Consider the following 64,816-nt stretch of genomic DNA (forward strand, 5'->3'; position numbering starts at 1 on the left):
CTGCTGGTTAAAATATCACTTGACACAATCGTTTTGGAAAGAAATGTGGCAATATATATCAAGAGCCTTAAATTACCTCGCATTCTTTTACCTAGCAATTCAACTGTTGGAAATCTATCCTAAACAATCCCAAATGTTTAAAAACAAAACATTATGTTCATTGCCATAATGTTTATAGTAGCAAATTAATTTAAAATAACCCCCAAATGTCCAAGACTAAAGAAGTAATTTAAGCAAATTATGGTAAATCTACATGAGGTATCCAATAAAAATTGTTTGTGGGGAAAGTGATTACATTATAATATTAACTAAAAAATAAGGGTACAAAATTATTCATATAGTGTGATCACAAATATGTTGAATGTACCTATACATATATATTTTTGTACATATTTTCACATTCATTGTGAGCAGACCACTTCGTACAATGGTCCTAAACAAGACCTGTTTCCCTTTGGATATGATTCATGTTATAAATGCACAACTGAAGGACTAGCATTATTTCTTAATTAGTGACACAGACCAACACCAATGTGCTGACGATGTGAGGGTATGTAATAGATGTTGAGCTGATTTTAGAAAGTTGGAAGATAGAGGCAAACACATATATAAAAAAGAGAACACTAGGTAACTTATTTGGCAAAAACCGATTTTCAAAGTTATCAGAAGAAATTGATTCAGTACAAAAAGGCCTAGCCGGAAAAGACCTAGTAGATACATTATAAACACTGAGACTGTTCTGGAGCATAATTCTGGGATGTGTGTATATAGTAATAGATGCCTACAGAAAAGTAATCCTCCTATATATTATGCCCTTAATACACCAATGCATACAAGATTGAGGCTAGTTGTTTTTTAATAATTATAAAGTTTGTTAAATGGTTACAATGGAAAAATCTTGAAGGGAATTGAGATTATTTAAGCTAGAAATAGAAGCTGAGAAGAAAATCAATATTCAATGAGGTAAAGGTATATTTGTGAAAATGTTAACGAGCAGTTCTTTTAACGGTCCTTAACATTGACTCTATCAAATATCTGATGAAAGCAGACAGACTTAAGACAAATTAGAAAGCATTTCCGAAGTAGCAAAGTAACAACATTCTGGAATATAATGCCAAGGAAATTCGGCAGTGTCCCTCCATAAGGTTTCTTTTGTTTGAAGGAACGGGAAGATGGCCACCTCTCTTTCAGAATCTGAGGTAATTTTGTTTGGGCTGGGGATGACTAAATGATTTCTCAGTTGTTTTTCCAGTTTGAACTGGAGATGCCCTGCTCTCTACATGACTTTTCTGACTTTTTTGAAGCAGAGAAAACCAAGACACTCTTTTCAAAAGCAATTAGGTTTATTCTCAGTCATATTACCTATGATGAACTAATTTTGGATTTAAAAAAACTTTCTTACAGTAACTTCAGAAATAATTTTTTAAAATTAATTTATTTAATTTATTTATTTTTGGTTGCGTTGGGTCTTTGTTGCTGTGCGCGGGCTTTCTCTAGTTGCGGCAAGCGGGGGCTTACTCTTTGTTGCGGGGCGCGGCCTTCTCATTGGGGTGGCTTCTCTTCTTGCGGAGCACGGGCTCTGGAGCTCAGGCTCAGTAGTTGTGGTGCACGAGCTTAATTGCTCCGCGGCGTGTGGGATCTTCCCAGACCAGGGCTCGAACCCATGTCCCCTGAATTGGCAGGCGGATTCTTAACCACTGCCCCACCAGGGAAGTCCCCGGAAATAATTTTTTGCATACTTATTTTTCTTGCTTACTAAAATAAAATAAAACTTATAAAAGTTTCATTATCTCTTTTCTAAAAGCCTTGGAGACAACTGTATTTAAAATTCAGTACTTTTCTAATTTTGAAACAATAATATGGTACAAATACCACATATTATGTAGCACTCCCAGTGAAGTTGAGGCAGTATCCATAATCAAACATATTAATAGTTCTGCAGTTATTCATACAAATATTTGCACTAAGTGAGGTAAAGACTATGAATAGCCTCGCATCAACCTAGGTTACATTTTCCAACCAAGTAAGTTACAAAAACCTTTGGTTTTCAGAATGGGTTACAAGATAAGATACAGAATGTCCAGATGAATTTGAATTTCAGATAAACAACAAATAATTTTTTAGCATATGTCCCAAATATTGCATGGAACACACTTGTGCTAGAGAAGTTATTCGGTATTTATCTAGAATTCAAATTCAACTGAGTTTCCTGGTTTTTTTATTTGCAAACTCTGGCTTTTTGAATTTCAGAATTGCAAACAAGTGATTGTGGACTTGTATCGAGAAATATCCTAACTGAAATACTATTATAGGTATTACCGTTCCGGGGGTGGGGTGTGGTTTGGGCCCTTTTGAAGGGAGTCACAAGAAACAAAGTTTTATGAAACATGCTTTATATGAACAGAGTATGTAAAATATAAGACCCATGCAAAGGCACCCATGTTAACGACTCAAGATATTTCAAAAATTATAAAGAAAATGGTTACTCTAAAAACCATTTTAATATGTAGTTCTTCCCTGTTCCACATTAAAGTTCCTTATCTATCAAGCATTCCTTTTATAAAAATTCATAAGTTCTCCTGTAACAAAGATATAGCTCCATCTAATGGAAAAAAACATCCAATTACACCCCTTCATGGAGCTAGGAATATTTCCATGAGCGTTAGTAAAACCATAAAGTATGTGTAGGCCACAGACACACACACACACACACACACACGCTCTTCTGTGCTGCTTTGTTTTTTTGAAACCAGATAGGACCCAAAGGTACTTAGTCATAGTTTATGCAAGATCTGCTCTTTCCCTTAGATTCGGACTAAATAAATGAAATTGGGATCTCTGGGATCCACCCATTCCTTCCTCTCAAACCAAACCCTCAATGCCTCCTGCCCAGGTAACTACTAGTGTCTCTTAGCTAATTGTTTTTGAGGGGGGCTATTTTCCCAGCCTTCATTCTCTCCCAACTAATACATTCTGCATGTTATTTTCAGACTAAATTTCCTAAGACATGGCCTTCATCATTTCATTCCCCTGCCTTAAAACACACATCTCCATTTCATTTTGTTCCTTACTCTCACCCCAACCTAACTATCCAAACTTTTCCCTTCCTGCTCCCCATATTCCCATCCATTCATGCCATGTCGGTAGCTCCATTTCCTTTTGCTCATTCATACTTTAGCGCCTGGCAGTAATGGAACAAAAAAAGTTCGTGGAATCAGACTGTTCAGACTCAAGCTCAGCTGCTTAATCACTCTGAGCCTCAATTACTTCATCTATAAAAATATAATATATACGTAATACAAACAGTATAGCCCTGGACTTACCTTTTTGCTTAGTTCAGTTCGGTTGGGGTTTTATGTCCTTTGCAACTTCATGAGTCTTACCTCTTGAAAAAGAGAAAAACAGTCAGGAGCTGGCCTGGCACTCACAGGCCGACAAAGGTATTCTGTAAAACATAAAAAAATTCATAAAATATTAGCATCAGACAAAGTCACTCTGTGACCATGAGAGAGCAAGACAAAAATAAGGCAATTTAGTAATCATGTCTGAGCAAAGGCAAAAACAACAACACTTTCCAAACCTCAAAAATGATCAAATATTCCCATTTTCTGGCTAATATAAGGAACTGTTGTTACTTTATTATTACAGTTTTAGCCCCAATTAATTCTTCCTACCTCCTAGGTAAGATTCAGAAAGAAATCCAATCACAGAATTATTCCTACTTCTGATAGCACCCAAACTTGAGCCAATTACTGTTATTTTAAACCCTCCCTGCATCACCTAACACAAGATGCAATCCTATAACTAGGCCTGCCACATAAGGTTTATGTGCATTTGTTTTGAACCAGACAACAGCAAGATCTACCCAATAGCAAGGGTAAGGTCAGAGAGAAAAGGCATCAAAATCCATTCCTTCAAAATTTTGAGTTTATCTCATTAGTCTTCTTGTTAAATACGGATAATTCAAAGTTTTCTTACTGATTTTATTTTTTATTTTATTTTTCCAAAATTTATATTTATTTATCACACCATTTAGAAGAGAAAACCTTTCACTCTGGAAGTACTTCAGTTGACGTTTCTCAGTACTAATTTTATAAACAAACAAGCCATGTCCTCCTTGTTTAAGGTACTTGAATAAGAACTGTTAAAAAATGGTCCATTTATTTTGAAAATATCTCCCTCTTGAGGGCATTACTATTTATGCACCAATATACTTTTAAACTGCAGCCCTCTGATACATACCGGTGGGTGGAAACAGAAATAAATTAATACAAACATCTTGGAGGACAACTTGGCAACATCTATTAACATTTCAAAACCCATGAGTACTAAAACCTATAGGCAAGGACAGTCACACAAGCACTATGTAAGTCACCAAAACTGTAGGCCACCTAAATGTCCAGCTCTAGGTTACAAGTGTAATGCATACAATGAAATACATGTTAACTATTAAAAGTTAGAAAATCTATATATACTGACATAGAATCATCTCCAAGACATGCTTGTACACGTATAAAAATACCTCCAGATGAATGCTGGTAATAGCTATTGCCTCTGAGAGAAGAAATGGGTCAGGGGGAGGAAGACATACTTTTCATTGTATACCCTTTCCTTATAAACTGATTTTTTTAAACCATCTATATGTATTTTCTGTAAATCAAAAATCTAATAAATTCAATGCTTTGTAAAATTTTAATTTTAATTTATTTATTTTTGGCCATGCCACGTGGCATGTGGGAGCTTTAGTTCCCCGACCAGGGATTGAACCCATGCCCCCTGCAGTGGAAGCGGGAAGTCCTAACCTCTGGACTGCCAGGGAATTCCCTAAAATTTTTAAAAAGAACTTACATATAAAAAAATGTACAAATCTTAAGTGTGAAGGACAACAAATTTTCATAAAGTTAACATAAGCAAGTAACAAAAACTCATATCAAGAAAAAGAGCACTGCTAATGTATATTTAAAAGAAAATCCCAGCCATTTAAAAATTTTACCTGTAAATATTTCAGTACGTATCTCTTGAGAAAAGATTTCAGCCTAAAGTGGAACGGGAGGATGTGAAATGGAGACTCTCAGGCATGCACCCTCAGGAAAATAAAACTTAAGAACGGAAAGACTGATTTCCTGAAACTTATCTCCTGACCAATGAACATCCACCAAGAATCCCTCCCCATTTTCTATGAACTTACTGCCTGAACTCTGGCTGAACTCCCCATTCTTTGCACTTTTTGCCCATGAATACCACCTGCCCCAAACCCTCAACAGACTCACCTGTAGCTTGGTGTGTCCCAGATTGCAATTCTCCTGCTATTTCCAAATGAACTCAATTTCTAACAATTCGAGCCTGCCTCAGTTTACCTCTTTATTTAGACTGATATTCAACATATACCATAATACCATTAATAATAAAAAATTTAAAAGCATAACCATAATACCATTATCACACCCAATAAAATTAACAATAATTAGAATTTTAAATATTTAATGCTTAAATTTTTTAATACCCAGTTCATGTTCAGTTTTTTTTTGCTCATCTCAAAAATGTCTGTTTACATTTGATTTGTTTGAATTATGATCCAGAAAGGTCCACGTATTATATTTGGTTGATTTTTCTCTTAAATCTTTTTATTCTGTAAAAGTCCCATCCCTTTTGGTTAATGCTACTTCTTTGTTGTTGAAGAAACTGGTCATTTATCTTAGAATTTCTCACATTCTGCATATGGCTGGTTGAATCCTCCTGGTGTCGTTTAACACATCTTCATCCACTGTAGTTTTTGTAAGCCAGCAGGCAGACCTAGAGACTCGATGTGCTTTCTTGAGTTGGTAAATAAAAGTGCTCTATGATGCAGTATGTTTGGGAAATGCTGTATATTTTTATAAATCAACACATGGAGATTTACAAATGAAGACCTGAAAAGTCCCAAAGTGAGGAAATATTTAATTTTGCTTAACCGTGCATTTCCCATGTGTTTTGTTGTTATTGTTGTCGTACTACCTATTACACTCACATGGAACTAGAGTCCTGTTCTACACACTCTGTATACACTGGAGGAAAAGATCTGAATGGTCTTCTCAGCATTCCATAATTTTGTATGGTGCAAGACACACTGCAGATGTTCATAAAGGTTTGCTGATAGATTGATCCTGCAGACATTTATTGTGTGTTTTGTATTTATAGGGTACTATACATGGAAACACTATTCTTGTTCTCAAGAAATAAGACTGAGTTAATGAATCAGCAGGTGTCCAGGAAGCAAAGGCACTGGGCTCATTTAAAGGATAAGGCAGTAAAAAAAATCTGCTGTGTAGACTGCAGTCATGGAGAGGAAGGCCTGGTGGGGTTCACTGGGGGTAAGCTCCAGTGGTGAGGTCAGCTTTGCAGCTGAGCAACAAGAACTGGCAGCAAGTCAGAGCTGAAAAAGACCCCGGAAATCATCCATTCTAGTCTCTTCATTTACAGAGGACACGAAGCCCAGGAACAGGAAAGGACTCTCAATAACAGCTTAGAACTAAATGAGGGACACATCTTAGAACTAAAACCCAGCTGTTCCTGCTGCTAAATTTAATAATACCTTGAAAAATTCCCTTTCAAAATTATTTTTGTTGTAGGTAAACTGTTTCGTTTTGTCTTCTCTCTGGAAGCTTTTAGGATTTTTTCTTTATACTTTGGAGTTCAAAAATTTCTTCAAGGTGTGTCTAAGTATGAGCTTTTCCCTTCATTCTGCCTGGCTTACAGTCAGACTTTTTAATATGAAGATCCAAGCTTTTCCCTTCATTCTGCCTGGCTTACAGTCAGACTTTTTAATATGAAGATCCAAGTTTCCTTAGGCTCAGGGAAACTTTCATCATTTCATTGCATTTCTATATCTAGACCAGTTGTTTCCATTTGTTCATCCAGTCGTTTTATCTTTGATGTTTTTTTCATTTTGGGTCATCTTTAGTTGATCCTTCCACATTTATGAATGAAAGGTCCTGTTTATGATCTGGCTTGGGATTCATCTGTAGTTATATAGATTTCTTTACATAGAAAGGCACACAGAGAAAAATTTGACCTTGAGGTATTCACAGTCTAGTGAGGGAGGATAATGAGTAAACCAAAAATTCTGTCAGAGGGTCAGAATGCCTATAGTGCAGCTTAAGCAAAAAGAAAAGGTGGTGGTGTCAGTTTGTGTGCCCGGAAATTCCAAGTGTGCCCCTCATCCAACTTCAGTAGCTGCCTCTGGCTCTCCTGGGTTGGGCTGGAAATGGAGGGGCTGGCAGAGAAAAAGTAAGGGTAGAAAGGTCAGACTTAAGAGCAACGGTTTGGTGGCATGGTTCTCTGGACAAGAAGAAAGTTCAAGCCTTATTCTTTATCTCAAAGGATACTGTAAACAAAGAATGATGTCCACCATTCCAGTTCTACAGGGGTTAAGCAGTTAGCCACTGCAGTCGCCCTTAGGGGAATTCAGGATGGAGAAAAACAGGAAATATTCTGTGCTTTGGTATACTGGCCCTAGACAGTTAAGATGCACATCTAAGGAATAATTTCAATGAACCCAGCTTCTTGCACCTTCCCATACACAGAAAAGCACTAAAATCATTAATGTGAGATGTCTGTTCTTTGTGAATAGCAATAATCTTTTGACATTTGACTACATGTTTTTTTTACAGCAAAAACCCTCATATATATCCTGGTCCCTCCTTTATCTCTTCAGAGGAGTTCCTCAAAGCTGTCTGAGAGGCTGTTTCCTGGGCTATAATCCTCAGTAAGGTCCATGAATAAAACTTAACTCATAACTTTTATGTTGTATGTTTCCATTTCAGTAGACAATACATATCTGAATTTCTCAAAGATTTATCACTGAGAATCTTTATCTACAACATTTGTGGCATGGGCAATGCTTTTTCTTAGAACTTTCACTTACCACTTGTAGCCTCTGGGTACTTGGTGGTTCATTCTACACAGATTCTTTTTGTTTGGGGTCCCCTCTCTCTCCCAAGTAGTCCTCTTAAGCAGACAAAAATTTAACCCAGGCGCCTGGTCCTTCTTCATAGACCACATTTGGTCCAGAGAAACATTTGTTCATCCTTGCATCTGTGGACATGCATTTCTCATTGCTCTGCTGTAGGTACACTGCTCCGGCCAGTACCGTGGGCCTTAATTTCTCAAGGATGAGTCAAACACCCGGGAGTCTTCAACTTCTCATAGGTCCTGGACGTAGGTAGTGAACTAAGGCTTGTAAAACTGGAACCTGAGCACCTCCTTTGCAAGCTCTACAGAGACTATAAGCACCTTACTTTGGAAGTGGGAAAATTTGACACGTTTAACTTTGTTCTCAGTTTTTGGGATCTCAGCTGAAAGGAAAGAGAAAAAGTCTCATTGTAAAAGCTTGTTTCATGCCTAGAAGAAAAGTGTAGGAGTGATGAAATATGGAATCTTCCATGTTGTTTCTAGAAAGCAGTGGGCCAGCTCCCATGATTGATTTTATTGCAACAAAGGTATGTGCCAGACAACCACTTTAAGCCGGTTTGTGGGTCTCAAGCAGTAAACAAAACAAAACAAAATACTGGTTCTCCTAAGCAGCTGAATGGAACCAGTTGAATGTGTATCACTATGAGAAAGAACTGCCTGGCAGAGAGAGAAGTTTAGAAACATTTTTACACTAAATCTTTTACACAGAATGACCACTGAAGTCAGACAGACCTGGAATTTATTAGCTGTGTGACCACAGGTAGACAGTTTGTCACTCTAAGCCCTTGGTTTTCTGACTTGTAAAAGGGAAATAATAGCTAACTTGACGGATGGCTGTAGAGATCAAATGAAATGTTGTATGAAACAGACGGCCCTCTATGGGTTATCGCCACCATCACCATCCTTCCTCAGCCTAGAATCCCTTCCTCCTTCTCCCTGCCCCATTAATTCCCACTCTTCCTTAAAGATAGCTCAGAGTCAGTCACCTTTTCCAGGAGGCTTTCATGGACTCCCTTTCCCCCTCATTATGGTATAGGTGCTTCCAAAGCATCTTGTGATATCCCTGTTTTGGCACCAACCACACTTAACTGAAATTGTAAAGTCGCTTCCCCCATTAGAACTGTGGGCTCCTTGAATATAGAGAACACTGTACTCCTGAAAGTACAGCTCTCAGGACAGGGCCTGGAAGGACAGTAATCAATGACCTGACATTTGTGACATATGTGGACACCATCCAACCTCAGAGATAGGGAAAGAGCAGTCTATGTCACTGATTCCCTCCCTTGGGAGAAAACATATCCAACCAATCAAAATTGAGATGGCAGATCCCTGATTCCCAGTCTGGCTCTTTGAATCATAGAGCTCTAAGGCAGGAAAAAGCTTTAGAGAGTGCCTCATCATGGCGGGAGGGGGGAACATCTCAAGGAGCTTGTGTGCCTTAAAAAATGTATTCGATATTATAAGTTTATATTTGGAAAAGTTAAAGAGGGACTTTACTTCGTTGTGTTTTGGGAATGGAAAGCCAAAATAACCTTGGTTGGTGGGGATATTTACACATCAGTCATATCATGGGGAAGGCAATCAGAACTGGGGCAGGGAAACATGAGGTATCTGTATCTATCAAAAGGAGGCAGGCATTACTGAAGTCTGACAAACACTGATCTATTTTCAACCATTTATTTGAGTACATAGGAGGAAACTGAGGCCCAGGGGGATAAAGAGGTGTGTCCAAGGAGACACAGCTTGTAGGCAGCAGAGACAGGATTTGTGACCCCCAGATTAGTGTTCCTCCACTACATCTCCGCCTCACCATGGCCTTCTGTGATGAAGAAGTGGCACAGCCCTAGGGCAGGAGGAGCACTGCATTGAGGACTGAGAGGTGGAAGGCATGGAGTGATCCTGGGAAAGCCAGTGGTCATATGCTCATATACAAAATGGGGAAGATAATGTTCTATCACACAGGGCTGCTGAAGGGTCAAAGGAGAAGAGAAATTCTTTTATAAACTGCAAAACATTATTTAAAAGTGGCCTTTCTAGCATTTAAATCATCCAGCTTGTAAAAGAACGGCACACTAAAGCTATAAATGTAGACTCTCTATCACTTCAGCATAACCACAAACAAGGATTTCCAGACAAGTAGGAAAATTAATGCTAATCAAAACTTCCTGAGCACTTTTTAATCAGGGGTAATGGTATAAATGGGTAGCCACACGGGGGAAAAAAAAGTAAAATTACATCTACTTCTCAAATTGTAAACCAAGATAAATTCTAAATAGAACAGAGACCTAAATTTTAAAAATAAAACCATACAAGCACTAGAAGAAAACATGAATGAATTCTTCTATAACCTGGAAAAAGGGAAAACTTTCCCAACCTTGACTCAAAAATTTTGAAACAATGAGGAAAAGATTAGGATTCAATTGCAGAAAAATAACACTTCAACAAGATAAAACAAAAAATACCATAAATAAGGAAAAGATTCAAATTAAAAAGAAAATGTGCAGCTTATATCATAGGCAAGAGTTTAATAGCCTTAATAGAGAGTGAGCTTCTAAAAATAAAGAATAAGGGACTTCCCTGGTGGTCCAGTGGTAAAGAATCCACCTTCCAACACAGGGGACGTGGGTTCGATCCCTGGTCGGGGAACGAAGATCCCACATGCCGCACGGCAACTAAGCTCACGCACCACAACTACTGAGCTCATGCGCCTCACCTAGAGCCTGCGTGCCACAAACTACAGAGCCCACACGCTCTGGAGCCCGTGCCACAACTAGAGAAAAGCCCGTGCACCACAATGAAGAGCCTGCGTGCAGCACCTAAGACCTGACTCAGCCAAAAATAAAAAATAGGTAACTTTAAAAAAAAAAGAAAGGATAAAAAGACTAAGAATCCCATATACATCCTAGAGATATAAACAAGCAGCCCACAGAAAAAGAAATGCAAATGGTCTTTAACTTATTACACTCAACCTCACTCACAAGAGAAATGCAAATTAAACTATCCTGAAAACAATGTCTTAACCCATCAGACAAAAATACCCAAACTGGACAACAAAATCTGTTAGTGAGTCCACGGACATTTCCATATGTTGCTGGTGGGAAGGCTAGCAGGAGGGTAAAATGGCAAAACCCTCATGGAGGAAAATTTGGCAATATATAGTGAAATTATACATTCATTTATCTTTTGACCTAAGAGTCTCACTTCTGGAAATCCACTCCAAAGATTTGATGGCAACAATACGAAAAGGCATGTGCACGAGGCTTTTAATTGCAGCACTATTTATATAGCAAAAGCTTGGAAACAACTCAAATGCCCATCAGTGGAGAACTGGTTGAATAAAGTTCAGTACATCCACATGAGAGTGATGACTCCACAGTACTATTAAGTGAAAAAAAAAGTAATGTGGAGAAAAGTGAGTACAGTAAGCTATCATTTAACTAATGGTGCATATCTTTTGAAAAGTGGATGGAGGATTCCCTGGTGGTGCAGTGGTTAAGAATCCATCTGCCAATGCACGGGACACGGGTTCGAGCCCTGGTCGGAGAGGATCCCACATGCTGCGGAGCAACTAAGCCCGTGCGCCACAACTACTGAGCCTGCGCTCTAGAGCCCGCGAGCCACAAGTACTGAGCCTGTGCGCCACAACTACTGAAGCCTGCATGCCTAAAGCCCATGCTTCTCAACAAGAGAAGCCACCGCAATGAGAAGCCCACGCACCGCAACGAAGAGTAGCCCCCACTCGGCGCAACTAGAGAAAGCCCAGGCGCAGCAACGAAGACCCAACGCAGCCAAAAAAAAAAAGGACAGATAAACCAAAATATCCTTTTTAAATAGCTACCTGTAAGGGAAGGGATGAAACTGAATGGAGGCGACTAATACAGGAGCTAGATTTCTTTAAACATAATTTGTTTTGGACTTTGGAAACTTGTAAATATTTTACAGAATTATAAAACATAAAAAGATTTTAAGCAAACTTTAAAAATCAAAAGAAAAATGAAATAAATGAACCCGTGTATCAAGTCTGTGCCATAGCCATGGAGAGATGAATCATCTCCAGTGACTTTAAAACATAGGACTTTGTTCATTCCTAGTGGATATACTGTAAGGACAAAAAGAACTGTGAAACAATCTTAAACTGTAAAGTATTATAGGTAGTAATGCTGGTATTGCCTTTTTGAGACTATTATGTGTGGATTGTAAGGTAAAGCAAACGAGTACTAGTGTTGGTGTCACTGAAATTTTCAGCATGGAAAAAGGAAATATGGCTATGCAACAGATGAGGTAAAAACCCTGTCATCCTGAATTTGAATTGGAAGCATCAGTATAAACTCATTAAGTATACTGTCTTGAAAAACAAAAATATATTTCCTTTCTCTGTCCACTGAATATGTCTAGAAACAATGATCAAACCAGTAGCAATGAGCACCTCTAACACCTGGAACATGATCCAGAGCTCTCTAGAGAAAGGGATGATTCCAGATCTGGGGAAGGAAATTTGGAAGAGCCTGGAACATGTTATCATGTCAGAAACCATGGAAGAAATAAAACACTACTGAGGTCATGTCAAAAAAACCCTCAGGAGCCAATTTGAAGAGGCTCTCATTGGTCAAAATGGAACAATTTGAGTCAATAAAAGTAATTACAATGGATTAGAACATACCAAACATTCAATACTTTTACACCATAGGTTCAGTATGACACTAAAATAAAACAAAACAAACAAAAAAAACAAAGAAACAAAACCCCTCATTGATCACCTTTAGAAGCAATCTGCTTGGAAATTAACTTGAAAAGTAATACATAAAAGAAAAGAAGCAAGCACTTATCCTATCTTTCTTATAGTTGTAGCTTGGGTTTGATGAGGGGCACTTCTTCTAGGGTATTTCAGCCCATAAATTTTAAAAGAATGATAGAGTATCACCATTTGGACACCTCTAGGGAAATAATGAACCTAGGCAGTGGTTTCAGTGGTACTAACGTGACAAGAGGAAATCAAACATCATACATTTCTCTTTTTTTGCGGTACGCGGGCCTCTCACTGCTGTGGCCCCTCCCGTTGCGGAGCACAGGCTCCGGACGCGCAGGCTCAGCAGCCATGGCTCACGGGCCCAGCCGCTCCGCGGCATGTGGGATCTTCCCAGACCGGGGCACGAACCCGTGTCCCCTGCATCGGCAGGCAGACTCCCAACCACTGCGCCACCAGGCAAGCCCCATCATACACTTCTTAACAGATGTGCACAATGACACCTGTAAGTATTCTAGCCCCCCCAAATCAAACTTCAATCTAATATTTGATCAAGCTTTTAGAACAAACTAGCAGTTCACAGGAAACACAGTGGACCGAGGAATATGTTAAATGACACTACTGAGGCTGGGAGGTGAGGAATCATGAAAATCCAGATTGTGGGAAATTCTACAGGGCAAATGACCCAGTTTGGTCAACAAATAAATTGGGAAAGGAAGAGGCAGAGAGAGAGACAGAAACAGGGAGAAAAACTCTAGATTAAAGGAGGTTTAAGAGCCATTATTTAATTACAACCCTGAATTGCACAGTTAAAAAGTTATTTGGGGAAATTTAAACACTGATTTGACAATGAATAATATAAGAAAATATTGTTAATTTGTTATAGGTGTGATAATGGTATGGTAGTTAGCTTTAGTATCTTTTAGATACTAAAGTTCAGAGAAACAAACAGAAGTTTATGGGTGAAATGATATGTTGGGAATTTGCTTTAAAATAATCTGGGGGGGTGGGAAGTAGATAGGAACACAGAGTAAAGTTTTCTCTTTCTCCATAATAAATAAAAAGTTAAAAATAAATAAAAACAATAATGTTAAAAACAAGCCAATTTCCAGTTGATGCAGAGATCCTGTAAGGCAATCGGAGACTCTCAGCCCTTCAAAATAAAGTCAACTTCCAAACTGTGAAGTCACCTGCCCAGAATGCCTAGTCTGAGATTCTCTGAATTTCTGAAACTTATCATAGACTAACAAAATACTTCACTATAATCGTTCGTTTAAAATGTCAGATCAGGGCTTCCCTGGTGGTGCAGTGGTTGAGAGTCCGCCTGCCAATGCAGGGGACACGGGTTCGTGCCCTGGTCCGGGAAGATCCCACGTGCCGCGGAGCGGCTGGGCCCGTGAGCCATGGCCGCTGAGCCTGCGCGTCCGGAGCCTGTGCTCCGCAACGGGAGAGGCCACAACAGCGAGAGGCCCGCGTACCGCAAAATAAAATAAAATAAAATAAAATGTCAGATCATGACACTTCTCTGCTCAAGTCTCTCAGTAGCCCCTCATAGTACTCAGAAAAATAGCTGAAGCCCTTTCAGTGGTCTACAAAGATCTCCCTACTTGCTATCCCCTGTAGTAGCCAGCCTGAAGATGACCCCAATGATCTCCACCTCCTGGTATTTGAACTCTTATGTAATCCCCTCCCACTCTGTTCCAAGGTAGCCCTGTGTGATCAATAGAATAAAGCAGAAGTGATGGCATGTTATTTCTGAGATTAGGTTATAGACACTGCAGTTGCCACCTTGGTCGCTTTCTCTCTCTCCCGTGAATCACTCATTCTGGGTAAAAACCAGCCGCCATGTCATGAACAGGTCCATGTAGAGCCCACCTGGCAAGGAACTCAATTTTCCTACCGACAACCTCGGGAGGGAGCTTAGAAGCTGATCCTTGAGCTCCAGTTAAGCCTAAAGGAAAGTTTTTCTTAAAGGAACAGGTAGTAAATAGTTTAGTCCTTGCAGGTCACATGGTCCCTATTGCAAACTACTCAACTCTACCGTTGTACGCAAACAAAAAATAATGGGTATGGCTGTGTTCCAATAAAACTTTATTTACAAAAAGAGGCAGTAGTTTGTCAACTTTCGCATGACTGCAGCCGAGGCCCACAGCTTGACAGCAATATCATGAAACCCTGAACAAGGACCACCCTGATAAGCTGCTGCTTAGATTCCTGATCCTCAGAAACTGTAAGTTGACTGTTTTAATCTGCTACGCTTGGCATAATGGAAATAACACACCCTCCCCTATCACCACCCACCCCGCAACACACATACCCCTTCACCTTTCTAGTTTTACCTCATCCTTCTACTCTCTACCACACACTCAGCTCAGCAGCCTCTTTGTTGTTCCTTGAATGCAGCAGAGGCACTCCTGCCTCAGAGCCTTTGTTCTGTTATTCTGTGTCTGATGCTTCTCCCCCAGGTATCTAGTTGGATCCACTAGCTCCTTCAGGTCTTTCCTCAATTGAGCCCTTCTCAGTAAAGCCTTTCCTGACCCTATAGACAAATTCAACATGCCTCACTCCCTACATTCCTTATCTCTGATTTTTTCTTCATAACATTTACCACCATGTACCACACATTTTACTGTCTTCCTCCACTGGAGTATAAGCTTCACAAAGACAAATGTTTCTATTTTGTACTGCAGTATCTCCAATGCTAGCATGCAGTTGCTCTCAATAAATTTGTTAAATGAATGCGCTTGTCTCAACTAACCTGCCAACTCCTTAAAGGCATGCATATCTTACCTGGCCTAGTGTACCCAGGTCCTAGCACACAACATCAAATGCTAAATTAACTGTGTTTCCAAAAGATTACTCTAGGGGAGAAATTAAGGAGGCAGCTGGTGTTTCCAACACTTGATCCTCACCCATGCCCACTGATTAGTACTACCCATGTGCACAGGACTAGCAGCTATCTTCACCTAGATCCTTCCTCTGAGCTCTAAACCTACACTATATTCAACTTCATGCTTGACACCTTCTGGACCTCAAATTCAGCATGGTCTAAACCTACTCTTGCCTTCTTCCAATGTTACCAAACTTGGCACATGCCACCCTCTAAGCCCACTGTATGTCACCCTTGACATTTCTCCCTTTCCACCAATGTCCATCACCAAGTCCCATAAATTTTATCCTCTGAAAAATCTCTCAAATCTATCTACTTCTCCCATCTCCAACACCTTTTACCTACCATCATGGATACAGCCATAAGCCTCCTGTCTCCCTGCATCCAATGACTGCCACAGAAAACCATTTTTCGTAACGCAGACACGGATCTTTTTCAATGCTCATCTCATTACACTCCACTTAAAATTCAGTAGCTTACCATTTCTCTCAAGATTAAAAGGAAGCATCAATTTCTGTCCTGCGTGTGCTGGTTTCTGCTTACCTTTCCAGATTCTTCTCATAACCAATCATTCCATTCCAGATGCACTGGATGCCAACCAGATCCTCAATGTCCTGAGAATTTTACCTATGCTGTTCCCTCTGGCTGGAAAACCCTTTTCTCTTTACCCAGAGATTACCTTGCCTGTTCTAGGTCAGCTCAAACACTTCCCTCAGTTACTTTCCTTGACTTCCATCAAATTCCTTTTTAAAACCCCTCCTTTGTTGTACTTTATGATTATTTGGACAGTTTCCCTCACCATACCAGAAAACAGGCTGTTTTTTCTCCATTGCATCCACAATGCTCAACAGAGCAAGCACATAGTAGGATGTCGGTAACTACTGGTGGAAAACATGAACAATTCAAATGGGGCAGAGTCAGGGAGTTGCTGCTGTGTAACATTGGTGAGTACTTAAAACAAGCTCTTAATAAGAGAATTAAAACTTTTAACACTCCCAAAACCAATTATATTCATCTGTATTAGGTCGGTATAGTCAAGATCTGGCAACATGATTCTACTGCCATCAGGACTCACAGCCCATGCCTGAGGTACTAATACCACCTTGGGACCAATGGAAAAGCAAACTTATATGGCTCCCATAATTCTTATCTACAATTTGGATTTTGACAAACCATGCTGCTTAGAGCTCTCAAAGGTTGCTTTACTTGGGAGAAAGGGTCTATCTACTAAAGTTTTAAGCAACAGAAGACCAACATTTTTAGCATGATCAGGACGGGGGTTGAGAGGAGAGAGAAGATTCCAACTGGCTGACTGATTATAATTTTTCAGACCAGGAACACAGAAACAGTTTAGTGGGCAAGATAATAAGAGTTCAGATTTGAAGGTTTTGAGTTTCTAGTGCACACAAGGCATCTGGACAGAGACCTCTAATAGGTAAGCTGGTTTAGAGCAGTACTATGCTCAACTCAGAGAGCCTTTAGGCTAATTAGGAAAGTTGCTCCTTTGAAGCAAAGGGCAGGAGTGATTCAATATAGAGCACCTACGTGCAAGAACTGTTCTAGGCACTCAGGATTTCATTTATAAACTGTACAACGATATTTGGGACTGTCAAGAGAATTTAAATATTTTATTACATAAAGTTATACCCAAAATTGTGCTTCAGTTTTTGACTATATATTTTAACTCGAGGACATTTGTAAAAGCTGTACACTTCAGAAATCCTGGAAGAAATTCCACTAGTTATAGGCTATTTAAATACTGCTTACAGAAAGTATTAAAAAAAAAAAAAACAAGAACAGGGGAGTACAAATGAACTTATTTACAAAACAGAAGTAACAGATGTAGAAAACAAACTTATGGTTACCAGAGGGTAAGTGCTGGGGGGGCGGGAATTGGGAGACTGGGTGGGACTGACATGTACACACTACTATACATAAAACAGATAACTACTAAGAACCTGCTGTATAGCACAGGGAACTCTACTCAGTACTGTGTAATGGCCTATATGGGAAAAGAATCTTAAAAAAAAAAAGGAGTGCATGTGTGTAACTGATTCACTTTGCTGTACACCCGAAACTAACACAACATTGTAAATCAACTATACTCCAATAAAAATTTTATTTTAAAATAAAGGAAAGCCAGCACCATATAAACAGCATACACTTAAATCAAAGAGATGAATGCTTAACATACAATGTTTTTTATTCATTGATAAACTAAAGGTCCATTTCAAGATGTTTCTCTTGTATACTTCATTTGTTTTATTAGCAAGCAAAGCCCTGAAAAGGGCTGGCTTCACCTAGTCCTCAGACTCAGATCCATCTTCATCTTGACTAATCTGGAAGTAACGAAGTTCGTAAGTCTCCTTGTCAGATGAAACCACACGAAGCCAATCACGAAGATTGTTCTTTTTAAGGTATTTCTTGGTAAGGTATTTCAAATACCTTTAAAATAAAAACATGAATTTCATAAAACACCTTCTATGCAAAGGCTTATTATATAAGATGCGCACTGTCCCATTCATCTTCTGTGTTCCCAGTTCCCTCCAAAATATTTCCTTTCATTTGTATTAAGCATTGAGCGAGGTTGCTAGGGATATAAATAAGGCAGCATCTCACCCCAATTAAAATCAGTTTATGCCCTACCAAAACCCTTATTTCTCCCCTCCCCAAATAAACTTTATGCTTCAGAGCAGTAATCGTAGTTTCCTCTTCAGTCTTACTGCCACATTAGATTTTTTAATTAAACAAGATATGATCTCATTCAATTGTTATGTACTAAAATGTCAACATTCTCTTCCCCACTATCAACCTCCCTAACCTTAATCCCACCTTGAATAAACAAGAGGCAACCTGTCAACAGTGCTGAATCACAAGTGATTCACAAGTTTAAAATTATCCAGTCTTGCAACTAGCATATGGCTCAGTCCTTAGCTCACAGCAGGGCCTAATTTCATCATTCCAGCCATTCTCACCATTTACATTATACAGCAATCCTGAACTCCCAAGCATTCCTCTCAAGTCTCCCTGCCCTTTGTTAATGTTGCTCCCTGTTAGGAATACTTCATTCCACTGGCAATGCTAAGCTTATTCTCAGGTTCTCTGCAAATTCTTGCTGTACCAATCTCTACCTTCAATGTAACAGTTACAGTACTGCATTTATAACAATTATCTGCATGTCTATAAGATCCTTGAGGACAGATACTTCATCTCCAAATACCTAGTGATTAATTCATGACCACAGCTAACATGCACTGCTACCACCTTAATCCAAGTCACCATTTCCTACCACAACAGGCTCCTAAGTCTTCAGTTTCCACCATCAATCTTCCTCAGCCACAACAATCAATTCCTTAATTTGCATGGCTCACTACTGCATTTCATTTAGATGAAGCTTTCACTGACCACTTTATACATCAACCTTCTTTATGCACTTACACAGCACTTATCAACCACTTAATATTACATTTCATTATCTCTCTTCTCCACTAGAATTTAAATTCCTTGGTAGTGGGTACTTAGTCTGCTTGGTTCACTGCTAGGCTACTCAGTCCTGCAACAGTGCTGCCATGTATTATTTACTATTTGTCAAGTAAATTGAATGAATGAAAACTGGCTGCAAGATTAACGTTAAAGACTTTACGTTTGATTGGCTGCTTCTACTAGACAACCAAAACTAAGAAAGTTGGGACACTACTCCCAAGTTACACAACAGACATGTTTCTTCAAACATATTTTAATATTAAAGCACCCAACACTGTTTAAAAAAAAAATACCATGGAAAACAAATACCAACCTTTTAGAGAACTGTTTCTCAGAAACAACTGTGATTTTATTCTTGAAGCGTTCAATGTGAACGACATTCCCAAGATTTCCAGTTTTTCCATTCACTTTAACCTTCTCCCGTAGAAACTGTTCCTATTTTAAAACAGAAAAAATGCCACACTAGGGAAGAAAACCCTAGATATTCACTAGGGAAGGTACCCTAGGAACAGAGCTTAGGTCAAAATCAAATATTACATACTCAATTCATTTTTAAGAACTCTACTACAATGATAAAAAACAAGCTGAGTAGAGTGATACTTACAAAATTTCCAGAATCAAAAATTCCATCTTCTACTGGATGAGTAAGGTCCAAATTAAACTTCCAGGTTGACTTCTTAGGCTTCTTGTCTTTCTTCTACAGAAAGTTAATATAATTATGGCTCTCTACAAGAATTTATTCACTTTATATACAAAAGCAAAGATCTGTATCAGTGCAGTATTGTAAAATGAGGCTATATACATGAAATGGTACGAAATTCTAAAAAAATTGCTTAATACTTATCAGATATACCCTAACTTTTTTTTAACCAGGCTGTGTGTAGGGGAGTACACTCATTAACTTGGTTAAAATCAAGTTTTATGAAATCCGACGGAAATTTCCCCTGTTCACCTCATTAACTTGGTGAAAATCAAGTTTTAGGAAATCCGACGGAAATTTCCCGTTCACCACGTAAGTGCCTCACAAGTGCAAAACTCAAGAAAGCGCAAAGTATATGCTGAGCTACCACTAAGTTTCCTTCATCAGAAGATTCCAAAGAATCCTATTTTGCAAATGGAAAGGATTAAGATAATCAATCTACCTTCTATTACAAGTTTAAACTAAAAAATACCCACCTAGCTTGGTTTGAACCACTAACCAGGCCCATTTTGTTCAAGTTATCAAGACTTAAGTTTTGTGGGCTTTTATTATTGATATTTTCCAGACTACAGATGTACAATTTTAAGTTACCGGGCACTACTTTATTACTGCCATCCCCACTGCAGATGGGTAAACAAGTAGTGTACCACCTAGTCCAAGCTCAGCTGCATGCCAGAATAGGATATTCCGCCCACTAATGTGTAGGGAATTCAATCCTTAATGCTGTTATGGGTGAGGAAAACGGAGGGGAGAGATACCTTTAATCTGGTAATTTTTTTTTAAACATGCATTACTTAAGTTTTCCATACCCCAAACTTTTAGGCCAATACCGCGGAATAAGGCTACACGTAAAATCCAACCAAATGGATACCAAGCACTAATGCCAGTTTGCTTTCTTAGGCAGTGGAATACTTTGTGCCAAAAAAATTTATCCAGAACTTGGAACTGGTAAAAGAGAAGACTAGGAACTGGCCTTGACTGGGCAATTTATACCTCTGTTGGGATATCAGTTAACTCCGGAAAGGCAAATAATTTATCTGGGGGGAGAAATAAGCCCAGAGGGTTTTGGACATTATCTAGTTTCGTATTTAACCCAGCAATTTTACCCTAACATCAAATGTTCTTTGGGCCGGCTTTAACGTATTACTGGTTCCCTTATTAATAAATAAAGTCTTTGAAGCATGTTCCTTTTCTATTTGCTTAAGAATCGTGGCTTTCACCTTTAAAAAAAAAAAAACTCGTTATGAGATAATGAAGAAACTTCTTCCCCAACTTAGTTTTAAAGTTCTCTGAAACTTCTGCAACCGCGGCTATCCCGGGAGTTGAGTGTCTCGGGTCTCTCTCCGCCCTGGCAAGGCCATTCGACCGGGCCTGCCCAATTACCCACGTTTGCTTCCTACTGCAAATAAACCGGTTATCATCGGCGTTAGCAGGCGCGAGGGAGAAAAGAAATGGCCCAAATGCTGTCCCGCTAGCCCCGTTCACCGTTGTGCCTCCTCCTTCCCTGCGCTCCCACGACCGCCCATCCTAACCCAATTCTGGGCCCAGCTCGAACTCCTCCAGACCACATGGCAGTTGCCAGGAGTCAGAAACTTATCTTAACAACCTGGTTGTGTTCCTGACCCAAGTCTCCATTTTTACCCTTCCTCGACCTAGAGTTTGACGCTCCCAGTCCGCCAGCTGCAAAAATCATCTACATTGGAGTAATATACTCCTGGCGAGACGACCATCACTCACCACAGCCATCTTGCACGCCTGCCGCGCGATCCGAGAAAAAGCGGAGACCGGCGGCACGTATTTATACCAAAGCGTGCTGCGTCACGCGCCGAGAACGTAAGATCGCCGCCTCCCGGAAGAGAACTTGGGAGGAGCGCAGAGGCCAGTAACCCAGGAAACCGGGGGCGTAGCCTGGAGGGCAGTAGGCAGTCACTTTTCCTGAGAGCGCCCACCAGCGACGGTAGCTGAAACCGTTCACGATTTTACTACGCTGCTGACGACAAACGCTGGTTGACCACAGTGGTATCTGCGGTTGCTTGCTGGGAGGCCGCTCCAGATGCACACACCCGAGGGATACAGGAAACATTTTTCACTAATCGGCTGGATCTTTTTTCCAATCAGGGCAAGGCAATGTCTCAGGTTCCTTTGGGATCTCCTGTCTTATATTGCAATTATAATCTTCCAGCAAAAAAATTTTTTTCTGTATATATGTTTTTAAGTCTTGTTTTCTAAATGACTGTTGAGGGAAATCAGTGTTTCAGGGAGCCAAAACAAACTTGGTTCTTGAGGGGAAAAAAAAACCCAAAAACCAAAAAACAACCAAAAAAAACCTTTAGCGAGGAATACATAGTGCTCACTTGTTCACACATTGTGTGTAATTTATTCTATTTTATAGGTTTTAGAGTTAATCCTAGGACTCCTGACTTCCATCCAAAAAGCCTCGCAGTTAATATTCAAGGAATATTTGCTGAGACCTAACTACTAAAATGTAAAAGACACACCAGGATGGATGTGCAGTGGTGATAGTCTTGATGACAAAAGGAAAAAAGAAGTAGTTTTTGAGTTTCGAAGGATTGTAAGTTGACGTCGTTTCAGAAAAGTGGCATGCCTCTCAGCGTTTGGCAATATTTTTTGGTGAGGTTAAACTGTCATGCGGGGGACCAGGGGTAGCAGATGGGGTGGACTTTTGTTGTTAATTTGGAGGGTGACCCTAGAAAGCGACAGCTGTGTATTTCCTTTATGACACTGATTAGTAATAGTGAGAACTATACTTTAATGAAGGATACAACGTGTAGGTTCTAAAAAGAGGTGTTGAATTCCTAGAAGAAATCCGTTTCAAGATTTTTTGCTTGTTTGCCTTAAGAACCACTATGACTTCATTTGTTTTCCAAACATTAAGGGGAAAGAAGAGCCATTGGCATTTTCTCCTTGAGGGCTGCCCAGGCTGAAAAGCAGAAATGATCCTTGTACTATTGGATGTTTTGAAAATAAGCCATTAATTGAGGCATTTATTACTTTGTTGCTTGTTTTTGGCAGCCTTCCATGTCATGACAAAAAATCCTTAAGAACTATTAAGCCATTTGTACAAAGTGGGTATTAAAAACAACATGCGTTTCAAAATAACTAGTAATCCCAAAATAACTAAATAGAAACTATAACCGAAAAAAAACCCTCTTAATTAAGAAAAAAAACCCTAAAAAATATATTAACCAGAAATGTGCAGATAGTAAGGTTAAATATTGTAAATAACCAAATTTTACACAGAGTCTCTCTCCCTGTCTCTCTCTCTTTTTCTCACTCTCTCTCTCCATGTATATATATGTATGTATATACATATACAATGCTTGTCAACACCCCATAGATATTTTTTATTTTGACAATAGATTCTAAAACATATGAAATAATAGGTGTCTAAAAAGAGCCAAGACAATTTAAAACAATGAAGGGAAGTTGTCTTTTCTGCAATTCAAATATAAGATCCTATAATATATGATAGATACATTTCTGATATATTATAAACTTCAGTCATTGGATCTATATGATAATAGAGCCTGAATAGAGCAGTAAAATAAAATATAGAAGGATATGGCAGATTAGATTCACAGGGAAACCCTCCCATATGTAGCCACCTTAAAAAACTGGCTAAAATATAGTTTTATCAATAATTTCTAATGTATGGTTAAGTTGGTGGAAAAGTAAAAGAATTTTTTTGGAGACAGAAATGACCAGTCTTCATGCTCATACAAGTTTAGGGCTAGAATTAGGTCTGCTCAAATAGCATGAGAAAGCTCCAGCCTAAAAATGTAGTTTAAAAGTATGCTTGGCTTGGTAGTGCCAGGCAGAAGCAAATGCAAATAAGTATCTTTAATATATTTAAAAGCTAAAACTATTTAAAATACAATAAGGGAACCAGGGACAGTTGAAATTGGCCAGGAATTTTTTTTTAAAAAAAGAACCAAGTAGAACTTCTAGAAATTAAAAATAGAAGATCTTTAATTAGAAAAGTGGATGAGTTAAACAGGAGAGTAGACCATAACTGCAGAGAAAATTAGTGAATGGGAAATTACTTAGAATAAAACATGGAAAAGCAAAGAGATAGAAAATATAACAGGCAGGTTAAGAGACAAGGATGTCAGAGTAAGAATGTTCCAGTTATGTCAAATGGGAGATCTAAAAGGATACAATAGAGGAAATGGGGGAAAGGGAAAATTTAGAGAAATAACGGCTGAATTCTTAGATTCAGGAAGCCCAATAGACCTCAAGCAGGATGACTGAAGAGAAACCCACACCTAAACACATTGTAGTGAAACTTCAAAACACAAACGCAAAATTATTTTGAAAGCATCCTGAAAGAAAAACCAAAATATTTAGTAACAGGGGTTATACTAACAGCTGACATCACATCAGCAATAATGGAAGCCAGAAGCAGAGGATTATTATCTTCAAAATGCTAAGAGAAAATAACTGTCTACCTAGAGCTAAAAAGTATAAAACTATCTTTCAAGAGTAAAGATGCATTTAAGACATTTTTAGATAACACAACGGAAAATCTGCTATCAGCAGACCCCCAGGAAAGGAACTCTGAAAAATATACTTCAGGATAAAGGAAAAGAATCCAAGAAAGAAGGCCTATGGGCCTAAAGAAATAGTGAGCAAAGAAAATGGCTAACTTGTGAGTGAATCTAAACAAACACCTACTGTATAAAAAAATAACATGTTTATTTTGTGGGCTTAGGGTGTTAGTAATGTTCTGTTTCTTGACCTTGGCAGCGGTTACATGAGTGTGTGTAGTTTGTGAAAATTCGTCAAGCTGTAAATTTATAATCTGTGTGCTTTTCTATATATGTATATGTTACATTACAATTAAAAATGAGAATAGTTTAAATTACTGTATGCCCAATTAGAAGAAATGAATACTGAAAAATACAACTTAGAATTTACACGAGAAAAAACACACTATCTGATAGTCCTCTATCTTTTAACTAAATTGAATTTGTAATTAAAACCTTCCCACAAGAAAAACACCCAGATAGCTTCACCAGTGAATGCTACCACACATCTGAGGAAAAAATAATGCTAATTTTAACAGATACCTTTTATGCCCAAACTCACATTTGGTCAGCTTCCCTTTTAATCCAGAAGAGGGGAGCATTTATCCACAGTTTCCTGTCCCCCATTGGTCAATGGTTATACATGGGGTGTTAACTGCCTTGTATTTCCAGGTTGTACATGTGTAAATGAGTGTTAGTAGGGAGATTCCCATGCCTCTCCTCAGAGAAGCCATAGAGATAAAAGGTGAAAAATATATGAGGAGACGCTGCCAAGTTACACCTGCCCCAAATTGCCGCTCCCTTCTTCTTTCTCTTGAGTGGACAGTTCAGAAGTACATTCTACATCATTGCATGGAAGATTCCAGCAGGATTAAGCCTCACTTGTCCCCAGCACATTCCTTTTTGCTTTTGCTCCTTCCCAGTTTCACACTTCCCGGTTCCTTATTTCTGTTACCTGGGATCATTTCCCCAAATAAACCAAACGTATGAAGGCTAAGACACCAATTTTACACAAACTCTTTCAGTCATCAACTTGTTTATACTAGTAGAAATATTTGTTTTAATATACTATAATCACAGATATATTATTAATAAAACCATATCCAGCAATATGTTATGCAGCAAGTTGGGCCATTATTTGTAGTGGATATGCAATTGTATATGTACAAAATTTAAAATAATCTACAGATAAATTATCAGAATTAATATGTGAATTTATCAGGATTGCTGGATACAAAGTTTAGGTATAAAAATCAATTGCATATCTATAAACCAGCAATACATTAGAAGATGAAAAGTAAAGAAGATATTTTCAATAACATAAATATATCAAATCTATGAAAAAAATAAAAAATGTACAAGACCTCTACACAGAACTATAAAATATAATTGAGAAAAATTAAAGAAGACTAAATAAGTAGACATTCATTGTGCCTTGACTGGAAGAACCAATATAATAAAGATGTCAGTTCTCGCCAAACTGAATTATAGGTTCAATGTGATCACAAACAATAGCTTAACAGATGTTTCTTGTTTCTTTCCTTCCTTCCTTCCTTCCTCCCTCCCTCCCTCCTTCCTCTTTCTCTCTCCTTTTTCCCCTTCTTTCCATCCATCCATCTATCCACCTTTCCTTCCCTCTCTCTTGAAACCAGTTTGAAAATTTGTATGGAAACACAGATACCAGAATAGCCAGAATATACTTGAAGAAGGAAAAATAAAGTGGGAGGACTTGCTCTATAGATTAAGATTTATTTTAAGGATACTATAATTAAAACAATTGGATATTGTTTCACGGTTAGACTTACAGACCAATAGAATAGAGAGCCCAGAAATAAGCACACACAAATGTGTGTTTTTGCCATTTATGACAAAATGGCACTTAAGAACAGTGGGGAAAAAGTCTCACAACCATCATTTTTTTTCTAATTATTTTTCTAATATGCAAATCCATGTACACCTGCAAAAACATAAACCTTGCAGTCAACGTAAAACTTTAAAATCCACACTACTATTTTGTACTGGAAAGATTATATTTTAATGAATGTTTGTAATAGTCTAAAAAACATTTATCCATGTAAGTACCAATATGTATTTTGAACCACACACACACACACAATGTTATGATATTTAGGCAAACAGGCTCGGAACAGAGTTTTCTGTCATGGTGCATTTGTATTTCATACATCTGCTTTTCCTGCAGCTCTGTGTCTGTACTGGGTTTGTGCATCACACAAAATATCTTACAGGATCAGATGGTGTACCTCAGTCTTACAGTGTTCTCTTTTGGAAGACCTCAGGTCTGTTAACATCACAAAGGATCACACTGTAACATAGAAAGTAGACAGTATCTGCATATCTGAAATTTACTTATTATTAAAACTCACTTTATTTGCTAGAAGCCGATTTATGAAACTGGAATCTGTAAATTTCCCTTTATCCAAACCTTCCAGTATTCAATGTTATCACCAAGCATTGTATTAAAAAAAATTGTATATATAGGAAAAATACCATTTCATAGGTTTTTTTATGGAATTTTTTCTTTCTGCGCCATGTGCTACAAAACGGAGCATGTTGAGTGTCATGAGGCATTGCACTACCCATCTCCAAAAAAATATCCTCAAATGACATTGCAGACAAACAGTCCTATGGAAGTAAAGTGCACAGCTTTGACAAAGGATGTGCTATAGCCCTTCTGTGCAAACAACAGTCAGGTGCTGAGGAGAAACTTATTACTACTGAAGAATATTGCTTCTAACTCCTCCAACTTAAGAATGTTCTTCGTTAGATACTCATAAATGAAAGTTAAGGGTATCAGGCAGGGAAAATAGGAACTGAAGTCGCTGCTTGCTCTTTTCTTTACTAATTTGATAGGAAAGCATTAAAACCTATGATTAAAAAAATGTATACTTGCTTCAATTCATCTCTTCTCTCAGTATGTATTTAGAAAAACCTAAGTAATTTTAAAATTATTTTTAACAATTGCAGTTTCAGAAGTAAGATTTTCTCTTTACACAGTGCCACAGGAATTCTGAATAGTTGATCAGCCTTTAAAATGAGAACAAGTATCTTTTTTCATTGCTTAATTTTATTACTTGTCATTTTTAGCTTAGTCATTCACCTGTTTGTGTCCATTTGGAGTATTTCCATTTTTCACTACTATAGACAATGCTTGAGGAACTTTTAAATAACAAAATTATTATCCTCTTATGCCAAAAGAAATGCTCATGAAAGGAAATATAGAGAAGCAAAAAAGATAATGCATAAAAATATCTAAAACCCCACCTGCTTAGAAATAGCTATTTAATGCTTTGGGGTTTGAATGTTTATGAATGTGTATTTGTATATCTATATCATTTGGATTACACAAGTAATTACATACATTTGTAAATATTGGTTGGTACTATACACACTTTTTTGAAATTTAAAAAACTTTTTATTTATAAATTATTTCAAACTTACTGAAAATTGTAAAAATAGTTCAAAACACACACACATACGTTATAAACATATAAATATAAATGCATAAACATCTGGATAAAGAATATATAAATATATATATGTGTGTCTATATATCCTTTATCTAGATTTTTACCTGTTGTTAGCATTTTGCTCCATTTATTATTTTTTCTTTACAGTATATCTATATATCTATAAATCTTTTTATTATATCTGCATTTTCAGTCATAGTTGAAAAGAAGTCAAGTTATAGAGAAATTCACCCATACTGCCTTCTAGGACTTAGTTTACTGTTTCCATTTGGACCACTGCTTCATTTGGAGTTTATTCTTGTGTATGTTGTATGGAATTCATTTTATTTTTTCCAAATTTATTTATTTTTTTACTTTCAGAACAATATAATAGTGGTCAAGATAGTGGGCATTCTTGCCTAGTTCTTGACCTTACTGAGAATGCCTTTAGTGTTTTTCCATTAGGTAAAAGGCTAGCTTTTACAATTTTACAAACACACGCACACGTGAGCGTGCACACACGTACACACATATAATGTTATATATACCATGTTATCATGTATAAACGTAGATATATTTGTTAAATATTCATCCACCTGTTGTTTTTTGTTTTCCGAGACATGTTTTGAGGATGGGTATTGTTTTGTCCAGTTTTTTTCAGTATCTATGGAGAAAATAATATGACCTATCTCTTTAGACTCATAATATAGTGAATACTATTAAGAGAGATTTCCTAGATATTAACCTGTTTCCTACAGGAGTGAATTAATAGATTTCATAATATTGAGTTATTCTTGCATCTCTGATATAAACTCCATGTGGGCATGGGTATCATTTTCTTCATGTGGGGTTTGAGTCTATTACTACTAGTATAGTATATTAGGATATTTGCATAAGTACTTGTATTTATTTTGGTTAACTTTATCAAGTTTAGGTATCAATGTTATATTTGTTTTGTAAAAATAATTTAGAAGTTCTGATTTTCTATGCTCTAAAACAATCTATGTAACTTTGAAACCATCTGGTCTCTAAAAAGTTTGGTAAAATTCTCCAGTGAAACAATTTGCCTGGTTTTGATTTTTGGCTGTTGGTTTCTTTTTTGTGAACAGTTTCTCTATTTCTTTTATTAAAATTGTTCTGTTTAAACTTTCTGTTTCTACTGAGGTTGATTCTAATAACCATATTTTCCTTAAAAATTACATAATTTAGGTTTTCAAATTTATCTGCATAGAATTTTTATTTTCTCTGCACTAGTCACTCCTTGTCATTTCTCATTTTTTACATTTGTGTTTTCTTCCTTTATTTACCTTAAATTAGCCAGTGGTTTGTTAATTTTTCAAGAAACCAGAATTTTATTTTTTTAATTTGCTATTTTTCTATTCACCTAATTCTGTTTTTATCTTTATCATTTCTTCCCTTGTGCTCCTTTTTGGTTTATTTTGCTGTTTTTTTTTTTCTAGTTATTTGATTTAGGAATTTAATTCATTTATGTTCATTCTTTCATTTTCATTGATATAGGTGTTAAGGATACAAATTTTCACCTGTACTGTTTTACATGGATTCTGATATATAGTGTTTTCATTATCTTTCAGGAATTGTTTGTTTGTAGTACCCCTTTCATCGTAGGGTTACATAATAGGTTTTAAAATTTCCAGGTAGAAGAGTCTTTTTATTTTCTAGTTTTTTTTTAATTTAAAATATTTTGAAATAAATTTGACAAGGTACAAAGCCTACATCTAGTTTTGTTTTTAATTTCACTTAGGACTGGTATCAGAGTATTATTTTTAATATTTCCACTTTATAGAAACTGCTTTCTTTGTGTCCTAAATGTCCTTTTTTTCCCCTGAAGGTTCCATGTATATATTTTTTTCTCCAAGATTTACCTCACTGACTGTACAGAAATTAAAACGAACTAGAGTGACAATAATTTAAGTGAAACACACACATAACTGTGAACCAAAAAATGCAGACACACTATCATTATTAGGTAGATAAACCTCCATTCTCCCAGTTAGGATCTTTGTTGCGAATCTGATAGCAAATGTGGTTGCCAAGCCTTTTTGGCCCTCTTAAACACTGGGACACAAGTCATTGTGATGCCGGGTAGTACCCGTGGGTGGCGGCAAAAAATTATTTTGACTGGACTCAGAAATAACTCTCAAATTGGAAAATGGATTGATAAAACCTTGTAGGTGGGTTCTTTTGAGCGCATACACATCCAGTGATTGTAACTGATCCTGCTGAATGTACTGTGGCCATGGATACTTTAAGTTCCCAGTGGAGCACACACTTTAGACAAGCAGTAGGGTTTTAAAGTGTCAATTCCATAGGACACCTCCTGTTTGGATAGAATGTTTAAATATGAGGTTGGGGTGGTGGGAAGAAGAAACTCAGACAGGCTGATACATAACATACAATTAGTCCCTTTTCACTCTTCTTTTACCCCTCTCATGCCTACTTCTGGGAAACAAGCTACTGGTATTTGCAAGTGGCAGAAAAGAGTGGGGCTGAGGGGTGGAACACTTTAATTTGGTGCTTCTCCAACTGCCTGATTATGCTTGCTGGATATGGAAGATTATGGGTAACAGTGATACTGATCATGGATACGAGGTGACAGCTACACTGTAAGTCTTGGTAGGGTCCACAAGTCAGGAAGTGACAGAGATGTTCTAGTGTATAAAAGGAAGAAACTGCTGAGCCACCTGAGGATGAATCTGTCCAGATGGTGTTGATTAGATATGGTGAGGATTGGGAAAAGGGTGAAGAGTTTGCTTCAGGGACTCATCACACCATTCACATCGCTGTGGAAAGAGAACAGCAACTCTGGTAAAGAAGGAACACTTCAGATCCTGGGAGGTCAGGGGTGGGGAAGGGACCACTAAACTCTCTTGCATTGTGTATCTCTGGAAGAATGCACAGAAAGAGGATGAAGATGGGAAGATGTATTTATTCTTGTACCTATAGAATTTTGAACCATGTATTTAATGTATTCTTAAAAACTATTAAAAATTTAAAGATAAAAAAAATGTACCTAAATCTGGAACTAAAATCTAGAAATTAGCATTCCCAGCTGTAAGGCTAGGGTGCTGTATAGTAAGAACCTAAAATATAAAAAAAATAAAACTACAAGTTAGATTTTCTTTTAACAGTAATATACAAATTAATTTCTAGTATGAAAATGTTTCTAGGAATGTATATATACAAGAATAGTGTGAGCTGTTAAATTAACTTTATTTTTATTTAATATAACTGATGAAGTTAACACAAATATATTTTAATGTAACAAAAATTATAATTGCTAAGTTTACCATCTACATTTTAAAGGATTTCACAATTATTTTAATATAGACAAAGGCTTAATATTTTAATTTTACCCATTTTTGAAATGTAAAATACACGATTATAATAATACCCATACTACATATCTTACAATTTTAAAGTTTTAGCTAAAACATATGAGTCTTTGCAGGTAAAAGCATGAGTTCTCTTATACCTATGACAAATGAAATGTATTACTAATAAAGTGCCACTGGATTAGACAATGCCATTTCAACTATTTTCTTTCTGGAGAGGAGGACAAAAACAGTATAAAGCTAGTAATTTGCATTATACTTTGTAACAAGCACAAGAGTGCTTATTTATAGTAGATATTAACCACAATAAAGAATTGCTTTCAAGAATGATCACAACTGTGACTTATGACAAGCTGTATAGTCATCACTGAATAAAGTTTATATCCAGAGTTTTAAAAATGTGCAATCTTGAACTAAGATAAACTTAAGTCTACCAATATCAAGACACAGTTTTAGGGACTTTATATAAATAAAGGAATCTCTCTTTCAATTGTAAAATAGGTTTCAACCTGTTCTAAGGAGACAGGAATAGTGGTGGATGGTAAAGTTAGGCAAGTATGTTTTTAGAAGGTGAAAGCCTGATATGCATTGCTATAAGATGCATCTTTCATGTAAGGAAAATGTGCTAATTAGATGTATACAGCACTTTTCAGGCACTTGACCTCACTTGGTAGTTACCTTGATGTTCAGATGGTTATTTAATGAAAAAACATTATATAGAACTTCAAGTCATGTTCCCACAGAACATCTGTGTTCCGTAAGCTAAATCCAAATGTTCCCTGCTAAAATCAAATAATGCCATATACCCAATTCAGAGAAAAAAATTTAATAAGGTTAATAGATTGAATTTTCTCAATTTTAAGATTTTCCACAATAAATTTTTCTTAAGCTTTTGTTGCCTATTACTTGTCTGAATGGTAGGGGAAAAAAAGGCTTGAAAACTATGAAATATTTTGCTTAGATGATATCAGAAAATTTTAAACTGTTGACCAGTTCAATATAATATACTGTTTATGGAAATATGCTTATAGTTCACACATTTTCTGCTTAAGAGCCATATTTTCTCATAATAAGTTTGTTCCTAGTTCATATTACAGAATTCAATATGTAAACATTTTAATGTACCCAAAAAAGTACTATGAATTTTTGTTCTGTTGTCCCTAAATATGTTTGAGAATCACATCAAAGTTTGGCTCTAAAACTATCTTTGGGTTCCAGGCCAAAGGAATGCTTTCAGATATATCATTAAGGATAAGGGTCTAAGATAAGAAAAAAAATATGGCAAGATTCCAGTATAGATGCTACTAATGTTCCCATTTTTTTCTTGAATATTTAGTATATGGTTTAAGTATGTTGATATTATGGATTTTTGTTTGTATGTATCACTTTATTACAATTTGGGAAAAATTTGCAATATACTTTCAGGCAGTTAGCTTTGAAATAATGAAACTTCAGCGCTTAGCACAAACAGCCCTGAGAACAATGCATTCAAATTACAGTTCAACTAGAAATAATCTAATTGAGAAACTTTAAAGTACAAAAACAAATTCTGGAAAAGCTGTAAATTAAAAACAAAAAAGTTACCAACATTTGAGGCACTACTAGACTACAGTACTTTTAAGAGTTGGAATGACTTTGTAAAAAGAACAAACATACAAAGCTATGTGTGCACATGCACACTCATTGTGCTATAATGAAAAGTTGTGTCCCCAAATTTTATAGCCTAAATATTTTATTGCAGCATCTCCTATTAAAGATTTCATGCTCTGGCTGCAGGAGAGTTCTGATAATTGTTATAAAGCATTGGTACAGAATTTTGTACCATAAATGGAAACGTATTCAAGACCTTGGTTAGCAATAATTTCAAGTGACTGACAGCCCTTGGAGGGGAGCATGAAAGAAACATCATAATTATGTTTATGATGCAAATGCTAAGTCAAAGTAGCAATAATTTGATCTATTTCAGAGGGTATACAACTTTGTAGCAAATAAGGTATAACAAAGTCTTCACAGTAGAAATAAAATATGTTGTTCTAGAAAGAAACAAATATTCCACTTGTTACTATAATATTGTATATAAATTGGTGAAATGCCTACAGACAAAAAGGTATCACTGTATAATCTATCAATGTGACAGTCTACATTCTGTACATGGTAACTTTGACATTTAACATTTGCTACAAAAAAGTAAAACAAATACTAGGAATCAACTTTTAACATTTCTGATGTCAAAAAAGAATGAAGTCACTTCTGTTCTGTTCAAAAATATGTTTCCTGCTTCCTTTTAATACAATTTATAAAGCTTTTCTAAATGAAATATATTGTTCTAGAGAAACATGTACTGACTAATGTGAAAATAAACAGCCCCATATCTTTAAAATCTATACTTACAATTAATTATATGACAGAAGAGTATTTACACTTCATTATAGTACTTAAAATGAAATATTTAAGCATAAATAGCTTTTGCCATTCAAGATATGAAGGTACAGATGCATTATTAAAATTTATATACACTTACCTCACAATTGAAAATATATTTATGTGACTTTTGACAAATTATGAAGAACAAGGGCATGCCAATCCAGAATTAATACTAAACCAGAACACTAGTGTGGTTAACTGGAGTCATATGAATGACCAGCAAGTAACACAGATTGATAACTTTTTGGAGTTCCTGTGGGTAACAATGTCAACCAGTCACAAGTAAGATACATATTACAGAGTACTAAAATACTAGAGCAGTATGTAGTAGATACTTAAATGGAATACTGGAAAGAATTTAGTCTAGTTACTAACTGCTTTGGATGGGCAAAAACTAAAATGTTTACTAAAAATGATTAACTACAACCTCAATATTTCTTGTGCTTTAGAATTCCTCTTGCATTTCCTTAAAGTATCTTGCTTCTTCTCCAAATGGGTTTGCTGAGGCCAATACAAGATTTAAAAGTGTGTGCAAATTAAGTAACTAAAACTTTGGGATCTTCTGTTCCTAATGCTATTTCCAGTCACTGAGTAGACCAGTTACAGCATCATACATATTTTCCTCTAGATGATAGGTACAAAGGTCTTTTAGAAGTCAAAGCATGATGGGAGAGGTCTCATAATGTGTCTTAGAGAATGAAGTTATTACTGAAACGGTGATTTTGTTCTAAGTTTCACTGCAATATAATGATTGGTATTGAGTCAAAGGTTCTCATAAACCCTGTGACAATGCCTAGAATTCTGGAGATATAGAGATATATGATCCAAAAGACTAAACAGAAATGTAGCAGAATCACCTAAAATACTTTTTAAAATAATTGTTTATAGAATTCTTTCCTAGATATATTTCACACCAGTAACTGAATTAAGTCACATGACAATCATATAAAATACATATACTTCTTAAGTTAAATAATAATCACATAAAGTGACTTTTCTTCTATGATTCACTTTCATGTTAGAAAAAACATACATAAATTTAACAAATGTTCCAAATCAATTTAAAGTAAGAATTTCCAGTTTTGTCTAACAAATATTTTGATGTCAAAAAAGTCTACTTGGGCTTCCCTGGTGGCGCAGTGGTTGAGAGTCTGCCTGCCGATGCAGGGGACACGGGTTCGTGCCCCGGTCTGGGAAGATCCCACATGCCGCAGAGCGGCTGGGCCCGTGAGCCATGGCCACTGAGACTGCATGTCCGGAGCCTGTGCTCCGCAACGGGAGAGGCCACAACAGTGAGAGGCCCGCGTACCACAAAAAAAAAAAAAAAAAAAGTCTACTTAAAAATGGCTGAAAAGGAGTGACTACTACAAATACCAACGTTTATTCAACATAATTGATAAAAAGTACTGCATAGTATCCTGTAAAGCTTGTCACTCCTTTAAATAAAGAGAGAGAAAAAACAAGAGTTAAAGGCAAAAACACAAATGGAAACTTCCTATTTTTATGTTGACTACAAAGGCCACAAATAAAAACCAATAGCTTTAACCAACATCCTTTGCCACTGTCCTTTGTGTCTTCCTTACAATATGACTTGCTAACAGTCACAAAACAGTTTAATGCCTCTGTCAACCACAAGAAAATACTAAAATCACCATAATATAGGCTATATTAAGTGTACCAGCAATTTGGCAAAGAACAGAATGACTGAGGTAATACAGGTGGGCTGCACATGGCTACTAAGATAACTGGCACTTTTTGATAACATGATTTTTGTTTAAGGATCTGTACTTGCCACACCCATGCTGAAACTCTGACAATTACAATCCATAATCTACTTGTTCTATGGTATTAAGTTTGAAATTAACGCAGAGCCATTCAACTTAATTGTGGTGCTTCAATACCACTAGATGCTACATTGTTTGATTTAAAACCCTGGTTTATTTATCATTTAACTAAAATTTAGGAATGATTTGCTCAGACAAATCACATCTGCTGAAGCTATCTTGTCTGTTTCTTAGACTTACATACTGAAAACCACAGGAAAGTTATAGGAAAGATACCTACCAAATTTAAAAAAAAGAATTATACATCTTGATCATTTTTTAAAATTACGAATTGCCTGCAAAACTAACTCAGCACAATTTCAAAACAATCAAAAAAGAAATGAGGTTGCTTATGAACGCCATAGCTTTGGTGACAACTTAGAACCAAACTTTAGATCTGCAGTTGATCCAGACCTAAACATTTTGCTCATGCCTGATGTTCCCATTTATTTGCAGGGCTTTATGGCTACAGCACATTCTTCACTCATTGCACACATGACAGACACCTAGAAGGAAAAAAATGCAGGCAAAAATGTATTCAAAAGGCAATACATATATAAGATATAGTTAATTCATCATACATTGGATATTTGTGGATATTTTATACATATTGATTTTGTAAAGAGGTATTCCAAGACCAAATAATCTACTTTTTTTTTTACAGTTTTCTAAAGCTAAATTTCTCAAATTGTGGTTTTTAAGAAAACTTCCAGGGAACAGGAGAATAAGAACTATAAATGTTTCAATACTTATTAGATGTTATACTTCTGAGAGTTATAACAAGATAAAGTAAGTCACCTTCACTCTTTAGTATTCCCATAACATCCTTTCTCATCCTTAAGAATAGTTCAGGCTGATCTTCAAAACAAATACGGGGTTGACAGTGTCTATGTAGTAAAAAATGAACTCTGATACTTTCTTTGGTCATGGCCATGGTAAAAGGTATCATGGGAAAACTGCCTAGTTCTAGAGATCATTTTCAACATTTCAGCAGTATTTAAAAGTTATATTTCACATATAGTATTTTATGCTAACTAGTTTAGGTCAAAGTTTTTATAAAATGATTTAAAAAAACAATCTCTCCATAGGTCTTTACCTGTACATCTTCACCTGCATTATATTTTCCTTCTATTTCTTTGCCTAGTTCACCTTCTGGCAGCTTAAGATCCTCACGAACTTCACCAGTTTCTGTCAGCAGGGAAAGGTAACCATCCTGAATGCATATCAGCTATTGAAAGAAATTATATCATTTGTACTGATTAGATTACATCCACTCCTTTGTAATTTTTACATAAATTGCCAATTATATTAATTTGTATAAGTACACAGTAATACATTAATAAATGTTTGGTGCTTAAGAATGCTACACATACAAAAGCATAAAATAGGTACAGACAAAAAATATAAGTTCATTCCTTCCTGCACTCTCCCCTCCCGCAAATCTCTAGGTTATTAAACAGTTTAGGCTTTTTTATAGAGTATCCTGAAGTTATGTACACAATATATAGTTGCTTTAAAAAATAAATGAGGGCTTCCCTGGTGGCGCGGTGGTTGAGAGTCCGCCTGCCGATGCAGGGGACACGGGTTTGTGCCCCGGTCCGGGAAGTTCCCACATGTCGCGAAGCGGCTGGGCCTGTGAGCCATGGCCACTGAGCCTGCGCGTCCGGAGCCTGTGCTCCGCAATGGGAGAGGCCGCTACAGTGAGAGGCCCGCGTACCGCAAAAATAAATAAATAAATTAAAAATAAATGAGATATTATAAGTATTTTTCAGCAAGCTGTTTTCACTTAATATGTCTTAGAAATCTTTCCGTTTTGGAAAATATGGACCTACCTTAGTCTCTCTAATCACTTCACAACTGCAAAGTTATACTGTAAGTGATTTAACCATTTTTGTATTAATGGGCATAAAAGTTATTTTCAGTTTTTCACCATTACAAACAATGTGTTTTATATTTGATTATGAACAAACTGAAGTGGAAAATTTTTGGTCTCCAGTTCACTGCTAACAACACTAGATTTTTTAAAAAAGAAAAACATTAGCTTGTTGATGACATTAATGAAACAAAACCAGTCATCAACCTAACCTGCAAAAAAGCACAGTATTGATATCATTGAATTTCTTTCATTACAGGTATGAGGAAACAGCCAGGCCACATTATTCTAAAAGCATGTACACCATCAGTGTGCCTAGAATTTTAAAAGTTTTTTTTTTTTAATTGGGGTATTATTGCTTTACAATGTTGTGTTAGTTTCTACTGTACAACGAAGTGGAGTTCCCTGTGCTATACAGCAGGTTCTCATTAGTTACCTATTTTATACATATTAGTTAGTGTATATATGTCAATCCCAATCTCCCAATTCATCCCACCCGCCCTTTCCCCACTTGGTGTCCATACATTTGTTCTCTACATCTGTGTCTCTATTTCTGATTTGCAAACAGGTTCATCTGTACCATTTTTCTAGATTCCATGTATATGCGTTAATATACGATATTTGGTTTTCTTTTTCTGACTTATTTCACTCTGTATGACAGTCTCTAGGTCCATCCACATCTCTACAAATGACCCAATTTCATTCCTTTCTGTGGCTGAGTAATATTCCATTGTATATATGTACCACATCTTCTTTATCCATTCGTCTGTCGATGGGCATTTAGGTTGCTTCCATGACCTGGCTATTGTAAACAGGGCTGCAATGAACATTGGGGTGCACGTGTCTTTTGAATTATATTTTTCTCTGGGTATATGCCCAGTAGTGGGATTGCTGGGTCATATGGTAATTCTATTTTTAGAGTCTTAAGGAACCTCCATACTGTTCTCCATAGTGGCTATATCAATTTACGCTCCCACCTACAGTGCAAGAGGGTTCCCTTTTCTCCATACCCTCTCTGGCATTTATTGTTTATAGATTTTGTGGTGATGGCCATTCTGACCGGTATGAGGTGGTACCTCACTGTAGTTTTGATTTGCTTTTCTCTAATAATTAGCAATGTTGAGCATCTTTTCATGTGCCTCTTGGCCATCTGTATGTCTTCTTTGGAGAAATGTTTATTTAGGTCTTCTGCCCATTTTTTGATTGCATTGTTTGTTTTTGTGATATTGAGCTGCATGAACTGTTTGTATATTTTGGAGATTAATCCTTTGTCTGTTGATTCGTTTGCAATTATTTTCTCCCATTCTGGGAGTTGTCTTTTTGTCTTGTTTATGGTTTCCTTTGCTGTGCAGAAGCTTTTAAGTTTCATTAGGTCCCATTTGTCTAACAGGTTTTATAAAAGGCAATCACCCAGCATACCAGATGCTACCACTGACATACACAAAAAGAGTTAAAGACATGGTCCCTGGTCCCCTTTAGCCACTATGACAATACACAGGCATACCACAGAGGTAGAGTTTCAAAGCTCTCCTCTATGGCACTACCAACTCTGGCAATGGCTTTCCACAGAAACCCCACCTACCACCGGAGATTTCAGTTTTTGCACATGTCTGCAATCTCAAAAACAAAAAACCATCCTACTGAGCCACCACAAACACTTTTAATTAATCTTTTGGTCTCTCAAACATTTGTGAGGTAGTTGGCAGAAAAGCGGGAAGCAAGGAGGTTGAGACAGAAGTGTAATTTTTAAACAATTAACCACAGGCTCATCTTTTTTAATTTCAGCTCTTTTAACAATTCCCTGAAGTAGAACTTGTCAATTTCAAGAGTTAAAGGTTCCCACTCCACTAGTGACTAGTTCCCACTCCACATAAACCAAATAATAATACTGATATTTTGGTATTTATATGGTATTTTATTTTTTAAAGGGAATTAATAAAATAAGCCATGGGATGAAATATAAAGCATTTCAAATACAAAAAAATACAGACATATTATAAAACATCTACTAAAATATATATTTATAAATATTAAACATTAAAATAAATTGCTATAAGAAATAAAATTTAAAATTTCAAAAATAAGCTAAGCTACAGAAAAGTAAAATTAAATAATAAAAATGAATTATTTAATCTTAAATAATTTATTTAAAAATCTTCAGATATTGAGAAAAGTTGCAAAAATAATGCAACGAAATCCTTTCTCTTTTACCTAGATTTACTCTTTGTTAACATTTAACCACATGTGCTTTTTTCCCTCTCTGTATATATGGAATATATAAAATGCATACCATACACATTCTTATTCTTTTCTTATTTTTGCTGAACCATTTGAGAGTAAGTTTCAAACATCATGACTCTTCAGCAATAATACTTCACTATGTTTTTCCCAAGAACAAGGACATATTCTTACATAACCACAGTTTATTTTTTAAAATCAGAAAATTCAATATTGCTAACATATTATTCAATATATAGTCCATATTCAAATTTGCCAATTGCCCCAATATTGTCTTCGATAACAATTTTTCCCTTCCAACTCCAGAATCATGCCTTGTATTTATCTGGCTGTCATGTCAGTTTAGTCTCTTAATTTGGAACAGTTCCTGACCCTTTGTGTTGCATGACACTGACATTTTTGACGAGCACAGGTTCACTGTATTATAGAATGTTGCTCAGTTTGAGTTTTTTTCCTAATGATTCAGCTAGTGCATTTTTGTAAGGATTACTACATATATGATGTGTCCTCAGAGTATCACATCAAGAGGCAAATTATGTCACTATGTCCTATTACTGGTGATATTAACTTTGATCACCTGGCTAAAGTAGTATCTGCAAGATTTTTCCTCTCTCAAGGTACCACTTCCCCTTTTGTAATTTTCAATCTTCAAAAAATAAAGCTAATGGTGTCATTTTTGTGTTTCAAGCATATTTCTGTGCAACTTTTTCAATCTTCCCTCAAAGCCTTCTCTGACACTGTAGAGTTAGAAGGAGAGGATGGTAAGAAAACAGTTATAAGTCAATTCTAAATATTTCCTTCTGATCCTTCACCTGCAAGCAATCTACTTATTTGATAACTTTGAGATGTTTATGAACAATTTTTTTTTTGGTAGAGAGAGCAATCATTTTGCTAATAGCAAGCAAGGAGACAGGAGAGGGCAGAGTCAGAAAACTTGTAATAGAGGAGTCAGGCATGCAGTGGTGTAGCAAGCTGCTGAATGACATTTGAAATTATACCATACACCCAAAATACTAGTACCAGAATATGGTATCTGTCATTTCCTACTAAAAGAATCCAATGTATGGTGCTATTTCTCTCCATAGGGCTCCTGGGAAAATGGATAATTCCAGGTCCACAGTAGGAAGTATACAAGATCTGAAAGCATGGTGCTATTAAAGACCACTAGGTCCATATCAAAGGGATTCAGGAGCTAACCAGAATAAGGTCTGGAATAAAGAAAGAATAATTTGAGAATCAATAATGATAATAACTACAATGGATTGAAACATAAATGTGTTTAAATGCTTGAGTTCATAGTGAAAAAAAAAATTTCACTGGTCATCTTCAGTAGATGCCAGGAAACTAACTAATTTTGAAAACTGGTACTTAAAGGGAAAGAATCAAGTATTTATATTGGCTTTCCTATTATACACTGTACCACAGGGTAAACAAAAAAGTTGAAGGAAACTTTCTCTTATAGAAGTGTTCTGGCTTTTAAAGAAAAAAAAAGTAACAGATTATTACTTTGTCTCCTTTAATAAATTAATGGATTGAGGCAATTATTACATATCTAATAACATCACAAAAAAAGAAACCATCAGGGGCTTCCCTCATGGCGCAGTGGTTAAGAATGTGCCTGCCAGTGCAGGGGACATGGGTTCGAGCCCTGGTCCAGGAAGGTCCCACATGCCGCAGAGCAACTAAGCCCTTGCACCCCAACTACTGAGCCTGCGCCCTAGAGCCCACAAGCCACAACTCCTGAGCCCACGTGCCACAACTACTGATGCCCGTGCACCTAGAGCCTGTGTTCTGCAACAAAAGAAGCCAGCACAATGAGAAGCCTGTACACGGCAACGCAGAGTAGCCTCCGCTCACCACACTAGAGAAAGCCCACACACAGCAACGAAGACTCAATGCAGCCAAAAATAAATTTTAAAAAATTAAAAAATAATAATAAAAAAAGAAACCATCAGACTCATTTACTTGATGGTTGCACAAAATATCACCTATGGAGTAATTTTTGTTAAAGAAAAGAAGAAGAAAATAAAAATCTAAACTGGATCTGATCAAATCTGTACATCTAATTATCAATTTTCAGGAAACATGTGGGACAAAGGAAATGCAATTAGCAAAATACAGACTGCACGAAAGTCTACAGAACAACTTATCTAGTTTCTTCATCAAAAATGGAGGGGGGGCTTCCCTGGTGGCGCAGTGGTTGGGGGTCCGCATGCCGGTGCAGGGGGCGCGGGTTCGTGACCCGGTCCGGGAGGATCCCGCGTGCCGCGGAGCGGCTGGGCCTGGGGGCTGTGGCGAACACCTTCCCAAAGGCCCCTTCGCCCAGTTCCCTCTTGAGCACGATATCTCTGCGCTTAATGTGCTGTACAAATGGAGGGGAAGAGAGAGAGAGAGAGAGGGAGAAAGAAGGAAGGGAGGAAACAGAGGAATGAGAGACTCAAATGCATGTCTGAGAGAGGAGAACCTATAAAGTAGATTTAAGAGATACCTCAACCAATTTCAATGCATGGACTTTATTTAGGTCCTGATTTAGAAAAACTGTAAAACAAAAACAGTAACTATCACATCTGAAAAAGCAAAACGCAAACAAAAAAACAAAGACAATTAGGAAAATGTAGATATTGGTTGGCTATTTGAAGATATTAAGGAATTACTAATTTTGGGGGTGCCACAGTATGCTTTTTGTTTTTTACAGCCCATACCTTTTAAAAATGCGTAGCAAAATATTTGCAGATGAAATGATAAACGATATAATATCTCGGATTAGCTTCAAAATAACCAAGAGGTAGAGGGTACAGGAAATAAAAATAGATGGTGGGGTACAGATGAAACAAGATTGGTTATGTACTGATAATTGTGGAAGATGGATGATGGGTACGTGAGGTTCATCATATTTTGAAAATGTCCACAATAAAAAATAAAAATGAAAAATGCTATGGTATATCAGAATTCTAGAAAGAGTACTGTAACCACTAAATAGTTGGGGGTACAGGGAGCTGAGGAAGCAAAGCATGAACTGAAAGGAAGGATATGGGGAAAGTAAGTGACTGCAGATTCTATCCATGATGTGGTCTGGTAAGAAAAAACATGAAAAAGGAGAATTATGGGGGAGCTTTTTTGCTTGTATTTGTATTATTGGTATACAACAGAAGAAAGCTGGAGAAGGAAGAGCATCATTACAGGTGGCTTAGCCCTAATTTCTGAATTTAATTTTATTTCTCAATCTATTTCAAAACAGTCAGACTTTTAGGTAAGACCTCCTCCTTTCTCCTTCTTCCTTTTCCTCTTCCCCCAGCACTCTCAAACTACTTCTTTAGAGCTGCTGGTCCCTGGGGGGAACTGAATGTTTGATCATTGTTATCAGACAACACAAGGAAATAACACTATCATCAACTAGAGTGCTACCTGACACACCAAGCCATAAAGCTGGGTATGCACAGCAGCGCTCCATTATCAAGTGGAAGCTGCATATGTGAGATCAACTTGAGCAGCTCCTGAAGGCACCAACAAGTTCTATGAGACTTGGAAGCACCTTCTTCTGCAACATCCACAATTTATCCCTCAACTTGTACCAATGACTTTGTGGGGAGTTCCCTATTACCACCTGACTGAAAAACAAAATTCAGAATGGTTTCTAGATGGTTATGCATAGTCTGATGAAACTATTCAGAGGTGGCCCTGAATGACAGTGGGGATGAGAACTTCATGTACTGGACTTGAAAGAAGAGAGAACCAAAGGTTTGGATTTACACTGATTATGAGCAAGGGCTAAGAGTATGGATGGAAGGTCAACAAAACTGAAAGAAAAAGATGGGAAAATTGCTGACAGTAAGGTCTGGGAAAGTGGTACGTGGAGGGACCTCTCCAATAGTTAGAGAATGTGTCCATATAAATGCTTACCAAGGGGACATTCTACCGAGGAGGCAGACAATTAGGTGACAAGATGATTCAACCTGTGAATGTCATGTACTTCTTTTTGTAGTCTTCCCAGTCCTTATTCAATTGGCTCACGAACAATTGGCCATGGTGGCATGGGCTCAGTGTCACCGGTTTTCTCTCACCAAGGCTGATCTGACTACAGCCACTGCTGGTACCTCATAGCAGAGACCAATACAGAGTCCCTGATATGGCACCATTTCCCTGGGGGAAGAGCCAGCTACGTGGTAACACTGTACTCCCTCCATCATGGAAGAGGCAGCAGTTTGTGCTCACTGTAATAGATCCTTACTCCGCATATAAACTTGCCTTTGCTGCCTGCAGTGCTTCTGCTAAAATCTCATCTGTGGATTTGTAAACTGTCACATTACTGTCAGTACCTCACATAGTATCATTTCTGGCTAAAAAATTCATTTGACAGACAAAACAAAAAGACAACAGGACAATGCTCAGAGAATTCACTGGTCCATGTCCTCCATCATTCTAAGACAGTTTGCCTGTATGCATTTGCCTATTGAATACTCATCTTTGCCTCCTACTGAATGACACTCTCTGGGCCTGGGTGCTGTTTTACAGGTTAAATATATTCCAATATATAGTACTATTTCTCCCATAGGTAGAATACACAGGTCTAGGAACCAAAGGTAGGAGACTCTTCTCACTATTACCCTTAATGATACTGTAGCAAAATATCTGTTTCTTGTCCCTGCAGTACTGGGATCTGCTGGTTTAGAGGTTTTCTACTCCAAAGAAAGACTGCTTTTACCAGGGAACACAAAGATTCCACAGAACAGGTATAAATTATAAAAAGACTTTAGGCACAAGGAATTCATAGCATCATTATTTTCTTTGTTGTTCTATTTTAGTTGCAACAACAAAATTCAACTCCATATCCAAAAGACATACCACTTATTTGGAGAATATACTAGGATTTAATATTCACAGTTTTGGCAATTCATCAATAATCCAAAGATGCACAATATACACTTTAACATGTCCTGTAGTGATTAGTTTTCCTTCTGAAAAGTGGTCTTTAAATGACAGGTAAAACTTTAGTAAATGCAGAAAAGGCATTTAACTTGTGGTGTAGTGCACAGGAACACAGAACTTCCTAAAGAAATATGACTCAAGTGCGTACCAGAGTTTGAACAAGTGTTCCTATATTTAAGAGTCTGGGGATTCCCAAAGGTGTCTGGGTGTATTTGTATTTTACACCATCAGTGAGCCCCAGATAACCATAACTACTTTTGGGAGAAGTGATGGAAATTAGCAATTCCAATCCAAGCTACATCTTGGAATGGAATTCAGGAGACAATTTTCCTTTCATTCTGAACTTATGCTAAAATATGTAAAATTAAAATTGTAAATATTGATACATTTCTTTCCCTAAACAAAGACTTACTTTTTAATTATTATAATGAACAGATATATATATTTCACTTTAGCTGACTGTCAAACTGGCACTTGAAATACTGAATTCAGCAAATACAAAGGACTACATGTAGCTAAATAATAAGTAGAAATTTAATCAAGGCACTTGGAAAGGTGAGTGAAGACCACCATAGGACAATAAATATAACTGGAAAGGCTCATGGAACTAATTTTTTTAAATGAACAGAAATAAGTATTCTATGGTGACTTGATAATGAAGGGATGTGATCACTGAGTGCTCACTCCGCAAGGCACTATTCTAAGAATTAACTAATTAAACCTCACAGTGATTCCATGAGGAGTTTACTATTCTTATCCTTATTTTATAAAGAAAGGCAGGTGAGAGATTAAATAACTTGCCAACCAAGGTCATGCAGTTAGTAAGTGCCAAAGCAAGGATCTGGACCCAGACTGTTAGGCTTGAGTCATTCTCTTATCCGCTCTGGAACACAGACTACATACCAAAGGTTGGGACTACGGCGAGGCAAGTGAGGCACTTGTCTTGGGTGCAAAATTTAAGGTGGCGTGCGCACACAGACACACACACACACACACACACACACACACACACACACCCCTCAGTGATCAGGTTAATGTAATATTTTTTAAATTAGAATTAATGCATAAATTCTATAATGAACAAAATATCAGACAGGATCAGGCCCCTGTGTGGCTTGGCATTGTTTCTGGTACTGTCTTTATTTAAAATTTTGTGCTTGAGGCAAGGGCCTCACTCATCTCATACCCCTCATCCTAGTCCAGGTCCTGCTTTATCTCAAAATAAAACCCAAACCAAAATTTTCCTTTATGTTAAATCTTGAGCTCCAATCAATGATTGGCTAATTTGATCACTGTAGTAGTCATGTGAACTACTGATACCATCTTTCTGAAACACTCAAGGGCAAAAGCATTGTATATTGAATGAATATTAATGAATATTAAATATTCAAAGCATTCACATGTTAAGGATGAAAACAGAAATCTATTTTTGGCAAAAGAAAATTCTATGCTTAGCTTTAGTTGGCTGTACTATCTTTACCTCATTGAGTAATCATGTATGCATTTAACAAATGTTTATTGAGCATCCACTATATGCCATGTCTAAATTAGGTGCTCCAAGAATAATGGAATGATTAAGTGAAGTTTTTATACAGGAAAAGGGGAAGCAGAAAAAAAACTACTTCTTGGTACATATCTACTTATGAGGGAATTATGGAATACATTTTCTCATTAATCTTCATATTATCCCTCCTTTGTAGATGAGAAGACTGAGGCTCAGAGAGGTTGCGTAATTTGTCCAACATCACCCAGCTTGAAGTGGCAGAACTAGATCAAAACTCAGACCTGCCTGACTTAAAAAAAACTTGCTATTATTATACTAAGACAATTCAAATTTCTATGAAGACTCCAAAGCAACCTAGAAAACATTTGTAAGTGGGAAAATGAAAATATAAAACTGCTTACTAGATTAAAACTGTGCAAAAATATGTTTACATATGGACAAAAAGTAAAAGGAAATCATTGGATAATTGCAGTTAATGGTGACATTCTTTAAAAATTATACAACACAATATGAGGTATAGAAAGGAACAAGTTTAAATTGGGTAAAACAAATTCGAGTGTCACACTTGTATTTTTCACTATGTAAAATGAAAAGAGTTCTATATATAGTATGCTTGATAAAGAAATTGCAGACTTTCAAGAAAGACTTTAGTTATGATTAATCTGAGCTCCCACTTTCTATGAGGTCAGTGGTTTGGTTACCATCAATACTCCAAACAAGAAAACGCTATCATTAAACATGACTTATCCAAATGCATAATTGGAACTAAAACTTGCAGTTTATACATATAATTTAACAAAAGGTCACAGCATGGTCACTGAATACAAATAAAACAATTATGAAGTTTTTGTATTTTCTTCACCATATTCAGTGACCATACACTTTATCCTTTGTATTTATGGCTTTCAACTTATTTCCCTATTTAAGAATACCAAATTCTGACACACATTCACTAATACACACAAACTTGGTTGGTGGAACATGAATTCCAATAATTTCTTGAGAGTCTTAGGTCTGGTAAGGGAAAAGAAATACCTGGAAAGTATTTACAACAAAGAGAAATAATTTACAACAAAGAAAATAGTAATTTTACTAAACATTGGACTCACAATATGGAGTCACTTGGTTTGAGAAATAATAAGTGTTCAAATTTTTTAAAATGCAAGAATGTTAAAAAGTGGCAAACTAGCAATCATCCTAGATAAGGTACAAGTGTTAAATAGCACTATCTATTTCTCCAATTTCTAAAAGAAGTGGTACTTAACAATTGGTTAGAAAAACCTACAAAACTACTTGTGGGTTTTATTAAATTATAATGGACAGTAGAAAGTATTTGCACCTTTAGGAAACAAGCAGCATTCTAAAGGAAATTAGTACTTACTTGATAATCATTTCTCTTAATATTTGGAACATCCATGTTGTGAGTAGAAGGGCAAATATCCTCATATTTTTTGCCCGTGAAAATATCAATTCCAACAAGGTGAACCTAACAGAGACGGGAGAACAGGAAACTGTTTAATCTTTGCCAAGATATCACTCATTACATACATAGACGCATAATACTAAAGCTGATTATGACAGATTCTCCTTCCAAGGTCATCTAATTTTACTTTTTTAAAAAAAATGTAGTGGTCATACAACTGAGAAGCAGTGAACAACTAAACAGTATCATGACATATCAAGAGCCAATATCATATAGTCTAGTAATTCAATCATAAGAGTGATTAAGAAAAATGAATTTAGGTTCGTTAGAATGATGTTAGAACAGGTTTTCTCATTTGTAAACTGAATAGATTGTCTAAGCCACTAGGATTCAGGAAAGTTTCAGTTCCCAGTTAATGAAACATTATAAGGGCCCAAGAAGGAAATGTTACCTTTCAGTATTCAAATAGCTGATCACCCAGTAATTGTGGGAAGAAAAAAAAAAAAGTGTCATTATACACTTATAACTACAGAAACCTTATGTTCTGTAATGGAATACGAATGATCAAAATCCCAACACCAAGAAAGACCTGGAAGGGCATTTACCTTCGCATGACCGTGCTTTCCAGTTTTGGAAGTTGACATCTCCACTATTTTGCATGGTCGTCCTTTGAGCACCACGAAGCCGTTTTTGCGCAGGGCCGAACACTGCATAGGGTAAGTGCTGGAAGCCCCAGCATCTCCAGTAGTGAAATCAATTTCGTCCGCCATGGTGGGCTGGGGAGATGGCTGCTTTTCTGAGGGTACTATGCAAAAAGTTTGTTTGCTTTTTAACAACTGGCATGCAGGCAGGGAAACGCCTCATTTCGGAGAGGTTACGAGCCACGCATCATGGATCTATTATTTTTGCATTTATAGAACACCCACCCAGAATAGTGGGGACTTTCTAACTCCGGCCTTACAAACTTTTCCATCCTTCGGTGGGGAGGTGGGAGGGAAGTCGCAGAAGAGCTCGTTGGAGGGGGAGGTATACCCGCCCAGTGCGCTCACCCGCGCTGGGGGCAGCAAACCCGGCCCCCACCGTCCCACTGCAGGAGGAGCCGGTGACTTTCCCGCACCGCGCCGCGCCTCCCGGCCCTCCGCCGCCGCCCGGATCCTCACTGCGGGGGGCCCAGCCCAGGCCTCATGTCCCCACGAAGGATGGAGATAACAGGACCTGGCCAGCAGCACCTGGCCCTCGGGCAGCGGGAGCGCACTTCTCCCCCCAGCCCGCAGCGCCGTCACTTCGACCTCTCAGACGCCCCCTGTCCTGCCGGCATCCCCGCCCCGGCCCGGCGCCTCACGGGCCTGAGCCTTGGCGGGTCCCGCGCTCGCCTCGGTCCCCCTTCCATCCTTCCTCCTCTCCACGGTCGGGGCTCGGCTCCGGCCGCCTTCCCCGGCCCTGCCTCGCTCCGGTCGCAGCCCCACCACCTTTTCCCAGAGTCTTCACCTTTCAGCAGGGAAAGAGCGCCTTTCGCCTGCGTAACCGCGCCAGTCCCCCACAGCTGCAGCGGCGGCAGCGGTGGCGACCTCGGCAGTTCCAAGAGACGGGGCGGGGCCGCCACACTTCCCACACCCCGGCCTCCCCGCCCTTTCCCGCCCCCACATCAGCCCTACTTCCGGGATAGGTCCCGGCGCGTCATAGGCACCGCCCTCTCGAGCTACCATTGGCTACAAGGTTACCGAGGCCCCTCCCAGTCACGTGAAGAGCGCCCTGGCAACCCCACGTGCTGCGGATTAGTGCACTTCCGGCGTGAAGAGCACTTTCTGGAGTTCGGTTGCTGAGGGTAAACTCGCCGGCAAGGAAACTTGCTCCCTCAAAGTTTTAGGTTCGTTACGTTTGGGTCCCAGCCGAAGTTAACGGGCACCAAGCCACGCACTCGGTGGCCCTTGACGTCAGGCGCGTGCCGGTTGTCATGTGATGGCTGCCAGAACTCGTGAGGTATGGGCCTTCAACGGTTGTGCCTCGTGACTGTGGAGGTAACTTTGTGTTCCAACTTCTGGCCCAACTTGCAGCCCTACTTGGAGTTGAAAACCATGTTTCTTCCTCGAGGAAGAGCGCGAGTGCAGTATTTTATTACGTGGCTCCCACTGTGGGTTTTGTGGGGTACCCTAGCCACCCATGATGAGATTCCAGCAGCCACTGCCGCTCCTCCAGGATCAGCAGCGCTCTCAGGGGTGGGAACTCTTGAGACGTCCAAAACCTAAAAAGTAGCGGTGAAATGACCTAACTCACTTCTCACATCAGAGGCTGTTATGGAGTTTTAGAGGCGAATGGGTGTCTGACTCCTACTGGATTGTCCAGCAGAAAGATGTTGTGCCAGACGCACAACATCTTCTTCCTTCCTCCTGGCATTGGCATTCCTTTGAGTTTGAGGTATGTCCGTACCTCATTAGACCAGTTGGGTTGTCTTGGAATCAATGTGGAGCCAACAGCGACTTGAATAGGATTAGGATCGAGATTCTTAGAAAGAGATGCGTTCTCCTTTTCTCAGTGGTTTCACAACCACATTCTCCCACCTTGGAGAGGTGACCTTTACCCCAGTTTATGTGGCCCTGTGATTTTGTATTGCTGTCTCATGAAAAATCCCATTTCTCACTTTCCTATGTGGCTCTAAGTTTTCTCACAGATATTTCACACATGTTGTCTAATCTAACCTTTACAATAAGTAAGTGAACTTTCTAAACTGAGCTCAGCTTCTATTTAATATGTGAAAGAGCCAGATTAGAACCCTGGTTCATGAGTCCGCTCCGCTTTTCCTTACACCACCTAACCTTTCCCTATTATTATTAGGACAGTTACAAATATTTAAAGAGTATTTATGTAAGCAGGTAGTGCATTATTCCTTTAATTTTGACTGTTACTCCTTTTTTAACTTCAAATTTGCTAAGTTATAACTTATACAAAGTGGAATTTACCCTTTTTAGTTCTATGAGTTTTGAAAAACATAGGCAGCTAAGTAACTACCACTGTAATCCTATAAACGAGATATAGGATATTTCCCTCACTTCAGAAGTTTCTTTGTGCCTCTTTGTGGTCAGTCCCCTCCCACCACACTCAGCTCCTGGCAACCATTAGTAACTACTCGTTAGTCTACATTTTCAGTTGTGGAAAAAAGGCAGAGAAAAGTTGAGTAATTTGCTCCAAATTACACAGCTAGCGAGTCAGAGAGCCAGGATTGAACTGTAAGGCAGTTTGGCTCCACAATCACTGGTACCACCATATACTACCACATGCTGCCTATATACCACCATATACTGCATTCACACAAGATTTGGATTTGGTCAAATGATCCAGCATCATTCATTCAATATAGTTGATTCTAGTAAAGTTGCTGGAACATTGAATCAGCAAATACTGAACTATTGCTACTAGAGGAAGTACATAGTATGTTCCTGTGATCATGACAACATTTTGGTCAGCAAATATATAATCTTGCTTTATGTGTGTTTCTGTTTGAAGACACTTTATTTAATATATATTGGTTCATTAACATTTAACTCACAGCCAACAGCACTGTAATTCATGCCCAAAGGAAGCTTATCTAACACATATATGTTCTCTGTAAGGCACATCACAACCTTCATGTGCTTAGAAACACTAGACAGCACTTCAGTACTATGCTTGGGGACCATTTTAAATAGCCAAGTCATCAACAGAAGTCACAAAAATGCGAAAAGCGGCACTAATAGACTGTGAAAAGAACACTGTTTACACTTTGATAGCTGAAACAAGAAGGCAGAGCATTGCCTTGTTTGACCTCGGCTAGGAGAATGTGTATTGAATGACTCAAATCTTCTGCTATTCTGTGAATGTCCACAAATGACCACGAAAGCACAGTGAGTATTGATTTTGGGATTACAAGTAAATTTTAGTGACTAGGCATATTCACAAATATGGAATCCATGAAAAATGAGGATTGACTTTTTATCTTAGCGCCCTCAGCACTGGAATTACTTTGTTGACCAGGATAGCCCCTTGTTCATTAGATGCTTGCTGTCCAGTGCAGGATACCATCTAGCAATTTTAACAGATAGAATACTGCTAGAGAAATAACTACAGGGTTCTGGAAAAAAGGGCTTGGTCGTCCTCATCTGGTCTAGGTATTGTCCAATTGAAATATAATGCAAGCAACATGTAATTTTGAGTTTTATTGTAGCCACATAAAAAAGTAAAAAAGATGAAATTAATTTCGATAATATATTTTATTTAAGACAATACATTCAAAATATTATTTCACATGTCACCAATATAAAAATTATTCATAAGATAATTTTACATTTCTTATACTAAACCTTCAAAATCTGCTATAGACTACATCTCAGTTAAGACTAGCCATATTCAAGTGCGCAATAGCTGTGTGTGACTGGTGGCTACCATATCGAACATCACAGGTCTAGAAGATTTAAAGATTACTTCTCTGGGGGTGATATCTTAATTTGAGATCTGAAAAATGAGTGAAAGCAATGAGGAGGAGTTTGGAAATGTCATTTTAGGCAAAAGGATTGGGAGTACAAAGGCCTACAGGTGTCAGAATTTTGGCATCATCTTGGACTGCATATGGTTTAGTGTGACGGTGTGTACTCTAAAAAGAAATGGGTGAATTTGGATTTTCTCCCAAGAGCAATAGAGAAACAGTGAAATGGTACATATAAGAAAATGACAAGAACTTATTTTTTATTTAGAAAGACCATTCTGGTTGTGATAAGGAGAATTTTTAAGGGGGAGAAAATATTGGAACTATGAAACCAATTAGGAAGAGATAGTTAATGTTGGTGAACAAAGGTGGTGGCTATGAGAATATAGAGAAGACAGATTCAAGAGAATTGTAAGAGAAAATGGAAAGAATGTCATAATTAATTGAATGTTGAGGGTCAAAAGGGAAGGGAGACACAGGATGTGAAGAAGAGAAAAGAGTCAAATTAAAAACTGGAAAGATGGTGGCACCATTTGTTGAGATAGAAAATCTAAGAGAAAAAACAAGTTTCCAGGGAAAATTGAGTTCACTTTTAGGTAGATCAAGTTTATAAGGTTCCTGTGGGAGAGAGTTATATGTTAAATAGAGATAGACATATGTGAATCATCAGTATATAGATGGTGATTAATGCTAAAGCAAGAGACTCACAGCTTTAAGGACACAGACTGAAAGTGAAGGGATGGAGAAAGATATTCCATGAAAATGGAAACCAAAAGAAATCTGGAGTAGCTGTACTTATATCAGACAAAATAGACTTTAAGACAAAGACTGTAATAAGAGGAAAAGAAAGTCATATAATGATATCAGAGTCGATCCCAGAAAATGGATTAACGTTGGTAAATATTTATGCACCCAGCATGGGAGCACCTAAATATATAAGACAAATATTAACAGACCTAAAGGGAGGAATAGACAGCAATACAATAATAGTAGGGGACTTCAATATCCTGCTTTCACAGTGGATAGATGATCCAGACAGAAAACAAATAAGGAAACATTGGACTAAAACTACACGTTTGACCAGATGGACTTAACAGTTACAAAACATTCCACCTGATAGCAGCAGAAAACACATTCTTCTCAAGAACACGTGGACCATTCCTCAGGATAGATTATATGTTAGGCCACAAAACAAATCTTAATAAATTTAAAATTGAAATCATATCAAGCATCATTTCCAACCACAGTGGTATGAAACTAGAAATCAATTGCAGTAAAAGTGGAAAATTCACAAGTATGTGGAGATTAAACATGCTACTGAACAACCAATGGATCACAGAAGAAATTGAAAGAAAAATAACAAATATCTTGAGGCAAATGAAAATGGAAACACAACATACCCAAACTTATGTGATACCACAAGTGTAGTCCTAGGAAGGAAGTTATACCAATAAGTGCCTCCATTAAGAAGAAAAGAAGATCCCAAGTAAACAGCCTAAGTTTACACCTCAAGAATCCAGAAAAAAAAGCCCAAAGTTACTAGAGGGAGGAAATAACAAAGATTAGAGCAGAAATAAATGAAACAGAGGGTAGAAGGACAATAAAAATGGTCAGTGAAAATAAGCAGGTTTTTTAAAGAAGATAAACAATATAGACAAAGCTTTAGCTACACTTACCAAGAAAAAGAGAGAGAAAACTCAAATAAAATTATAAACAAAAGAGGAGACATTACAACTGATACCACAGAAATACAAAGGATCATGAGAGACTACTATGAACAGTTGTATGCCAACAAATTGGGCAACCTAGAATAAATGGATAAATTACTGGAAACATACAACCTACCAAGACTGAATCATGAAAAATAGAAAATCTGAACAGATCAATTACTAGTAAGGAGATTGAATCAGTAATCAAAAACTCCCAACAAAGAAAAGTCCAGAACCAGATGGCTCCACTGGTGAATTATACCAAACATTTAAGAAGAATTAATACCAATTCTTCATAAACTTTCCCAACATATTGAAGAGGAGGGATCACATCTAGACTCATTTTATGAGGCCTGCATTACTCTGATAACCAAAACCAGACAAGGACACTACAAGAAAGGAAAATAACATAGTGCAAAAATCCTCCACAAAAATATTAGCAAGATGAATTCAGTACATTAGAAGGATCTATTCCAGGGGTGCAAGGATGGCTCAACATCTGCAAATCAATCTATGTGATACATCACATTAACAAAATGAAAGATAAAAATCATGTGATCATCTCAATATACACAGAGAAAGCATTTAACAAAATTCAACATCCATCATGATAAAAACTCTCAACAAACTATTTATAGTAGGAATATACCTCAATATAATAAAGGCCACATATGACAAACCCACAGTTAACATTATACTCAATGGTGAAAAGCTACAAGCTTTTCCTCTAAGGTCAGGAACAAGACAAGGATGCCCACTCTTGCTACTTTTATTCAACATAGTACTGGAAGTTCTAACCAGATAAATTAGGCAAGAAATAGAAATAAAAGATGTCCAAATTGAAAAGGAAGAAGTAAAATTGTCTCTATTTGCAGGTGGCATTATATTACACGGAGAAAACCCTAAACTCCACCAAAAAAACTGTTAGAACTAATAGACAAATTCAATAAAGTTGCAGGATGCATATTCAAAAACAGTTGTGTTTCTGTACTCTAACAATGGACTATCAAAAAGGGAAACTAAAACAACAGTCTCCAAAGCAACCCAGTGTCCATCAACAGATGGTTGGATTAAGACAATATGGCATTACACACACACACACACACACACACACACACACACACACACACACACTGGAATATTACACAGCTATAAAAATGAAATACTGCTATTTGCAGCAATGTGGATGGACCTAGAGAATAGTAATGCTTATTGAAATAAGTCAGACAGAGGAAGACAAATACTGTATAATATCACTTATATGTGGAATCTAAAAAAATAATACAAATTAATGTATATGCAAAACAGAGACAGACTCACATATAGAAAACAAACTTGTGGTTATCAAAGTGGTGGGGAAGGGACAAATTTGGGGTATGGGATTAATAGATTAAAAACTACTGTACATAAAATAGATAGGCAACAAGGATATACTATATAGCACAGGGAATTATACCCATTACCTGTAATAATCTATAATGGAGTATAATCTGCAAAAATACTGAATCTGTGCTGTACACCTGAAACTAACATAATATTATAAATCAACTATACTTTAATAAAATAATAAATAATAAAACAATCCCATTTATAATTGCATCAAAAAGAATAAAATTATAAGGAATAAATTTAACCAAGGAGGTGAAAGACATATACATGGAAAACTCTAAGACTTTGAAATTGAAGAAGACACAGATAAAATATTTTCCATGCTTATGGATTGGAAGAATTAATATTGTTAAAATGTCCATATTACCCAAGCCAATCTACAGATTCAATACAGTTCCTGTTAAAATTCCAATGGTGGGCTTCCCTGGTGGCGCAGTGGTTGAGAGTCTGCCTGCCGATGCAGGGGACACGGGTTCGTGCCCTGGTCCGGGAAGATCCCACATGCCGTGGAGCGGCTGGACCCGTGAGCCATGGCCGCTGAGCCTGCACGTCCGGAGCCTGTGCTCCACAACGGGAGAGGCCACAACAGTGAGAGGCCCGCGTACCACACACACACACAAAAAAATCCAATGGCGTTTTTCACATAAATAGAAAATCCTAAAATTTGTGTGGAAATATCCCAAATAGCCAAAATAATCTAAAGAAAGAAGAACAAAGCCGGAGACATCATGTTTCCTGATTTCAAACCATATTACAAAGCTATAGTAATCCAAACAGTATGGTATTGGTACAAAAACAGACCCATAGATCAATGGACTAGAAAAGTAGCCCAGAAAATAACCCATGCTATATGGCCAATTAATTTATGACAGAGGAGCCAGGAATGTACAATGGGGAAAGGATAGTCTCTTCAATAAATGATGCTGAGAAAACTGGATAGCCAGATGCAAAAGAATGGAACTGGACCCCTATATTATACCATACACAAAAATCAAATCAAAATAGATTAAAGACGTGAACATAAGACCCAAAACCATAAAACTCCTAGAATGAAACATAGGGGGTAAGCTTCTTGAAGTTGGTCTTGGCAATGATTGTTTTTGGATATTTCATCAAAAGCAAAAGTAACAAAAGAAAAAATAAACAAGTAAGACTACATCAAACTGAAAAGCTTCTGGACAGCAAAGGAAACCATCAGCAACATGAAAAGACAACCTGTGGGATGGAAGAAAATATGTATGCAAATCATACATCTGATAAGGGGTTAGTATCTAAAATATATAAAGAATCCACACAATTCAATAGCAAAACAAACAAACAAACAAACAATCTGATTTTAAAATAGGCAGAGGAACAGAATAGACATTTTTCCAAAGAAGACATACAGATGGCCCACAAGTACATAAAAATGTTCTTAACATCACTAATCATCAGGGAAATACAAGTCAGAATCACTAGATTATCACCTCGCACTTGTTAAAATGGCCATCATAAAAAAGACAAGAGATAACAAGTGTTAGCAGGATGTGGAGAAAAGGGAACCTTTGTGCATGGTTTTTGGGAATGTAAAATGGTGGAGCTGCTGTGGAAAACATCATGGAGGTGCCACAAAAAATTAAAAATGGAACTACCATATGATCTAGCAATCCCACTTTTGTGTATACACCCAAAGGAAATGAAAACAGGATACTGAAGAGATATCTGCACTCCCATGTTCATTGCAGTATTATTCACATATTCAAGGTATGGAAATAACCTAAGTGTTTGTCAGTGGGTGAATGGATAAAGAAGATGTGGTATATATACACAATGAATAAAATATTATTCAGTCATGAAAAAGAAGGATATCCTGCCACTTTTGACACACAGATAAACCTTGAGGCATCATGCTAAGTGAAATAAGCCATATGTAGAAAGAAAACTACTGCATTTAGGTTTCATTATACATGGAATATTAAAAAAAAGATAAATGTATGATGTATGACATGATGGATGTGCCAATTACCTAGATGGGAGGAATCTTCTCACAACATATACATGTATCAAATCATCATGATGGACACTTTAATTTTCTTACAACTTTATTTGTCAATTATACCTCAATATAAAGTTTTAAAAAGACTGTAAAATATCTCATTAATAATTTCTTATACGGATTACATGTTGAATGATATTTTGGATATGTTAGGTTAAAAATATATTATCAGTGTCAAATAATTAGATGGGGCAAATAGAAAACAAATGGCAAAAAGAGAGAACTAAATTTAACCTTATCAATAATGACATTAAATATAAATGGATTAAACATTCCAGTTAAAAGGCAGCGATTGTAAGACTGGAGAATCACACAATACATGCTAATGACATTAAATATAAATGGATTAAACATTCCAGTTAAAAGGCAGCGATTGTAAGACTGGAGAATCACACAATACATGCCATCTACAAGAAATACGTTAAAAATAAAGACATATACAGGTGAATGTAAAGGGATGAAAAACTAGATGCCATTCAGACAGTTAAAATTAAAATGTAGGAGTGGTTATACTGATATCAGATAAATTAGACCTCAAGAGAAAGACTATTACCAAAGGAAAAGAGACATTTCATAATGATAAAAGGATTGAATCTTTAGGAAAATCTGTAATTTAAGTGTGTATATGCCTAATAACAGAGCTTGAAAATCCATGAAGCAAAAACTAATAGAACTAAATGGAAACATAGACAGGTTCACAATCACAGTTGGGTATTTTTAAATACCTCTCTCAGCAATTTGTGAGAGGTTGGCTAGATTTGTCCTGTGGGTTGTAGTTTACAAATCCATGATCTAGAGTAAGTAGAAGGCAGGAAAGAATAAATACAAACACAGGATCAATTAGGTACTTTAAAACAGAGAAAATAGCCAATGCTGAACCCTAGATAGAGTTCTAAACAACAAAAAAAGAGAATACACGAATGACCAATATCAGGAATGAAAGAAGGGCTAGTGCCATAGATTCTTCAAAATAAATGGGTAATATAGAAGTACAATGAACAACTTATGGCAATAATTTTAACAAATTAGGTCAAATGAACACATCCTTAAACAAATGCAACATGTCAAAATGGATACAAGGTGAAACAGATAATTAGAATAGCCCTACATCTATTTTAAAAAATTGAACTCATCATCAAAAATATTTCCAGAAAGAAATCCAGATGTTTTCTGCTGAATTCTATCAAAATTTTAAGAAAGAAATAGCACCAATTTCACACAAACTCTTTTAGATATTAGAGAAGAGTACATTCCACAAATCATTTTTTGAGGCCAGCATAACCCTGTTTCCAACTCCTGACAATTACAAGAAAATTATAATCTAATATTCCTTATGAAGATAGATGTCAAAATCCTTAACAAAGTAATAGCAAGTTGAATTCACCATATATATCTGAAAGGGTAATAACATCATGATCAAGAAGTCAAGAGGGTTTCACTTTGGGAATGCAAAGCCTGTTCAATATTTAAAAATCAACAAATGTAGGAGTAAATGGATTTTCATGACATTGAATTAGGTGATGGTTTCTTAGATGTGGCACCAAAAGCACAAGGAATAAAAGAAAAAGAGACAGATAAATTGGACTTCATCAGTATTACAAACATTTGTACTTCAAAGGACACCATCAAGAAAGTGAAAAGAAAACTATGCAATGGGAGAAAATATTTGCAAATCATATATTTGATAAGGGATTTTTATATGGAATATATAAAGATCACTTACAACTCAAAACTAAACAGACAAATAACCCAATTTTTAAAACTGACAAAAGATTTGAATAGATATTTCTCCAAAGAAGATATAGAAATGGCCATTAAGCACATAAAAATATTATCAACATCATTAGTTATTAGGGAAATGCATATCAAAACCACAATGAGATACCACTTTATACCCACTAGGATGGCTGAAATAAAAATACAGACAATAACAATTGTTGGCAAGGATGTAGAAAAATTGGAACCTTCATACATTGCTGGTGGGATTGTAAAATAACGCAGCTGCTTTGGAAAACAGTTTGGCAGTTTCTCAAAATATCAAACATAGAGACAGCTTGTGACCTAACAGTTCTACACCTAATTATATCCCCAAGAGAGTTGAAAATGTACATCCCCCCCCAAAACTTGTACATTAATGTTCATAACAGCATTATTCATCATAGTAAAAAACTGGAAACAACTTAATTGTTCATCAGCTGATGAATGGATAAGGGAAATATGCTATTATATATAATGGAATATTCAACAATAAAAAAGGAATGAAGAATTGGTTGGCCAAAAAGTTCGTTCAGCTTTTTCCATAAGATGGCTCTAGTAGCACTTAGTTGTCTTTAACTTCATTTGAAACAATTTTGTTAGACTGTATTGTGACAGCTGTCATATCAGCATGCATTAAAAAAAAAACTTATCAAAATCTAGTAGCACTTAGTTGTCTTTAACTTCATTTGAAACAATTTTGTTAGACTGTATTGTGACAGCTGTCATATCAGCATGCATTAAAAAAAAACTTATCAAAATTGGTGAATTTTTGAGTAGCCACTTTAATATTGAAGATGGAAGGAAAAAAGCAACATTTTCGGTATATTGTGCTTTATTATTTCAAGAAAGGTAAAAATGCAACTGAAACGCAAAAAAAGATTTGTGCAGTGTGGGGAGAAGGTACTGTGACTGATCGAACGTGTCAAAAGTTGTTTGAGAAGTTTTGTGCTGGAGATTTCTCACTGGATGATGCTCCACTGTCAGGTAGACAAGGTGAAGTTGATAGTGATCAAATAAAGACATTAACTGAGAACAATCAACGTTATACCATGTAGGAGATAGCTGACATACTCAAAATATCCAAATCAAGCATTGAAAATTGTTTGCACCAGCTTGGTTATATTAATTGCTTTGATGTTTGGGTTCCACATAAGTTAAACAAAAGAAACCTTCTTGACCGTATTTCCACATGCGATTTTCTACTTAAACATAACAAAAAAGTTCCATTTTTAAAACAAATTGTGATGGGCAGTGAAGAGTGGATACTGTACAATGCTGTGGAACGGAAGAGAGCCACCACCAACCACACCAAAGGCTGGTCTTCATCTAAAGAAGGTAATGTTGTGTATATGGTGGGATTGGAAGGGAGTCGTCTATTATGAGCTCCTTCTGGAAAACGAAATGATTAATTCCAACAAGTACTGCTCCCAGTTAGACCAACTGAAGGCAGCACTTGATGAAAAACGTCCAGAATTAGTCAACAGAATATGCATAATCTTCCATCACGATAACGCAAGACCCAATGTTTCTTTGATGACCAGGCAAAAACTGTTACAGCTTGGCTGGGAAGTTCTGATTCATCTGCTGTATTCACCAGACATTGCACCTTCGGATTTCCATTTATTTTGGTCTTTACAAAATTCTCTTAATGGAAAAAATTTCAATTCCCTGGAAGACTGTGAAAAGCACCTGGCACAGTTCTTTGCTCAAAAAGATATAAAGTTTTGGGAAGATGGAATTATGAAGTTGCCTGAAAAATGGCAGAAGGTAGTGGAACAAAATGGTGAATATTTTGTTCCATAAACTTCCTGGTGAAAATGAAAAATGCGTCTTTTATTTTTACTTAAAAAGAAGGAACTTTTTGGTTAACCCAATATAAATAATAAATGTGGATAAGCCTTAAAGATTTGCTACATGAAAAAAGCCAGCCACAAAGGCTCCATATTGAATGATTTCATTTATGTGAAATGTCTAGAATCTGCAAATACATAGAATCAGACAATAGATTAGTGGTTGCCAGGGCCTGGGTGGAGGGGAGAATGAGAAATGAATGCTAATAGGCACAGGGTTTCCTTTGGTGTGATGAAAAGGTACTGAAAATAGATAATATGATGGTTGTACAACTCTGAATATACTAAAAATCACTGAATGGTGTACTTTAAAGAGGGAATTATATGGTTTATGAATTATACCTCAATAAAGCTGTTACTTAAGAAAAGATAAAAGGTAAGGATCAATACTCATCCACTCAGCATAAATAATTTTGCCATACCATAGTGAGGGTCCTTTTGCAAGCCTACTCCTTTGTATGCCTAACATGAAAAACTCCATTTATTATCATGACTTTCCTGAATATTAATAAAAAGGGTATAGAAAAAAATCAATATAATTAACCATATTAACAGAAAAATGTTGAAAAACATATGCTTATCTTAATGGATGCAGAAAAAGCATTTGACAAAATTCAATACCCTTTCCTGAGAGAAACAGCAAACTAAAAATGTAAAGGAACTTCTTCAACCCAATAAAGGACACCTGTGGGGTGGGGGTGGACAATTAACATCATATTCAACAGTGAAAGACTGAATGTATTCTCTCTGTATTTCTTTTCTATTTTGCAGTAACAAATTGCCACAAATGTAGTGCCCTAAAATAATACCCATTTTAAAATCATACAGTTCTGTACATCAGAAGTACATGCACAGTGTGGCTCTGCACAGTTTTTTCTCTGGATTTTGAAAGGCCAAATTCAAGGTTTCAGCAGAGCTGTGTTTTTTTCTGGAGGCTCTAAGGATGAATCCACTTCCAGGTTCATTCAGTTGGCAGAATTCCGTTCCATGCAGTTTTAGTACTGGAGTCCCTATTTCTTTGATGGCTGTCAGATGGAGATTGTTCTCAGCTTGTAGAGGTCACTTGTGTTCCTTGGCTCATGGCTCCCTTTCTCCATCTTCAAAACCAGCAATGGCAAGTCAAGTCCTTCTTATGCTTTGAATCTCTTTGACCACCCATTCTTCTTCATCTTTCATCTACTGCTCCTTCAGCATCTCTCTGACTGACTTTTCTGCCTTCTTCTTCTACTTTTAAAGGCATAGGTAATTACATTGGGCCCAACAGAATAATCTTCGTAATTTAAGGTTAAGCTGATTAGTAACCTTAATTCCATCTTCAGAGTCCTACACAGCAGTACCTAGGTTAGTACAGACATACATACATACCTTAGAGATATTGTAGGGTTGGTCCCAGACCACTGCAATAAAGTGAATATCACAATAAAGCAAGTCACACAAATTTTTTTGGTTTCCCAGTGTATGTAAAAGTTATATTTACACTATACTATAGTCTAATAAGTGTGCAATAGCACTGTCTTAAAAAATGTGCATACCTTAATTAAAAAATACTTTATTGCTAAAAAATTCCAACCATCATCTGAGCCCTCAGCAAGTCATAGTAGTAACATCAAAGATCACTGATTACACATCACCATAACAAATATAATAATAATGAAAAGTTTGAAATATTGCAAGAATTATCAAAATGTGATACAGAGACATGAAGTGAGCAAGGCTATTAGAAAAATGACACCAATAGACTTGCTCAACACAGTGTTGCCACAAACCTTCAATCTGTAAAAAGTGCAATATCTGCAAAGGGTGATAAAGTGAGGCACAATAAACCAAGGTATGCTTGTATTTGATTGAATACAATCAGGGGATGGGAATCTTGGGGGACATTTTCAGAATTCTGCCTACCATGTCCTCTAAGAACAGGAACAAGACAAGGATATCCACTATAATCACTTATACTCAACATTGTATTGGAGATCCTACCCAGTGCAGCAAGATAAGAAAAAGTATACAGATCAGAAGTTACTTTATTCGTGATGTCATGATCGTCTAGTTGAAAATTCCACCGAATATATAAAAAGAGGACTACATGAGTTTACTAGAATTAATAAGTGAGGGTACAAGGCCAATAGGAAAATCAATTATATTTCCATGTTAGTGACAAACAACTAGAAATTAAATATTTTTAAAAAGGGAACCATTTATAATAGCATCAAAAAATGAATACTTACTTATAAATAAAATAGGTGTAAGACCTATATGTTGAAGACTATAAAATAATAAAAATATTCTGGAGATAAGCTAAAGAAGACTTAAATAATTGGAGGCATATACCATGTTCATGGATCGGAAGACACAATATTGTTAAGATGTCTGTACTTCCTAAATTGCTCTATAGGTTAAATGCAATCCTAATAAAAATTCCAGAAGGTTTTTGTAGAAAGTGACAAGCTTATTCTAAAATTTTATTGGAAATTCCAAGGACCTAGAATAACCAAAATAATTTATAAAAAGAACAAAGAATACAAAATAAATTAAAAAATAAAAAGACATCAGAATACAAGGAATAATATAGTGTAGGGATTCTCAAAGTATGGTCTGGGGATCCTTGAAAGTCCCCAAACCCTTTCCAGGGGTCTGCAGGATCAAAGCTATCTTCATAAAAATACCACAACATAATTCCTACATTATTTGCCTTTTTCATTCTCATTTTCTCACAGTAAGTAGTGAAGTTTTCCAGAGGCTCTGTGACATGTAATACTGTAATAGATTGAATGCAGAAGCAGATAAAAGGATCCAGCTATCTTCTATTAAGTCTAAAATTGGAGAGGTTTTCAAAAATACAAAACAATGCCACTCTTCTTACTACTGAGAGGAAAATACAGTTTTAAAGAATGTTATGTATGTTAACATGTAACAGGTTTAATATTTTTAGCAAATAAACAAATATCTTAATGATTTAAAAAAAAGGAAGAAGAAGAAGAAGGTTGGAGAATGCCCACAACCTGATTTCAAGACATTATAAAGCTACAGTAAAAAAAAAAACCTCAATGAAAGACAGCCCATTTTTTTAAATGGGCAAAGGACTTGAACAGACATTTCTCTAAAGACTATACAAATGTCCAAAAAGCACAAAAAAAGATGCTCAACATCATTGGTCAGTAGGGAAATGCAAATCTAAACCACAATCACTTTCACTAGAATGGCTGTAATTTAAAACAAAACAACGTGTATTGTTGAGGAAGTGGAGAAATTGGAACCCTTGTGCATGCTGGTGGGAATGTAAAATGCTGCAGGCTCTGTGCAAAATAGTTCTGTCGTTTTTCAAAAAGTTAAATATAGAATGATCATATGACCCATTAATTCCACTCCTAAGCATACACCCCAAAGAACTGAAAACAGGTATTCAAACAAATGCTTGTACACAAATGTTCATAGCAGCACTATTCATAATAGCCAAAAGGTGGAAACAACCACATGTCTTTTTTTTTTCTTCTCCTTTTGGAACAGCTTTATTGAACTATATAAAGTTCACCCATTACAAGTATACAATTCAGTGCTTTTTTTAGTACATTTACAGAGTTGCACAACCATCACCATGATCCAGTTGTGCATTTCCACCAACTCAAAAAGTTCCCTTATGCCGGTTTGCACTCTCCACTCCCCAGTCCATGCAATTATTGATCTGCATTCCATGATCCCAGACTTGCCTTTTCTGGAAATTTAATATATATGGAATCATACAATATGTAGTCTTTTGTGTCTAGCTTCCTTCACTTAGCATAATGCTTTCCCTGTCATAGTGTTTATCAGATGTTCACCTTTTTTTTTCTGTATAATATTCCATATTCTATTGTACTGACATGCCACATTTTATCTGTTCACCAGCTGATGGGTATTTAGACTGCTTCCTGTTTTGAGTTTTGCCTGTTATAACTTCATATAAATTCAAATATATTGTTATTTGTGTCTGCTTTCCTTCATTCAGCATAAGATTTTGAGATTCATCCATGTTGTTTTGTTTCAGTTATTTGCTCCTTTATATTGCTGAGTAGTATGTATGAATATTCCATGATTTATTTATTTATTTTATTGTTTATTTATTTATTGTTCTATTAATAAACGGTTGAGCTATTTCACTTTTTGTCCATTATGAATAAAGCAACTCTAAACTATTTTTGCATTTGTATTTCTCTTGGGTAAATATCTAGGAGTAAAATTTTTGGATCACAAGTTAGGTCTATTTTTAATTTTTTTTTAACATTTTTATTGGAGTATAA

The 64,816-nt window shown here is 36.8% G+C and overlaps 2 protein-coding genes and 1 long non-coding RNA gene across 6 annotated transcripts in view; all 3 read right to left on the reverse strand.

Moving 5' to 3' along the window:
* Nucleotides 1-8,259, reverse strand: part of LOC114484742 (uncharacterized) — a 15,863-nt gene extending 7,604 nt beyond the window's left edge. For both annotated transcript variants that reach the window (XR_003677977.1, XR_003677981.1), the window contains exons 1-2: nt 7,904-8,259; nt 3,324-3,445 (exon numbers count right to left, since the gene is read on the reverse strand). This is a non-coding gene — a long non-coding RNA (uncharacterized lncRNA). The remainder of the gene's footprint in view (nt 1-3,323; nt 3,446-7,903) is intronic.
* A 9,425-nt stretch (nt 8,260-17,684) lies between these two features.
* Nucleotides 17,685-21,538, reverse strand: RPL22L1 (ribosomal protein L22 like 1). 2 transcript variants are annotated; one of them, XM_007100803.3, is made up of 4 exons: nt 21,505-21,538; nt 19,672-19,764; nt 19,381-19,502; nt 17,685-18,029 (listed from the first exon to the last, which is right to left on the reverse strand). In XM_007100803.3, exons 1-4 carry the CDS (start codon nt 21,511-21,513, stop codon nt 17,885-17,887), a joined length of 369 nt encoding a protein of 122 aa, XP_007100865.1. In that variant the 5' UTR covers nt 21,514-21,538; the 3' UTR covers nt 17,685-17,884. The 2 variants fall into 2 exon arrangements, 1 of the variants encoding a protein (XP_007100865.1); XR_008616937.1 differs by having other exon boundaries at nt 18,005-18,029; nt 19,381-19,569; nt 21,505-21,528.
* Nucleotides 21,539-31,031: 9,493 nt separating this feature from the next.
* On the reverse strand, nt 31,032-48,919 carry EIF5A2 (eukaryotic translation initiation factor 5A2). 2 transcript variants are annotated; one of them, XM_007100804.4, is made up of 5 exons: nt 48,834-48,919; nt 47,951-48,150; nt 47,304-47,408; nt 36,478-36,609; nt 31,032-35,887 (listed from the first exon to the last, which is right to left on the reverse strand). In XM_007100804.4, the coding sequence occupies exons 2-5, from the start codon at nt 48,113-48,115 to the stop codon at nt 35,828-35,830; spliced, it is 462 nt and encodes a 153-aa protein (XP_007100866.1). In that variant the 5' UTR covers nt 48,116-48,150; nt 48,834-48,919; the 3' UTR covers nt 31,032-35,827. The 2 variants fall into 2 exon arrangements, with proteins under 2 accessions (XP_007100866.1, XP_007100867.1); XM_007100805.4 differs by lacking the exon at nt 48,834-48,919 and adding an exon at nt 48,561-48,666.
* Between the last annotated feature and the right edge of the window lie 15,897 nt (nt 48,920-64,816).

Source organism: Physeter macrocephalus, chromosome 1, assembly GCF_002837175.3.
Source record: "Physeter macrocephalus isolate SW-GA chromosome 1, ASM283717v5, whole genome shotgun sequence".
In the NCBI taxonomy this organism is placed as follows: Eukaryota; Metazoa; Chordata; class Mammalia; order Artiodactyla; family Physeteridae; genus Physeter; species Physeter macrocephalus.

Excerpts from the sequence above, each read along its gene's own strand:
- RPL22L1 (XM_007100803.3), bottom strand. Across the intron at positions 19,503-19,671 it reads TTTTTGATTCTGGAAATTTT|GAACAGTTTCTACGGGAGAA; the intron begins GTAAGTATCACT and ends GTTTTAAAATAG. Across the intron at positions 18,030-19,380 it reads GAGAAACAGTTCTCTAAAAG|GTATTTGAAATACCTTACCA; the intron begins GTTGGTATTTGT and ends TTTATTTTAAAG.
- EIF5A2 (XM_007100804.4), bottom strand. The coding sequence starts at position 48,115 with ATGGCGGACGAAATTGATTTCACTACTGGAGATGCTGGGGCTTCCAGC. Across the intron at positions 47,409-47,950 it reads GAAAGCACGGTCATGCGAAG|GTTCACCTTGTTGGAATTGA; the intron begins GTAAATGCCCTT and ends CGTCTCTGTTAG. Across the intron at positions 36,610-47,303 it reads TTAAGAGAAATGATTATCAA|CTGATATGCATTCAGGATGG; the intron begins GTAAGTACTAAT and ends TTCTTTCAATAG.